This window comes from Crassostrea angulata, unplaced genomic scaffold, assembly GCF_025612915.1.
Source record: "Crassostrea angulata isolate pt1a10 unplaced genomic scaffold, ASM2561291v2 HiC_scaffold_74, whole genome shotgun sequence".
Classification (NCBI taxonomy): domain Eukaryota; kingdom Metazoa; phylum Mollusca; class Bivalvia; order Ostreida; family Ostreidae; genus Magallana; species Magallana angulata.
The window spans coordinates 70,696-142,784 of NW_026441629.1; the positions used below are offsets into that span (position 1 = coordinate 70,696).

At 33.1% G+C, this 72,089-nt stretch overlaps 4 protein-coding genes, 1 long non-coding RNA gene and 2 pseudogenes across 6 annotated transcripts; 3 read left to right on the top strand and 4 right to left on the bottom strand.

Annotated features, from left to right (window-relative positions):
- The first annotated feature begins 7,256 nt into the window (after positions 1 to 7,256).
- Positions 7,257 to 15,371, top strand: LOC128168979 (uncharacterized). Its single transcript, XM_052835146.1, has 5 exons — positions 7,257 to 7,348; positions 7,829 to 7,887; positions 8,328 to 8,456; positions 9,190 to 9,240; positions 13,805 to 15,371. Exons 1-5 carry the CDS (start codon positions 7,257 to 7,259, stop codon positions 13,975 to 13,977), a joined length of 504 nt encoding a protein of 167 aa, XP_052691106.1. The 3' UTR covers positions 13,978 to 15,371.
- A 259-nt stretch (positions 15,372 to 15,630) lies between these two features.
- On the bottom strand, positions 15,631 to 24,751 carry LOC128168976 (uncharacterized). 2 transcript variants are annotated; one of them, XM_052835143.1, is made up of 7 exons: positions 24,563 to 24,751; positions 23,541 to 23,739; positions 22,928 to 23,035; positions 18,404 to 18,536; positions 16,308 to 16,423; positions 16,067 to 16,096; positions 15,631 to 15,978 (listed from the first exon to the last, which is right to left on the bottom strand). In XM_052835143.1, exons 1-7 carry the CDS (start codon positions 24,674 to 24,676, stop codon positions 15,908 to 15,910), a joined length of 771 nt encoding a protein of 256 aa, XP_052691103.1. In that variant the 5' UTR covers positions 24,677 to 24,751; the 3' UTR covers positions 15,631 to 15,907. The 2 variants fall into 2 exon arrangements, with proteins under 2 accessions (XP_052691103.1, XP_052691102.1); XM_052835142.1 differs by having other exon boundaries at positions 16,067 to 16,099; positions 24,563 to 24,750.
- A 2,413-nt stretch (positions 24,752 to 27,164) lies between these two features.
- Positions 27,165 to 34,301, bottom strand: LOC128168971 (uncharacterized). The gene is made up of 6 exons (XM_052835141.1): positions 34,207 to 34,301; positions 33,127 to 33,926; positions 32,709 to 32,825; positions 28,349 to 32,386; positions 27,665 to 27,857; positions 27,165 to 27,201 (listed from the first exon to the last, which is right to left on the bottom strand). The coding sequence occupies exons 1-6, from the start codon at positions 34,299 to 34,301 to the stop codon at positions 27,165 to 27,167; spliced, it is 5,280 nt and encodes a 1,759-aa protein (XP_052691101.1).
- A 7,582-nt stretch (positions 34,302 to 41,883) lies between these two features.
- LOC128168982 (uncharacterized) lies at positions 41,884 to 45,433 on the top strand. Its single transcript, XR_008241481.1, has 3 exons — positions 41,884 to 41,962; positions 43,944 to 44,000; positions 44,172 to 45,433. It is a non-coding gene; the product is annotated as an uncharacterized LOC128168982 (long non-coding RNA).
- Positions 45,434 to 51,297: 5,864 nt separating this feature from the next.
- LOC128168981 (P2X purinoceptor 7-like) lies at positions 51,298 to 52,481 on the top strand. The gene is made up of 3 exons (XM_052835147.1): positions 51,298 to 51,470; positions 51,769 to 51,990; positions 52,196 to 52,481. The coding sequence occupies exons 1-3, from the start codon at positions 51,298 to 51,300 to the stop codon at positions 52,353 to 52,355; spliced, it is 555 nt and encodes a 184-aa protein (XP_052691107.1). The 3' UTR covers positions 52,356 to 52,481.
- Positions 52,482 to 52,489: 8 nt separating this feature from the next.
- LOC128168980 (uncharacterized) lies at positions 52,490 to 54,814 on the bottom strand (annotated as a pseudogene).
- Positions 54,815 to 65,093: 10,279 nt separating this feature from the next.
- LOC128168972 (protein AF-9-like) lies at positions 65,094 to 66,219 on the bottom strand (annotated as a pseudogene).
- Between the last annotated feature and the right edge of the window lie 5,870 nt (positions 66,220 to 72,089).

A 72,089-nucleotide genomic window follows, 5' to 3' on the forward strand; every position in this document is an offset into this window, starting at 1 on the left:
TATGTATATTGGTTTTCGCTAGCTAAATCAATGCTTAATCTCCCAAATGATATTTTTTTTGGATCTGTCTATATACCCACAGAAAATAAAAAATATGCATCTAAAAATTGTTTTCTAGAAATAGAGAGAGAATTGATAAATCTTTCACGTGCAACTGAATATGTGTGTCTTTTAGTTGATTTTAATACTCGTGTGGGTAAACTACAGGATTATGTTATAGTTGATGATTATTTAGCAAATCATAATAACTGGGATGAAGAAACACGTGAAGCTGTTAAACGTAGTAGTATACATAGTGATATACATATTAAGTTTGACCAAAACCGGTAGACACTGTTTGTAATAATTATGGTTACAAATTTTCCGAATTTTGTCAAAACAACATTTTTATTGTTAATGGTAGGATTGGTGAGGACAAACTCATATGTAAAAATAGTAGTACATGTACTGTAGATTATGTTATTTCTAGTGTGTTCATGTTTAAATTATTTGAAAATATTTACATACATGAATTTTGCAATTTTTACTCTGATGTTCATTGTCCGATTACCTTTGAGCTTATAAGTCGTTATCATGATATTGAAACTCGTCCAACCGTACAACCACGTGATGAAAACAATACCCGACAGTATATATGGGACCCAGAAAAAACAGAACAATACAAACAAAGCATTGATACAGACAAACTGAATGAATTGCAGACAGAAATTTGACAGCTTAAAGAAACAACTGATACTTTACAGAAGAGCCACATTAATAACATTTCTAGTAAATTGTGTAACTTGTTCTTATCCACAGCAGATGTGACTTTATATGTTAAACGAAAACCAAGACTGACAAATAATGGCAATAATACAAAGCCATGGTTGAACGCACAATGCAGAACGGCGAGAAGAAAAGTCCACCTGGCTAAGGGTATCTAAAACAAACTCAGGACCCCAGACAACTGCAAAAAACTGTGATCAATTAGTCAAGAATACAAAGCAAATATGAATGCATGTATTAAAGAACATAATGACTCTGTCAAATGTAAATTAAATTAAAGTACTGAAGTACTGACGGGAGTTGATATTATCGATTATTATTTTTTTTTAAATCAACGATATGTTATTTTGCTTGGCAAGTAGTTTATAATCTCTTTGACTTAGGCACATTTTTATAATATGGATCCTTGGACGTTTCCGACAAGAATTTCGAGAAAACGTGTAATGAATCATGTTGTGTAATATTTAAAAATAGAATTAATTTCATCAAACTTTGTCTCGGTATTCGAAATATTTCAAAAAGTGTATGGCTCCAACCAATAACGAACTCTAGTCTCGTTTAACCAGATGTTCGGCTGTCTCCGTTAATCTCCAACAAGTAAGAAATACCAGGTCACGTGATAGCTTGATGATGCGACTTCTAAATATAGACTGACACTCTGCTTGTCGGAGATGTACGGAGACAGCCGATGGTTGAACGAGACTATATTGAACTCTGGCGTAGGAATATATACGACTGCAAAAAACGTCTGAATTGTTCGTACTATTTAAAATCTGACTATTTCTTAGGTATTTATAAATAAGCTTCCTTTTAAAAATATGCTTAAGCGTACATTACATCGAATTTATCGATCATTTTCAATAACTAACTCTTGTCAGCGGTGATGATTTGTGCTTAGGTCCAAACACTGTTTCAGTTTCGGTTTGTCAGGGTAACTGCATAGGAGAGTTGATTAAAATCAATTCCCAAAAATGTAAAAAGGTGAACCTAATGAATACTGGAAAATCCTTACCAGTTCGAAAAATAAAATTAAAACAGAAGCTGATATAAAAGCAATGTTTGATTATATGAAAAAGGTCAATTAAGGAAACTGTGGTGATAATGATAAAAATAATTGTGAATTTGTTCTTGATGATACACATAACTCTGTTTTGAATGGTCAGATCACTGAGAGCGAAATTTTATAAGCTGTCTGAAAGCTAAAAAATAATAAAGCCCCAGGGTATTAATGTAACGAATATATATGTACTTCGGTATCACGTGTTTTGCCATTGTTTGTTGATTTTTTTTAACTTGATCTATCATTCAGGCATAGTGCCTGAGGAATGGCTTATTGGTATTATTAAACCAATAAGATACAAAAATAAACGTGGTCCAACCCTATCAGAAAATTATAAACCTATTACTTTATTAAGCTGATTTAGGCAGGTTGTTTACAAGTATACTATGTGAACGTTTGGATATTTTTTCTGAGAGTGTAGAATTAAGTACTGAGGACCAAACGGGTTTTAGGAAAGGATATTGTACGGTAGACAATGTATTACTTTTAGCATTTTTGTGCACATTTATGATTTCTAGCGAGAAAAAACTTTACTGCGCGTTCATAGACTTTGAACAAGCTTATGGCATGGTATGGAGATTGGGTTTATGGACCAAGTTAATAATTATAAACAATTGTGTATGTGGTAAATGTCTTAGATTTATAAAGTCTATGTACAAAGGAATCAATTCAATGATTAGTATTGGACAAGACACTTCAGAATTTTTCATGTGTAATATAGGGGTTAGACAAGGTGTGAATTTTTCACCATTTCTTTTTTCATTGTATATTACTTCCTTGTACAAAATAGTATAAAAGGAGTTTGTAGCCTCAGCGAGAAATTGGAAACTGAGATGCATACCATGTTAAAACTTTTTATCCTTTTTTACGCTGACGACACGGTTATATTTTCTGAGAACCCAGATGATTTACAAATATCACTGATTTTTTTTTCTGAATATTGTGATCTCTGGAAATTCCAGGTAAACATTGAAAAGACTAAAGTATTAATCTTTCCCAAAGATCGTGTTACAAAAAGATTTCTTTTTATACAGAGATGTACCTCTTGAACTTGTGAATGAGTTTAAATATTTTGGTGTTATTATGTCTCGTAGTGGGTCTTTTAAAATTAGAAAAACATTTAACTGAGCAAGCCTCAAAAGCTTTGTATGGAGAATTTAGAAAAATAAGATATTTTTATTTACCAATCGAGTGTCAATTTGATCTGTTTAATAGTGTTATTAGCCCAATCTTATTTTATGGTTGTGAAGTGTAGGGCTACAAAAACACATATATTTTAGAGAAAGTTCATTTAAAAATTTTGAAATTTGTTTAAGTCCGGTACCCCAAATTGTATGGTTTACGGGGAAACTGGACGATACCCTTTGATTATCTTCATTAAGGTACGAATAATTACTTATTGGGCCAAACTTTTACTGGCACTTGATTGTAAGCATACGCATATATAGTATCGCTATTTTTATAGATGTTTTTCTGAGGGTTTGCTTATGCACCCATGGTTGAATTATGTTAGAGATATTCTTAACTCATGTGGTCTTTCCTATGTCTGGATTAACCAAAGTTTTTCTAGCTTCAACTGGCTAAAATCTATTGTTAAAGAGACGCTTATAAATCAGTTTTTTCAAGATTGGTTCAGAATGTAGAAAATGCACCCAAATGTTTGAATTACAGAATCTGTAAGAAAAGCTTTGGACAGGAAACTTATCTTAAAAAACTTCCAATTTGAAATGATTTAAGATTCATATTTACAAAATTTAGAACCTGTTATCATAAGTTACCTATTGAAACTGGAAGATGGAATAAGATAGACAGATGTCATAGAATTTGTTCATTATGTAATAAATACACTTTGGGTGACGAATACCACTATGATATGGAGTGCCAGGTATTTTCTTTACTCCGCAACAAATTAATTGAAGTAAAATATTCCATAAATGTTAATACTTATAAAATTGGGAACCTTGTGAATACCAATGGCATTGATTCATTTAAAAAAAATGTCCAAATTTGTTAAAAAATATTAGCTCGTTTCATTGAACTCTGTACTCTTTCTAACTTGACCCTGCATTTGTACATTTGTAAATATATTTTTTATACCCCCGCTCCAAAGGAGAGGGGGTAAACTGTTTTACCCTTGTGTGTCTGTCTGTCTGTCCGTCTGTCTGTCCGTCCGTCTGTCCGTCCGTAACAAAAAATTCTGTCGCATTTATCTCAGCAACTATTTATCTCAGATGCTTGAAATTTTAACACAGTGTTTGTTAAGGCATGCCATATCGTGGGATATATTTTTGTACCAATCGGACGTCAACTTCCTGTTAGATTACGACTTTGCTTATTTTTAACCAAAATTTTCAAACAAATTTGCGTCAAAGATTTCTCAGCAACTATTGATCGCAGATGCTTGAAATGTTTACACAGTCATTGTATAGGCATGCCATATCGTGGGATATATTTTTGTATCAATCAGACGTCAACTTCCTGTTAAATGACGACTTTGTTTATTTTTTGCCAAAATTTTCAAACAAATTTCCGTCAAAGAATTCTCAGGAACTATTTATCGCAGATGCTTGAAATTTTTAAACACTATATGTTTAGGCATGCCATATCGTGGGATATATTTCTGTACCAATCGGACGTCAACTTCCTGTTAAATGATGACTTTGCTTATTTTTTAACCAAAATTTTCAAACAAATTTTCGCCAAAGATTTCTCAGCAGCTATTTATCGGAGATGCTTGAAATTTTTACACAAGGTTTGTTAAGGCATGCCATATCGTGGGTTATATTTTTGTACCAATCGGACGTCATCTTCCTGTTAAATGAGTACTTTGCTTATTTTTTAAACAAAATTTTCAAACAAATTTTCCTCAAAGATTTCTCAGCAGCTATTTATCACAGATGCTTGACATTTTAACACAGTATTTGTTTAGGCATGCCATATTGTGGGATTTATTTCTGTACCAATCGGATGCCAGCTTTCTGTTAAATGTCGACTTTGCTTATTTTGCATATTCACATCAGAGCGGGGGTATCACTAGTGAGCATTGGCTCACAGATATCTTGTTTGTTTTTTTTTGTACCATTGATATGGTTTGAGAGAAATAAACATTCATTCATTTGTCCTTATCGACATATACATGTAGCCAAACCTTGCCAATAAAGAAATAAATGATAAATACCTTTATACAGTTCAAACAGGCTCAAAGCAAAACGACTAAAAATTCTTATTCATAATATCTGATATATAAATATAAAAAAAAATGTTTGTAGGCTATATGTAGGGGAGGAGGGTACCTCAGTAAACGTGAATTAATTTAAGTATAATTACATGTACTGTAACCATTTTTAAGTATATAATGTACAATAGATATTGTTTAAACATGAACAAGTTTTATATTCCAGATTTTAACAAAACCAAGGCATTTTTCCTTCCCTTAATTTATTTATATAAATATATCCTATTTGTCCAAATATACTAGTATGATTAAAACAAATGTTACAATGCTTGTCAAAATGTATCACATATAATATCAACCAATAGATAACATATAAAGTACATATGTTTTCCTTATTTTGGCTCTGGGAAGGCATTGGCTCTCGGAAGGCATGCAAGTTTTCTCTCTTTTTTTCTTTTTTTACAAAAATTATTCCTAAATGAAAGATTAGACACAAAAAATAGTCGAAGTTTTTATATGAATGCGCCGCAAGTAGATGGGTTTTTCATGTGTACACACAATTATGCTATATAATTATTTCTATAATCATGTCTATGAAGTTAAAATAATGTATCAACCACGATGGTATATTATTTCAATATAAATATGAATTCTTGATATGTTATGATAAGAGAAAATTAAATTAAAAATCGTAAAAGCTGTTTGCCTAGCTGTCACTTAAAATAAAGCAACCTAAGATGCATGTATATTGATTTAAGTTCATGAAAATCATGTTTTCTTAGGAGAGGGAGGGATCAATTTAAAAGGTCCAATTTTACAGAGGAACATTTTAAATGATTTTCAAACTCAGATATTATTATTTATGGTATTACTTATATGGAAGGATAATGAAATATTCTTGATGACATGTTTTTGCAATACTATTAAAATAGCTTTTAAACTTAGAAAAAAAGATTGATTTAAAAGAATGAAACAAATTTCGTATAAATTTTATCGCTTATTGTATAAGCCGATTCCTAGGAACGGAAAATCATGTTTCAAGGAACGCATCACATTTTGATTTATAGTAAATTCATATTGCTGTACATAAATAAATACTTCCCTCTCTAGACTGCGTGGCGATAGTAAATGCGACATCATAAATAATGTAATTTCCGATTTTTCTTTTAAATATTATTTTGACAGCAAACTATATCCGCACAGTCGCCTACAATAAAATTATAATTTCCTTGTACGCAAAGGCCCCTGACTATCTTCCTGCTCAAAAACATTGAGAAAAGTGCCATTTTTGTCAGCCTTGTCGATACCTAAGAAATAAGACAGAATCTCAAAGTCAGTATTTATTTTTGGAAACTGAAACCGGCACTTCCTAAACACATGTATCCAAGGTGATATATGTGCTTTTTATTCTAATTAAATAACTTGAATTTAGGGGCATATTTCAAAAGCAACTGTAACTTCATCTTTTTAAGCAAATCTTTAATTCCATTGCAGTCAGTTGTTGGTTTTTGTTAGATTCAATAAGTTTTACTCATCTTTATTTATGTGTCGACAAGATAGCATGAATACATCGTATGTTAATTTTCGAATCAAGTACTAAACATTTTGAATCCATATTATAATGGTTTCAGATATATCTAGATCTAATTTATGTGATGTGTATACATCATAACAATTAAATTTCTATTTTAGTTTTGTAATCAGTATGTACCAGGTTTCCACAACTTTAATGTCAAGAAGTACCGTCGTGAGAAGAACCGTTATAAATATACAAGGAAACTATAACCTGACACGTATGACACTACTTCTGTTAGAAAAAATAAATTGCATCGACGTTAATGACCAGTTTTTAGGTAAATAAATAAAATATAAGTTAAGTTGTCTAGGTACTAGTGGCATTATTACATATCTTAATATGTACACACATTTTACATACAATATTGCTTCACCTTACAAATATTTCCATTGCTAAAAATTACTTAATTTGATTTAATTATTAAGTTCGTTAAATGAATATTGCAAATCGTTTACTTTTTAAACTTTTTAAAAGACAATGTGAGATTATAAAAAGTTTGTTAAAGATTAAATAGTTTAAAAACACGTCGACATGAGGTGTATTTCATAAATCGCAACTAAAACATGAGCATTAATGAATATCCGTTTCAGTTGCAAACTGCAAAATATAACTCAAGGAAATGTTTATCTATTAGAACATAAAATAACTGTACATGTATTCTGGATACTGAGTGGAATAAAATGTTAACATACAGAAAAGTTGCATACATATTATGTATGTTGGTGACTGTATTGCTTTCGTTCGTGGCCACAGAAAAAGGACCGTGTGTCAAGTAAGGGTTTCTTTTGAAAATCGAATTCTATGAATTTCTTAGAATAAATATATTTAATTGAGTTTAATTAAACTAAAACAAGAAAACAAATGCTTTAATGTGAATTTGTTTATTATTCATATGTTAAGACATGCATACAAATAAACTTTAATAATGCATTAGAAACATCATTCAGTAAACATTGTGCTGATTAAGAAAAGTAATCTATTGATAAAACTATTGAACTAATTGTATAGTTTCAGTGTAAGTTTTGAAAAAAAATTAAAATATTTGATGCTTGTATGTGATAAACGGTTGATTTGTTGTACTTAAGAAAAAATAAATGCAGTATTTAAAAAATGATGAATGTGTTGTTTGATAGAAATGTACAAAATGTACAGTAATTTAAAATATCTAACGTATGGATCCATTGATTTATCTATTCATTTTTTACATAATCATGAGAACATATCTATTATCACTTCTTTTGTTGCTTTACAGTTTCTCGAATGGATGCTGTCCAAATACACGATGGGATGCAGATATCAACACATGCACAGGCCTGTTCCATAATTATATTTAATTACATAGATGATAGATACTAATAAGATAGATAGACAGATAGACAGATTAACGTGATTTATCAGTTCCCAATTCACGTACGCGCTACACCACTCTACGAACATAATCTAGATACTGAATTACAGTATTATTACTTCAGTGATACCTAAATAATACATATTTGTAAACAGACATTTAAATAGATTATTTGTAATGACAGGAAAATTATTGATTTGCGTAGCTTCGAAATTCGCATCTGTCAACTTGTCCTACGCCTATCCGATGAGGACAAAAAACGTATTATGATGTATAATTTCAATACCTATAATCATAACATTAATAATACGGTAAATCTGACAGTCGGTTGACTTTTTAAAGTTTTACCAAACTGCATATATACCAAGCCTTCATATATTGATTTACTTATATTATTTGTCAGATTGTCCAATTGGGTACCATTGGATTAACTGCAGCAGACCATGCGTTTATCCGTATTATGGAGCAAAATGTGCTTACAATTGTTCTTGTGAGAAGACCTACTGCAATGTAATGCTTGGGTGCATATCAGGTATAGACAATTGTAATACTATATGACATACATGTACCTTTTTCTTAGTTTGAGTAGGATAAAATGGACTTATTCTACAATAAAAAATATTTTTGAACCATTTGTTTACATAAACTTTTTAGATAGTTTTCTCGATATTTCACACATGAAATAATATTATTCCTTTATAATTAACCAGAAAACTGCTGCATCACGCTAGAAATAGTTATATTGCCCTTCCGGAAACAGTACTAATTAACTGGCAATAGTTATATTGCCCTCCCAAAACTGCTTTATGGCCATAGTATCCGGTGTGCATATCGGTTCTGTAGAATTCGAAATTTAGAGAGCCAGTTGCTAAGCTATGGCGGCGTGGAAGGGAAAGTAAAAAAGTATCATTTGTTCGGACGCATAAATTATATGTTCTGACGGATAAGTTATTTGTTCGGACCAATAAGGATTTGCTCAGACGAACTAGGATATGTTGAGACAGATAAGCTGTTCGGACGAATAAGTTATTTGAAGGAAGATGTATTAATGTATGAACTACAAGGTATTTCATTATAACAACCGAACAAATTCTTATTAGTCTGAAAATAAAACCATTCCTTCGTCCGAACAAATAGCTTAAGCTTACAAATAAATAGCCTATTCGTCAAAATATCTGAACAAATAACTTATAAGACATGTGAATAAAACAGCAGTCAACTTTTATCTGAGCAAAATAAAAAATTATATACATATATTTTTACAGACAATAAGTCTAGCATTGCAAAACCAATTATCACCGGAATACCTTTGTACGGTAAGCTTAAATTTCGTTATAGTCTAACGCTTTAAAATGACTTTTGCATCTACACGCTTAGTGGTTTTGAAAAAAAAAATCTCATCATTTCTTAATTCTTTGAATACCGAATCAGCCCCCTTTTTTGTGGCTACTGTTATGATCTAGTACTCGGTTATTCGAATAACTGCCGAAGAATGCGAATATCGAATACTGTGGTTTCATCAATATTCGATGAATACCAGTTTTCGTGTGTTTCGTTATTAAGTTGATCCACGAAATTAAGTGTTCATTGAAGTGCAATTTCTATTTACATTTTGTATTAATTGGGGTTATTGGCCACGAATTAACGTATCCTTGAAACTGTAATTTTTACTTTATCCTCGAAAGTTAATACCCTTGAATATTAATGAAACCACAGTAGTTAAATGTAATGGTATTTGCGACAGGTTATTTAGATGAAAATACGTTTAACTTTGTTAATTAATTAAAATGTATTTAAAGTAAATTTGCTATTCGAAGAAAAAACATGATCTAAGCATGATCTAGTAGGTTGTTGTAGTCTAGGTTGGTGACGGGCCTCTTGTTGAAAGTAAAGCCGTAACTTTAGCGCGTCGACGGAGATGAGGCTTGTTCCACAGTAATTAATGGAAAAATGGTTCAGTGGACGAGTCTTTTAGTAGCGTGTATATTGCAGGTTTTATCCCAGAGTCAAAAAACAGCATAAACATTTTGTGTAAAACTTTTATAATTGTATCAGACGTTAGTACCTCATATGAAAGGTTTGTGTATTTAGCACGATTTCAAGCCAGAACCTTTGTCACAACTCTTTTGATTTACTATTCAGTAATCTGGACCGGGTTGATCAAAACATTGGTTAACTTTAACCACTGGTTAAATCCCTTATCCAGTGGTTAAAGTTTGACCAGTGGTTAAACTACGTTGCTCAAAAGTTAACCACTGGCTAAATTGCTTCACCAGTGGTTAACTTTTGGCTAAAGTTAACCATTCTACAAAGCCGGGTAAAGTCTTTTAACCAGTGGTTAAACATGGCTGCAAGGTTGTTGTTTGACATCAACTTTGGCAGACGACACAAGAAACAGCGAATTTACAGACATTTCAGTCATAATTTTGACGAGGCGGAATATAAAGAAAGGTATCGGTTTTCTATGGAATCGGTAAGATTCATTACAGATCTTATAGAACCAGAATTATGCCGCCCCACCCTGAGGAGTCATTCCCTGTCCGCTATTAAGTTTCTATTGTAAGCTCTTAAAATAATTATGATTTTACTGCCCTTTTTTGTATTGACAAACTTCATAGACACTGCTGTGTATACATTCATTTTTTCATATGTTTGGTATGCGGAGCTAAATATACTAGGGGCGAGTACAGTTAGTTCGTTGCATGATCATGAAATTCACATCAAAACAGACGCGTTTTTACGAAGGTACATTTGTAACTGGAAGAGGAAAGATGTTTGTGCGGTTTTATGGTGATTAAGTTAACAATATCGTGGAGTGAATTAAATTCAGGGCCGAAATATGAAATCATTTCAATAAATCTCCCAACGCATCTCTAAATAATATTATCACTGACTGAAGAATGAAAATCTACCATACGTTTCAAATTTTCTCGTTGAAAGACAACGGCATTGAAATGGGTAAATTTTAAAATTTATACATCAAGTTGTGAATTAAATGTTTACCTGTAATGATCAGTCCACCAACCTCCACACCGCCGACAAACCCGGTGAAGTTAGGGGAATCCTCGTGCAGGTCCAAAATCTTTTGTGACACCGCATCGAGGGGGGCTTTCAGTGGTCCACCGCCGGTCTTTTTTTGGTGTACCCTTTGGGACACACTCTCCCCCTTTGCCTTTGAACAGGCCTTACGATACTTTTCCTTCACCTGTTCGATGGTCCGACAGACACCTCCCCTGGCATTTACAGACTCGGTAATTTTTCTCCAACAGTCAGGTTTTTTTTTTGCGTTGGTTACCTGATTTGTTTGTTTACTCTGGATAATATCGATATGTTTCTCAACTTGTTCAATTATAAATAAAATTTCATCGGGTGAAAAGTTCTCACTTCTTTTTTTGGCAGCCATGTTTGACAGACGGACAAAGTAAGTGCATTGTGGGATACTAACGACTGGTTAAACAACAGTAACCAGTGGTTAGTTAACCACTGGCTTAATTCTTTTTGAGCAACACAGCTTTGACCACTGGTTAGTAAACCAGTGGATACTAACTTTAACCACTGGTTAACTTAACCAGTGTTTAAAGTTAAACAGTGGTTAAAGTTAAACAGTGTTTTGAGCAACCCGGTCCTGGTGATTTATAAATGATAGCCTACCAATTCCAGGTACTGGACACAACATTACGAATCCTCCTTACAATGGAAAGAACGTAAAAGGTATACACAATTGAATAATTCTTGTTCTAAAGAGCGGTCCCAATATATGATGCAAAGTCTACAAAAGCATATTGCATATAAGCAGCAACATAAAATATAAAAAAAAAGATATTCAATGTTGTATCACATAATGCATCATTGTAACTTATATCACGGCAAAGGAAAATTGCAAAACTGAAAATGATATGAGAATCCATACAACTCTTCATATAAATACGTGTTTGCCATATCACCAGCGTAGGATTCGACTATCTAGTTTGAGAAATGTCGTCTTCATTATTAGCTTACCTGAGCCGAAAGCACAAGTTAGCTTTTCTGGTCAATATTTGTCCGTTGTCTGTAGTTGTGGTAGTCGTTGTCGTTTTAAACTTTTTCTCATTGTCATTTTCTTCTTCAGAACCACTGGTTATGATTTTAACCTAACTTAAAATAAAGCATCACTTCAGGAAGGGATTTCAAGTTTGTTCAAATGAAATGCCTTGCATTTTTTTGTTGTTTTTTTTTTGTTGTTTTTTTTTTAATAAATTTTTTTTCTTAACAACAAATTGGCTAAAAAGCTCACTTTAGAAATATTCTTCTAAAAAACTCTCAAGCTAGAAAATCTAATATTGGTGTGGAGGCATTTTCAAGTAATGTATTTTCTAGTATGCCCAAATCAGGGTCACCGGGGAAGGATGGGGCCACAATCGACAGATAAAGTTTACTTAGGAATATATTGAGAGAATCTTTAAAAATCTTGTTCTAAAAATCTTTAAGGCCAGAAAAGCTAAGATTTGTGTGGAAGCATCTTCAGGTAGTGTATATTCAAGTTTGTTCAAAACAAGGTTACTGAGGGTAGGGTGTGGCCTCTGTGGGGGAATCGGAACATTATACACCTTTACATACTTTTAACGACTGACCGATCACTAAGTTTATAACCGGTTACCAAAACAGGAACATGTAGGATTGGGGGGGGGGGGGGGGTGGTCCAATTTTCAATAAGAATATAAAGAGAAAATCTTTAAGATTCTTCTACTCAAACCATTGGGCAAAGGGAAGCAAATATTTGTGTAAAAGCATCCTCCTCGTTTAGCTTCTTGGGAAACTTTCTTCGACAAGGGGGGGTCATGTTTTATAACATTTTATAGAGAAAATCTTTTTAACTTCTTAAAAACAATTAAGCCAGAAAAGCTAAAATATATGTAGAAGCATCTTCAGGTAGTGTTGATTAAAATTTGTTCAAATCTTGGCCCCCAGGGGGTGGGACCAAGAGGTGGAATGGATTTTTTTTTACATTGAAATAAGAGAAAATCCTTTTAAAACTTCTTACCTCAATTAAACCAAACAAAAGCTAAAACTTGTGTTAAGGCATTCTCAAAAAGTGTAGATTCACGTTTGTTCAAATCCTGATCCCCGGGGTATATTGGGGCCACAATGAGAGGAGGGTTGTTAATTTTTTTGCGAAAATAATCTTTAACAATCTTCGTAAAAAATTCAGCCAATAAAAAGCTGAAACTTGTGTGAAAGAGAAGATCGTGCAGATTGATATTTTTGATAATGATTCCCTGGAAAAAAAGTGGAGCCACACAGGAGGAGGGGGATTAATAAATAAGTATTTAGAACAATCTAAGATATCAAAAGAGGCTTGCTAATATGTTGATAAAAATCAGTAGACTTAGTTTTTATTTATAATTTAAGATATACTATACTTAATTATTAATATATTTTGAATTGAATACTATTATGCTCATATAATCAGAGTTATGTCTATTGTTGCTCAGGTGATGTGACCCATTGGCCTCTTTTATACTCGTTTTAGAATAAGGAAATTCCACCTCGGTGCCAAGATGCATGGTATATGACTCGGAAAAGTCGCATCCTTGACCGTGAATCTTATATCCTCGGTGGAATATCACCATCCCACACTCGTGATAATGAATTTCTAGTCTCGTTGCTTTGATCATGTGATTTTTCATAATTGTTTTCTATGGTTTCTTAAAAAAGATATTCTTAATAGGTATTCAAATGACCTGTTACTTCATGCAACACATACATGTGACACCTTTAAAAGAACATAGTTACTCATTCCCTCAAATCTATTATCTTCGATTTGTTGAAAAAATAAAAAAAAAACATTAAGAAACCATTTAATATCACATGTACATTGTATTAAAACTTGCATTTTTACAGGTTTTGAACACAACACAACTCAATTAGTATTCAAAATGGAACCAACAAGCAAAAGATACAACTGGATAAACACTGCACTTATTCTGGTCACGTTGATTTTCGTCCTTGTGGCCGTAGCATATTTTATCATGCAAATAGTAGAAAGAAATATGGAAAGAGTATCAACTTCCTAAAGTTAACAGTTTTAAGCATTTCAATAATTATGTGTGTTAGTATATGCATGTAATGTATATACATGTATAGTCGTCTCTCTCTCTCTCTCTCTCTCTCTCTCTCTCTTCTCTTTCAGACAAAATAACATGTTTTTGCTGACGAGTTACGTAATTCTTATGGTGTTATAGAGAGAATTTTAGAAATGCATACGATCTATTTTTCTCATTGATTTACTAATTATAATCAATAAAAATTATGTTATTCTATGGTCAGCACATTCTTTCACATGTACACCCAAGATGATATTTATCGATGGTATGAGGGTTAAATTTTACAGATCAATCTGAACCAGATTATTTCAGGCATTCCTAAAGACATGTATATGAGGGGTTGAAGGCTGCCAAAAATTTATTGTGCAATACTTAACTTTCTTTTACAAGTTTTTTTTTAATTTTCAGTACACTTTATATAGATTTGTTTTTAAAATTAATTAACGTTTTCTATTGAACTAATTTGTAAATGTACATGTATATGATTGTTAGTACTCTTTTCTCGACTCAATGGCTTCCTGTTTTTATTCTGAATATGTGTTGTTGTTGTTGTGAATACCCTCATATAATTGTAACAGGTAATGACCAGAGTGTTTTCATTTTACTTTTGTTATACATCTAAATGTAGGAGATTGGTAACCATCTTTGTTTTGCCTCGGACTGGTGACACGCTTTTTTGTATTAAGCCCCTCATTAACACCAGCATATATCTAAAAAGTCGACAAGAAGGGACTTGTAGACGGAAACATGGTGACTAAATCGTCTTATTACTCATATGTTTTTCAATACATTAACATATATTGTCAGATGGCAAGGGTTCTCAAAAACATAAAACACTTTTTGGTTTCTTATTCATTCTTGATGGAAATATCGAGTGGGTAAGGATCATAGAAAGATTGGCTTTGCATTACCTTTTAAAAACTTTGACGACTACGCATACATGTATATCTATATGTATGGACATTCAGCAGCAAACGAAATAAGTATATGTAATATGTTTTCTTTTGTAACTTACTAGTGTTTTCCCCGTTTCTTCGGATCGTATTCATGTGATTTTTTTTTCCTTAGTTTTATGGATGTGTTTAACATGGGCGTAATTTCTATTAGAAATCCAGATGTATTTTCTATAATACAGATATACATAGATAGTTTTAAAAATGGGTAAATGAAAAAAATCCTGAAGGGGAAGGAATGTCACAAATATTTTTTTATTTGAACTAATAAAATGGCTTAAATTATTCCAGTTTGTCATATTGTTTTGAGGATAAAATACCGCAAACAAGCTTTAAAGGACATCTGATGGTAAAACATTCAAATTCCTCGCCATTGACTGGAGACTGACAGGATGTAGAAATATTTTACATTGCAACCCACATATATATATATTAAGGCTTTATTTATCTACATATATATATATATATATATATATATATATATATATATATATATATATATATATATATATATATATCTATATATATATAATTTTGGCTATGTTGACTACTTTAACAGGTGGTAGCATTGGCTGTTCAGCTAGTAAACTGATGAGTTTAAAACACTGATTCGATGCTCTCACCCCAGATAACCTTTGCGATAGCAACATTGTACAAAACAAACCCCCACTGAAACGCATATTTTTATTGAAGTGTGCCTCATCTATCAAATTACTCCTAAACTGACTAACAAGTATATTAAACATAACAACTGTACGTACATGTAATGCTAAAGAATGAAATATATATTGTACAAGTTGACAATAAAGATAACCTTGAAGACATAAAAAGTGTTTAGATATTATTATACTAAGTCAAAGAAAAGTGACTGTACTTATTTGATTAATTTTATTATTACAATTATAATGGTGACAGTATATCTTGTAAGGCAACGTTTGTTCTGTGTTTCATTCTTTATTTATCAATTGATACGCCGTTTTTACATCATGAACTGGGGACTTCTTTAAAAGTTTATCCTCTGCAATATAAGAAAAAAATATGTATTACAAAGGCAGCATGTACATCATAAGGGAATAACATTAATTATTGCAAGTTTAAAAGATTACCTGCATGCTCATTGCCGTCTGGATTTTTCACTGCTGGGGAAAGTAATCGTGGCGTATTTATTGATAGTATAAACAAAATCTGTATACATGCATTCAAGAAAAGTATAAAAATACTCGAAATGTTAATATCGCCAGTGCTTTGGGGAAAAAATAGTGCACAGGAGGAATACCTTTATTTGTTTTTTTTTATTAATAATTTCTTGTTTTATGAACAATATTAAATGCATTTATGGGTACTCACATTTCTTTTTTCCTTTACAATAAATAACCACCATTGTTAAACAAACGATAAAGATGACTGGCGGTGCAATAGTATACACGTATGCGTCAATTGAAGAATCACTTTCTTTCCAATCACTGTAAATATTTCATATTGTTATTATTTTTTAAGATATTTGTTTGCATCACCATTGGGTGGTTTTTTTTTTCGATATCGTCGGTCGTATGACACACAAGGCTGTCAAGTGTTAATTGTATATCAATATTAAACTGCAATGTCCTTATTAAAATTATTAAATATAATCTTTACTTCATAACTTAAATATAAAGAAGGAAATTTTCGCTGATTGTACAAATTTGATATCGACCAGTCTGTCGGCTTAGCATAACAATATTTTACTGCTACGTCACAGGTAATTGTTTGTATTCGTCTGATCTTGGCGGATCGGAATAAGCCGAAGAGCTGTTCGAAATGAATTGCTGATTGCTACTTGAAGGGTATAAGACAATGTTTTGACGAGCAAATAAAATCTTAACTTTAAATATTACAGTACTGCCAAAAATATGTCAGTGAAAAACAAAATCTGAAAATTTTAGTCCGAATATTCTCTGTTTTGCTAAAAGTCCAAATTGTTTAAGCCCAATTCCATAATATAGAAAAAAAAATATCGAATGGTTTGTCAATAATAGTTCATTATGGTTTCCAACGGAAGACCTTACTATTATTGTGCTTGTAAGATTATTCTTTGAGGCTTCTTATCTTGCTCATTTCTAAACGGTTTTTGCTCAAATTGTCAGGGCTTATAGACATTACAAAACACTATCTATAACATTTCATCAACTTCAAAATTCCTCTTCCTTTTACGAGTTATTCCCCTTTTAAAATTGTTTAGGGACTTTGGTTTCCAGACAAAGGCTCCGAGACTATGATAGCAGGGAATGGGAATCCAGCGAATTTTAATAACAGAGACATTGAAGTTGTGCACACCGATTTTTGTTTTTGGATTACTTTTTTTTTTTAGAAAAAGGTGGGGGGTCAAAAAATAGGAGTCCAAAAAGTGCGAAAATTTGTACATTTTTTTCTTTGTATCTTTTAAACAAAAATATTTAGTTAAAACATGTAGAATAAAAGTTGAGCAGAATGTTAAAGGTTTTCATTTGACACCAAAAAAAGGGGATGGTTCCTAAAATTAAGGGCCAATAGCGCTTGAAAGTGTTTGCTTAATATCTCAAAAACGGTTAGGATTTCGATATGGCTGTCGCTGGAAAAGTTGTTTGTTGGGATCTCATAAAGGTCGTTACAATGTTATTTTTTTTGGTGAATAGTGTTGTATGAGTGTAAAAGCTTTACATGTTAACATGTACCTCATTTAATTTGGCAAGTTAACGAAAGTCTATGTGCGTGCAACTGGCATAAAGTTACGACAGAAATTATGCTGGTTTATACAGGAATTTTTTTTTTATGTTAGGAGTTTATGTCAGTTTTGTTAAGTTCTTATAGTGCACAATCCCTAAAACGAGAATCGGAAAAAAATTCTTCTTCCTTTGTAGTAAAACACAAAGTACGGATTTAAAATAAATCTATGTATTACATTTAAGTTTTCATAAAATCTAAGTGTGCTGGCACGATATAAAAGGACGTCCTGAATTGAGCCATTCAGATTTTTTTAATTGGCAAAAAGATAATCAGATTTGACGAAAATCATTTTATGGCGACTTCTTCTTATGTGTTACATTTTCACTTTCCCATCCGTTTGTTTCTTCGGTCATGTCATAGTCAGTCTGTGTTAATTCAATCGCAGCGTGCGACCGAAAATCTTGTGTCGCTTCAGCGCACACAGCTGAGAACATCTATAGCCCCAGCCGGGTTCTGTTTATGGCTGCATATCATCAATTGTTATGTAATTGAGTAACACTGTATCGAAGGTTATCGAATTTTATTGAGTATACAAGTGTGCTTTCACTACAGGGGTCAATTGTTAAACAATAAGGCTACATGTATTATTCGAAGTCAATCATCTTCACATTATGCATGTAATACATTATACATGTTTTCGCTGTTCCATAGGTTCATATAAGGAAACATATTAGCAAATGTAAATATAAAGATATACATACCCCGCGTTCTCATTGAGCACGCCGCTACATTCAGCATGACGTTTACCACGTTTCTTCCCGTTAAGACATGGTGCGCTCTCTTTCGTATCATTATCAGAGAATGTGGTCTTCGGCGGTGCAATGCATTGTGGATCTAGAAATTATATATTAAAAAGATTATGCTTTGAATACATGCACAAGCTGCAATACGTGGACCATATACATGTGTTTCTAACGAAAATCGGAAAGTCTTAAGACTATCCAAGATAGTTAAATAAGTTTTAACACTCGTTATCGGGGTACCTGTAAAGTGCGAAACGAAAATGAAACGAAACAAAACGAAATCTACCTAAGCGAAACGAAACCTACCTACTAACAAAATGAAATGCAATTTATTTGATATATATACACTGTAAATATAACCATAAATATTTAAAATATAGTACACGTATGCATTTATCATATTTTAGTGTGTGTTTTTGATATAACGGTTTATTCATAAACAGTCTGTGATAACACACGATGAAAGATCAAACGAGTTTGTTAATTCTATCCCCCCCCCCCCACCTTCCCCCACCACACATACAAACACCTACGGTGGGTTTCAAGGCTTCTGTTTTTGATTTTATCAGTTTAATCAAATTTGACCTCCTTGTTTCTACAAAAGGGTCAGGTCAAAGTCACTAACCTTTTTCCTCAACTTAAAGGATGATAAAATGAAATGTAGTTCTTTGCAGTTATGTAGACATCATTATAAGATTTGAAGATTCTATATTTCAATAAAATGATAGAATATCTTAATGTCTATTAGCTTTAGCTTTAATACTTAGTTGGAATAAATATTCAAGGAAAATTGATATTGCTTAGCCCGCATATCCTTTAATTTTCTTCAATTTTGAAGAAACTTTGATTATTTTTTCTATGCTTCCAATCTTAAATTTGATTAAATATTGAATATCAATATCAAAAAGATCGGATTTTTACGTATATTGAATACTTTATATAAGGATATAAATTGATAGAAAAGCTATTATATTGACCATTTAATAAGAGGGAAAAAATCCTAAATTTAATTATTTTTCACACAAATCATTGTATAAAATGGGCGCTTTTAAATTTTTTTAAAAATGTAATTTGATAGGCAAATTATATTTTAAAAACATATTCTGGAACTCGAGCATCCTATCATTACTTCACATTAGTTTAAACAAAACGAACATTGGTGTTGTTGTATACATGTGTTTCTAATGAAAATCTGAAAGTCTTAAGACTATCCAAGATAGTTAAATAAGTTTTTATATATTTTATAACACTTTTTATCGGGGTACCTGTAAAGTGCGAAACAAAAAGTAAACGAAACAAAACTCAGGTGACCTAAAAAATTAATGTTTACAAGGATATTTCTATTTTTGACATGTTTCAAATAATCTAGGTATGTTTGACCTCCTACTGGCCTAAAAATGTATATGTGTTAAATGGTTAGTCCAAGTACTTGACTGAGAATGAATTTCTAAAATAATGTACATGAATATTTGATTGCTTTATATAATATCGACTGCAGCCAAATGTTATGCTTTGTTTATTCCTAAGGATTAATGTGAAATTAAGATTAGTTGTTTTATTTAACTATTAAATCTAACACCCAACATATAGCCAGTTTATTTTTTTCGAAATCTTCATTAAGGTACATAAATGGGGTGATAATATTTTTAACAATCGCAAACAGAGATATCATTAGCAAGCAGTATTTGATATGACAGTGGCATTGTCTATCGCTATGATAATCATCAATCTGAGCAGGATATATGAACTGAGTCGAAGATTTTTAAATTTAAATATCAAACCCTTATGTCACACTTTATCGAATGCTTTGGAAATATCATATTAATTATATATATCTGCATTTTTCAAGGTTTGACATTATATTATCATATATATTTCCATCCATTGCTTAACAGGACAATCTCCTAATTGAAAGCCAAATTTGTCTTCAGACAATGAATTATGATTCTTGATGTGATCAAACATACATTAAAAAATATATTTTCCATAATCTTACAGAAAGAGCTGATCAAAGATATTTGCCTGCAGTTACATGTAATAGGTTGCTGCAGGCAACCTTATTATTGAAGATACGAGGGTTGTCCCAAAATAATGTAGACAGGACACATAATTTATAATTTGTTCACTGCAATTTTATTAGACTTTTACGTTTTCTTAATGACCCTTTGGCAAACAATACTGAAAAATTAAAATATGTACTTTATTTATTTCTCGAGAAAATGAATAATTAGTAACAACAAGTTTTGTCAGGCGGCGCAATGTGCAACGTCGAAAATTTTCAGTTTTACGTTTTTGCTAAACCCTCCACATCGTTTACGATAAACATTTACGTTTTATTTCCGAAAATGTCTTAGAAAAAATGTTATCTTTGAACCCTAAGTGCACATTCAAAATATATTTCTAGTTTTGTTCTGTTTTTTAAATATTTTCCAAGTTCTAACGATCTGTCGGCTCCAAACTTGCCCTGTATAACCTGTTGTCTAACGTCCGCCTTACCGATATGTGTCGTTCTGCATTTTGACGTCCATTGATATCATTCGGGGTTTCTTTTTTTTTCACTTATTGTCACCATACTTGTTCAAATCTTTTCAATGTTGCTACTTATTCACAAAACGCATTTCTAATCGATTTTGTTAATTTCATTTACTTCCAAAGCCGCTTAGGATTTATTTCATGGTCTTTACAAAATTGTATTAGTTACTGCTGCGCCGCCTTAAACGCTGACATTGTCATTTTATTACCAGTTAACTTTTCAACTTGTCACAAAACGCGCTATAAAATATTCAAAAGTTTTGTAATTGCCAAAACATTTTCTGTGTAAATAAGAGAATAATTATCAAATATCTATGTATGTTTTTTTTTTTTTTTTTTTTTTTTCATTCAAAAAGCACTTTTCCTCGAATTTTCATTTCATTATGTTGATTTTAACTTTTTGTTTTTGACATTGCGCCGCATGTCGAATTTCTGATCTAACATGCTTTCATTTCACTAACTTAATCTCAAACAATATTTGATTTTAAAACATTATTTGAATGCAAATTTCTTGAAACCTTTGTGGCAAAAATTTCATCTTCCTTTGTCTCCGATCAACTGAATAATGCCACTTGTCTCCGCTATTTTGGGACAACCCTCGTATGTGTAAAATATATTTGTTTCCATACATATATGGAAAGGCTCCTCTCTTAAGTGACATGTAAAAAAAAAACATATTGATTTACTTATAAATGATCGGGTCTTCTTTAATACCATCTGTTTCACATATTGGAAGTTTCAATTAAACATAGCTGATAAAAAAAAATCTTAATCACTTTTTCGAAGTTCAGAAAATTCCTATTTTAGAGGTCCAATATCATGTTTAGGCAAGTTTAATTCCTCTTCAAATATGAATAACTGACGACAAGAAGGTATTTAAATGTAGATCTTCGCCTTTTTTGTGGGATGAGTTAATATTAATACATAATTATATGATTGGGAAAAATATGTGATTATAAACTAGTAACATATTTGTTGTGCGCTATCACTTTCTTTATGGAATGGACTTATTCTTATCAATCGGATGCGAGACTAGTTTGGCTTTTTCTCCTACTCATTTGTAGTCTAACACTTCATTACGTAACTTTTGATTTTTTTTCCATTGTATTTGTTTTTGTTTTGTAAATGTTACTTTTATGTGTATACGTTTTCTTTGTCTCATTTTCCTTAGAAATTATGTAGTATTCAATGTTTTTTTTTTCTGTAGGACGTATTGTTTTATTGGTATTTGTGTGTTTATAATATAGAAGACGGTAAATATCAAGTTGATCTACATCATTGAACTTATCAGAAGTAAACACTGATTCACTCAAGTCGATAATTATAAGGTCGTCATTTAGAAATTGATAATTTGCCATATTGTAGATTCTTATTTAACAACAAACTGTATGTTGTTTATACGTTAAAAATGTAATGTTTATAAAAGATAAGTGTGTCCTCCATATAGAATCATCAACAAAGAGATTCCTAACTTTGTTAGTTTTGTTACATGTAGTACTAAGTCTATAGAAGTTCCTGTATTTGTTGGCTCCTGAACAACATTATCTTTCATTTGTCGCTATAAAATATGTTTAAATAAATTATCTTAGATACCAATACATTCACATTAAAACCACCACGTAAGAATAATATAATTTCGGTATACATGTATATGGTTCTTTCTATGGGTCTTTCAAACTTTTTATTTATTAATCAGATCCTTGGTTAGGATGTCTATAAATTATACCAATTTACAGGTGTTGATTGGTACATGTAACATGCTTCCCTGGTCTACACAAAAACCGCGCGCAGGAACCAGGCTAGCTTATGCACAAGCTGAATTTTTCCCATTGCACCCGGTTTTACCTTGCTTAAAAATTTGTTGAGTGGACCCGGCAGTCATACAGTACAATATACACTACGTTAAAATTCGAATAATATACAATACGTTATATTTTGAGTTTGGCTTACATTTCACAATGTTATCCGATGGATACCGAAATGAACAGTTGGAACAAGGTCTGGTGTAGTCTTCCACCACTCGTCCAACTCCTTCATCATACAGAGCACAGCAAAATCCTTTGAATTGAATCAATCAATAACTACATGTACTTGCTTGAAAAAAAGAAAAATATTTTGGGTATTTTATCCCGTAGTATGTTTCTTTATGATTTAAAACGTTTAGTTCTCTTAAAAGTTTTAAAAACCATGTATCATTATATCGATATTTGTCATGATTATTGTTTTGAAAAGTTAACAGTATGTGTGATATGCTAAGATACTTGCCTATCTCTGCGTATATGTTAATAAAGGGATTTTTTAATATGTTTTTTGTAACCATTTGAGGTAAAAACCATAATCATGATTTGACATTTACTTACTAGAAACTTTTTTAAATGCCAAAACATTGGCAATTGAATTGCTTTTATTTAAACCATTTGATCTCTTCTAACTGTTCATATACTGCTATGCTTAATACTATATTTTTCTGCTGATCTTTATAATGCATTGTCTTTCGCAACATGCTTTGTTGTAGCTATTATAATTATTTGTCTAACAATATTTTTTTTTTATTTAAACATACCTGTAATTTGATCTCTAGGAGCACATACTTCGGCAAGACCTTCCTTGTAACTAACACAGTGATAAACTAATGGTATTCCAGAACATGACGGATAAAGGTCGCAGGTCTTTTTCGCTGAACGCTCTTGAAAAATTGTTGCATTTGTTGGACATTGCTCCACCATCTCGAGTGATTTTGATGTTTCATAACAGACATCAATCTTAAAAGACGAAAACTTGCATGTTTTGGAAATTATTGAAAATAAAATAGGATTTGGCGAAAACAGCAAACTTTTAACCTTTTCCCTAAATAAATAATAACGTTCGATATGTCATTGATTTAAACTTTAAAATTGAATGTAATTCTATGCAAGAACCGGAATTTCTTTTACAATGTTTATTTTTTTTTTCATAATTTTTTTTTTTTTTTTTTTTTTTTGGGGGGGGGGGGGTCTGTTAGAGTCCCAGAGTTTACAACGTTCACTTGATAAACATTGAACAACAAACAAATCTTTAGTAAGCATGCAACTGAAACTAAGCAAGGTAGTTTTTAATTTAAAATCAAATGCAAATTAAAAGTCAGTAAATGTTTCAGTGGTTGTTAAATAGATATATCTTGCGTCATTAGCAAATATATATGTGAGAATCAGTAATTGTGCCGTAATGTTGAGAATAAGATGTTTGAAGCTGTATGTTACTAAACATGGGCATATTGTGTCGCCAGCCTTATCGGATATCAGATATCGAATTAAAAACGTTTGTTAGTAGGACTAAATGATATAATTTTCATTACTTCAATTTTAATTATTTTAAAATATTCTTCTTCTTTGCTATTCTAGTATAGGTCAGACGATTTTCATATCAAAAGTTAGTAACAGGATATTTTTAATGAGCACTCGTTACTAGGTAACTTGGCTTAAAGTGTTAATGATGGCCGTATAAAGTATTTTGAAGAAACAGTGAACTGTGTGAAGGTATGACGAAATATTAAAAAAACTTTACCTGAAAAAAGGAAGTTCAAACAAATTGAAACTTACGACTTACCTGTGTAAATCTCCTGACGCGATGTTTGCCTAATGTCATACCATTTTTCAAGCATAGTGTTGTCATAAATAGGCACAAAGCACTACGTGACATTAAACATTCACAGGAAAGCATCGTCTAGAGTCTTTACTAAACTATGTCAGACAAAACCTGTAATCTGAAACAGATGCAGACATGCATTGCAAATCCGTGCACTAACCTATAAAAGTTAGCATAGCTTCATTATAAATTTTACAAGCGTTTCACATGTTCGTGTTCAAAGAAAAGTCAACAAAAGTTATTATTTACAAATCCAATGCTAATAAAACATTAAATACATAGCATAGGATGCTGTAATTGAGCAAACAATGCAATGAAGTTTGTCAAAATACAAGATCAAGTAAACGTAAAATGCACTGTCTAGTACGTCTTACCTATGATAATTGTATAAATAAAAAAAGGTATTGAGTCAATCAATGGAACATCCTATTAAAGACTTCAACCTTTGATTCTAATTGAAAAAGGACAACCAGTGCAGACTTAAATACGTAAGATACATACTTCGCGTCGGTTGACAATGGCTTTCGCGGGGTGTCAATTTCAACTGTTATCCTCCCAAACAGGCACTATTTATTTTATTATACTAAATGTCTTCATTTTAGAGATTTTTTTACTGCTTTTATATAGAAATGACGTGAATTTCACGGCGAACCGTACGCGCATAATTTACGCACATGTAACAATTCCTTGTGTTACCCGTTGCTAAGTGTGTTGCTAACGCTAAGGGTAATAGAATTATCAACTGCGTCTAAACCAATCAGATTTAAGTATTTAACATGAAAGTATACTAATGCATATTGGACAATTATGAAATAGATACATCGACATACAGTATAATTGACATTTACATAAAAAAGCTATAAGCCCACAATATAATGCTATTAATTTCACTAAACTTTCCTTAGATTGAATAATCTAACTGTGTCTCGGGAAAGGCCCTCACCACAGTTAGAATGCCCTCCATAAACCCGTAATGTAGCAGAAAAATGCATAATCGCTCCGGAACGATTTTGGAGAAAATTAATGAAGTTGCCTTGAAAATAACAGTCAAATTCATCGCAATAAACCTTGTTGAGACAGTTAATACCTTTCGTTTAAAAAATTTAATCCATATAATGGTAGAATTCAACACTTTTTCACCAACGTACACGTATTTTCTTTTCTACAGAGACAATTCACGGAACGCATTCTATCGTAAAACTGGGTCTGTAGGACATTATTCATTTTTACGATAAAACATATTCTATCTTCACTCTCTTAAGAAATATAATGTGATTTTTTTTTCATGTAATCAAATATTTTTGTCATCACGAAGACAAAAGTAAATACATGTACTTAGTTGAAATGTATATTTGTTATTTTATATTTTTTCTCATAAGAAATGATTAATAGATATGAACATAATATAAAGCACATTACCAATTTCTGAGTTTATTCATGCAATTATGATATTGTGGAAACATAAACTTAAGATCCCGTTAGCGTGGATGTATTGCGCAAGCGCAAGATTGTAAAATATAAAAAAAAATCCAGATGATTACCAGGATTTTCAAGGAATGTTCGTTGATTATTAATTAGCGATGCTTAACTGAGAAAAAATAAAAACAAATTGGTAAACTTCAAGTACCGATGGCGTTTAAAATATATAAAACAAAAGACAGTACTCTTCTTTTATCGGTATTAAAGACCAAAAAATGAGTCTATTAAATACATGGTCTAACATGTACATAATTATGCACGTGTCAAATCAATAAGCGTGAGGTTTCTCTGAAAACAGATAAAAATGTGAAATTAAAAACTCGACTGTCTTGATGTTACAAATATATTATTAAAGATATTTGTCATTTTTTTTTTCGCTTAAAGACATTTAATTATGTAAACGGTCTGACCGTTGGACTGAGCGTAGAGTGAACATATTTATCAATACAGTCTGATTTGTGTAGAACAATTTATTTTTGAAATGCACACAGTAGGATCCGCTTGGTTCCCTACTCAAATCATTAGTCAAAGTTAAACTTTGCTTGCTCAGTCTAAAGTATGGCGTCGTGTTTCATACGTAAAACGTAAGGTGATTACACCTTGCATCGGACACCATTGGATTTTTCTCTTTAAGGTGTAATATCCCTCTGCTCATATTTTTCCAATATGTTTTAAAAATACCACAATCAGATACCTGAATAGTTGATGAATTAATATCTTTAGGTTTAAATACACATTGCGCTGGAAATTTTCTAAGAAAGTCAAAAATTAGGTAATCATGACTTGAAAAAAAAAGGCATTGGGTGAGGGAAATTTCATATTTTATTATCACAGCATAAAAATAAAATTACAAGTCATATATAATAATTAAATATAACATTCAATGTATCAAATTAATGATTTAGAATACAAGGTTGCGCTGGGTTTTTTTTTGCACAATATCCATGTAAACTTTGATTTCAATGACACTTTTCGTCTGATAGAAAGAGTTATCTTTCTTGGAAATAGTTGGTGACAGAAGAAATAATGTTTTTTCTATTAGTAATTCTGTCATGGCCATTTGTTGCCTCTGTAAAAAGATTTCTTATTCCCTCTTGGGGGTTTCTAGAGAATGCAAGTTTCTAATGATAGTAGGACAAACCAGATTGTGAAATTTTCTTGGCCATGTTTTCAGAAATTGTATTGAGTACAACAAGTGGTTTCAAAGTTTCAAAGTTTTGTTTGACTTGAGATTGAAGAGATACTATTTTAAAAGTACTGGTAGCATCAAATGAATAATTTAAATAATGTTCTTCAATTGCATGCTGAGGTAACTCGGTGAGTCTTTGTAACACTTTAGAATCCTCCAGAGCATCATGAGCATTATATGAAATTTTCAAAACATGTGTAACCAAATATTCAAGGGAAAATCTTTCAGAAAAAGGAAGAATTGCTTTGAAGAATTCCAATGTGTCACAAAACCCCCTAAACCTTTCATGCAGTTTAACAATGGGTACTTTTTGCATAGCACTGCATAAAACTAGACCATCAAATTTTCTGCAATTGTGTGCAAACAAAACAGGGTATTCAAAGGATGCCAACCACCTTCCAAAGTTCTCCAAGACATGCTGCAGGGAATGGCAAACAACAGGTTTTCCATGACAGAACATAGACCTTCCATCAAATGTCAACCCGGTGATTTTAGATGCCTTTGCTGTTATGGGTACCTCTGGTTTCACATACATGCTGAAGGAACTTTCTCCACACACAGCAGAAATCTGAGCTATGTCTGCTATACCTACAACACAAACAATAAAACTAAATTGTAATAACTCATGCAGCCATGTTGCATAACCGGATAAAACTAACTTTATTCAACTTCTTACATAAGAGAGTTCCAACAATGTAACAGATCGTACACAAGATAATTCTGATTATATTACATCCTCCCTTTTATGAAATTCAACACTCTGATTTATATTTAGCTTATAATTGTGTTAATTGGAGATTAGAATGAAATACATAGTTAAGTTAATTCAAATGAGTTGTACAAATAAAATATTATCAGATCCAATGTTCAATATTGTTCTTACTGCAAATTAGGCTGGACGAATTTCAGAATGACTAGAAATACACTGACTAGTGTAACATCAACTAAACGTAATTAACTAACATAACAAATGAGTTTTAACTGACTAGGGATTATTATGCCCTTTCACATAATAGATAATCACACGGAATAGTCGGATAAGTACTTTGGCTTTGTGACGGCTCGTCCGGAACGTGTACATCTTCGCTGTGTATCTTGTGCTTGTCCTGGCTCGGACTTCTGCTCAACCTTTGGCTTCTCCTCTGGTAATGCTGGTTTTGGCTTTGCTGGTGGTAAATGGTTTGCCGATGGATTTCTCAGGATCGGAACTTCAAGAGTGGGCGACGCAAATCCTTCATGTTTGGGTTGGATCACATGCGGGTCTTCCCTTGTCTTCATCAGTTTACAGTTGTTCCTGCGGTACGTTCTTCCCTGACTGCCAGCTTCAACAATATGAGAACGTGGATGTACAGAGGCTGACACGTAGGTTGCTGGTTTCCAACCATCAGGTGTTTGAATGCGTATGGAATCTCCAAGTTCACACTGTGGTCTTGGTTTTGCACTTTGGTCATAATAGAATTTTTGCTTCTGTTTGTATTCCATAAGACGAGTAGATACTAGGTTTGGTTCTATAATGCATGGCTTTCGCAATGTGTCACTGATGGGTATCAGTGTCTTAGCTCGCCTGGACATAAGACGTTGCATTGGTGATCCGATTTCGTTATCCCTGGGGGTGTTGCGTAGATCAAGTAGCCCTAAGTACATATCATCTCCAGACTCTGTGCATTTCTTTAAGATGTTCTTGATTGTTTGTACTGATCTTTCTGCAAGTCCATTTGATTGTGGATGTAATGGTGATGATGTGACATGGTCGATCCCAAATGCTCTTGTAAACTCTTTGAATTCTTGGCATGCAAACTGTGGACCATTGTCACTCACTAATATGTCCATTATACCATAACGAGCAATACACTCCTTGATCTTTGTTATGACAGTTTTCGCTCTGGTGTCCCTTTCTAACTCTGCTACTTCAATGAAGTTTGAGTAGTAATCAACTAGGATGAGGAAATGACGATTATCAAGCTCAAATAAATCGGTTCCAACTTTGCTCCACGGAAGTGAAGGTATAGGATGAATCATCATTGGTTCCCTTTGTGGTTTGTTTCTATGTGTTAAACATGCACTGCATCTGCTGACAACATCTTCAATCTGTTTGTTCATTCCTGGCCAGAACACTAATTCTCTAGCTTTCTGTTTGCTCTTAAGGATCCCTTGGTGAGAACTGTGGATTGTCTTCAATGTTACTGTTCTTAGTTTTGACGGTATGACTGTACGCTCCCAACGATAGATGAGTCCATTGTAAGTAGATAGTTCATCACGAAAGTCCCAAAATGGCATGACTTCAAGTGGTACATCACATTTCCTCTCTGGCCATCCTTGGCAAATAACTTGTTTCAGAATTTGTAGTTGTTGATCTTTCTTCGTAGATTCGACTAGTGTTTCATGGTTTGTATACGATAAGGTTTCAGCTACCATGACCATCATTTCATCATCTATCAGCCTTTCGTCACTATTCTCTAATGGTAGTCGGCTCAGACAGTCTGCCAATCCAATTTCTTTGCCTTTAATGTAGATGAGATTGAACTCATAAGGCTGTAATCTTAACATCATTTTTTGTATCCTCATTGGTGCTGTATGAATGGGTTTTTTCATGATGGCTTCCAGTGGTTTATGGTCAGTTTCTATTGTCACATTAGACTTCCCATACAGCAGTTTGTGGAAACGTTCACATCCGAAGACTACCGCCAACATCTCTTTCTCAATTTGCGCGTATCTCTGTTCTGCTGAGGTTAGAGCTCGAGATGCATAGGCCACAACTCCATTTTCCTGCAAAATCGCTGCTCCTAAGCCTTTCATTGATGCATCAACGGTAACAGTCACTGGTCGAGTGGCGTCAAAATACTTCAAGACATCTGTAGAGGTAAGTGCTTTCTTGACATTAGTGAATGCTTGTTTCGATTCAACGTCCCAGTTCCAAGTTTCACTTGTTTTCATTTTCCGTAGCGGAGCTGTGAGTTCACTTAGTCTTGGAATAAACTTGGCAAGGTAAGCTAACATACCAAGTACTGTCTCAAGTTCCCCTCTGTCTTCTGGGTCCTTCATCTCAAGAATTGCTTTTACTCTGCCTGCTGATGGTTTCAAGCCTTCTCCTGTGAGACGATGGCCAACATAGTCAACTTCCGGTTTCACAAGTTCACACTTGGCTGAGTTTAACTTCAATCCGATGGTTCGGGCTTTTTCCAATACCTTTTTGAGTCGGTCAGTGTGCTCTTCCAAGGTCTTTCCGTGAACTAATATGTCATCTATTACGATTTCTACTCCTTCCATGCTGCCAAAATGAGTCACCATCTCCCTCTGAAAAACTTCACCGGAACATTTCAACCCCATTGGAATACGTAGGTATCGGTATCTTCCAAAGGGTGTGTTAAATGTTGTTAACATAGAACTGGTCTTAGACAATTTGATCTGATAGTAGCCCATGTTAGCATCCAAGGTTGAAAAATACTTGCTTCCGTGCAATCTTGTCACAATATCTTCAATACTGTTCATTGGATAATGTTCACGCATAATTGCCTTGTTGAGATCTGATGGATCTATGCAAATTCGTACGCGGCCATTTTTCTTCCGCACACATACCATACTGTTGACCCATGGAGTTGGTTCTGTTACTGGAGATATGATGCCACAACGAACTAAGTTGTCAAGCTCAAGTTTTACTTGATCACGAATAGCTACTGGAATAGCTCTTGGTGCGTGAATTACGGGTGCCACTGTTTTGTCGATTTTTATTTCGTATTCGCCAGGAAGGCATCCAATGTCCTGTCCAATGACATCTGCATAGTCTTTCCTTAATTGCTCAGTAGCGGTACTGACATTGACACTGTTAACTCTTGCAATCAGGCCAAATAGAATGCTGTCTTTCCTACCAAGTAACTGTAAGGGTCGAGGATTGTCAATCACTTGGAAACTAACTAGTCTTTCTGTGTCCTTGTATTTGCATGGTAAGCTTATCTGTCCAAATGCTTTAACTTTGGTGCTTACGCCATTGATAATAACGTTACTATCAGTGATCGGAGCAACGGACGAAAATTTCTCGGCACTTGTTTTGGATAATATGTTGCACTGTGCACCGCTATCAATGTCCAAGGTTAGTTTCTTGTTGGCAATGTCAAATGTAACTTTCCAATCACCGGTTGACTCTGAATTAGTATCTGTACTCGCGGTCCACACATCTTGTACTGTGCACTGATTAAACATCTCTTCTAGCTCAGAGTTGCTATGAGGTGTATTGTCTTCGGCATAATATACTCGCGAACGCCGCGGAGGGTGTCCTCTTCCTCTGAAATTTCTCCGACTTCTCTGATGACCTCTTGGTGGTGCTGCACGACTTTGACATAGGTTTGAATGCTTAAAGTGTCCTTTCTGCCCACAGGCATCACAATGCTTGTTAAATGCTGGACAATGTCCTTTAATGTGATGTTTGCTGCAATTTGCACAATACGGATGCGTACCTTGGTATCTGCTTCCTCCTCTTTGCCCTCGCTGCACTGGTTGTCCGAATGTCCTTGGTTTCTCGTAGCTTGTGTTATGTTTTGTGTTCGCAAAATTTACTGATGGGTTTTCAGCGTCCAAATTTTTCAAATGCACGTTGGTCAATTCGACTTGACGACAGGTTTGAATGACCCTATCCAGGGTTAATTCGCCAGCGGGAATTTCCATTAACTTCTCTGAACATTTCATATCATTGACACCGTTAATTATCATGTCACATATCAACCCTTCTTTCTGCTCTCCGTACTCACAAAATTCAGCTTTACGTTTCAGCTCGGATATGTAATCCATTATTGTATTTTTGCCTCTCCTGGTTTTCAAGAATTCTTGCCTTTTAATGTTTCGATAGTTATGGACCCCAAAGTGACGATCGAACTTCTTGAATACTGTCTGTAGATCATGTTTATTCTCTCCCGGTTGTGCCTCGATGTTGTTGTCTCTGTCCTCTTCTATTTGTGGAGCCCATGTGAACGAATCGTAGATTTTCACAGCTTCCCGGCCCATGTTAGCTAGTAATAATCCTACTTTCCTCTTACCGGGTTTGTCGTCCAGTCCCAGAGCATCTAAATGCACAAGAAAGTCGCGCTTGTAAGCCTCCCATTCTTTCGCTCCAGAGTTAGATTCAGCTATAATAAATTCTGGTAAAGTTTTGATACCGCTGTGTGACATTGTTCCTGACTGATGGACGCGGATTTTCTGACACCATGTAATAACTCATGCAGCCATGTTGCATAACCGGATAAAACTAACTTTATTCAACTTCTTACATAAGAGAGTTCCAACAATGTAACAGATCGTACACAAGATAATTCTGATTATATTACATAAATGAACTTTTCTGAGAGAGAGAGAGAGAGAGAGAGAGAGAGAGAGAGAGAGAGAGAGAGAGAGAGAGAGAATGAGAGAGGAAGAGAGAGGGAGGGAGAGATGGGGTAAATAACCACATACCAAGCCCTGTCGTTTCCAAATCAAAGTACACCCTGGTGTAGCATTTAGCTGGCAAGGGCAGCTGATGGATTGGTAAAGGGGGAGGTAGAATTTCATGAATGGATTCAGTTGGGTAGTCTGCAACATCAACTGCAGTCTGATATGTAAGGCCTGCCCTCAGCTCCAGAGTAGTTACTTTTTTCTTTTGTTTCATTTTTAGATTTACTCTCCTTTTCTTGAATGATGGTGTAGTTTTAAGATTCTCTTTTCTTTGCCTTTTTCTGTTTTTACGTTCAATGTATGCCGCTGTTTGTTTTCCAGGTGATAGAAAAAGTCTCTCATTGGCCTGAAATACATGTATAATTACAAGAAAAATGGAATTTTGATAGAGATAATACACTGACAAATTTTTTCATTAATCATATTATGTATATATTACCTTGACTGTATTCTTCTCCCATGTTTTTCTGGCACACTGCTGCAGCTACCCTATGGGATGTACTCTCTGAACTAGAGTAAAACTTGTTCTTGGGATTCTCTTTCGACACCAGCTGATTGAAATTTTCATTAATCTGGGTACTTTCCAGTGATGATAGTTTCTGAGCAATCTCTGAATACTGGGTAAATACCTTCAATAAACTATTGAACAGATCCTCATTTTGAAGATATTTTCCAAAAGGCAAGTTTTTTGGCACATATGTGTTAGGGCTTTGAAGAAACCTACACCATGAAATTTCACACTGCTGATGGTCACCAAACAAGTGATGTGGAATTGCTAAAAGATTTTTCTTCATTCCAATCGGATTGTTCCTATTTGAAGACAATGCATAGGTAAAGCACTTCTTTATATGGCTGATGGTTGTTGAACTTAATGACTTCTGAATTATTTTGTCTTTCTGTAAAGCATACAATGTGTTGGTAAAGTTCTTGACAGTATGGTTCCTATCGCTACATTTCTCTACTGAGGAATCCACTTCCCTCCTGATTTTAGCAATAGTGGTTGCATCATCATCCATTATGATTTTCTGAATATTGTGACCCTTTTCTTTGATATTGTTCAAAATGTCAACAGCCATGGCAGGTTCCATTGCTTTTGAACTTCCGCCCCAGTTTTTCCTGCAGTCATGGTCTGTTACAATTTTGTCTGTTTTGGAAGCCACATCACATTCTTTACAGATTTTGTTCATTACACTGAACCCAACTACTTTTTGGTGGTTAATCCTATCATGGATGCGTGACCTGAAAGATTTACATATTCATTGAATGTATGTAGGATTATGAAGTTTTTTGTTAGCAGTTATGTTATATACATGCACAGGAAATTTATATATACACTAACCTGAGAGGCTGCTTTAATTTTTGCCGCTCCCACGTTTTTGCCAACCAGCATCAAAGGATAGAGAGAGGCTATCACTATAAATCAAAATAATGATGTATAAGTTTATGTTTCTGTGATTGTTTTAAAGATAAACAATAATAATTACAATGAGATATGTATGAAAACTGTGATGTCATGTACCTTGATTTCTCAATCTCATTTTTTAAGGTGACATCACATGATTCTTTTGCAAGACTTTCAATTGCACAACCAGCTCTACGTTCAGCTTTCTTCATGTTTCTCGGGGTAATACATGGGATGTTTAGCAAAGCAAATATTGTGGCAATGGTAGCTTCTCCAACCCCAGCATGTAATAGAGCTAAAATATTAACAAACATAATGCATTCTATATGATACATTAAATGAAGATCTAGAAAATATGATATTCATGTACTGTTGAATTATACAATCTAGTTTATGTATGAAATTTTTGTACACACCTACTCCTAACTTTGCATTAACATTAAAGGGTCCCTGGCCATTCTTTTCACAATTCTGTCTTTTACCGCTAGCAACACAGTTGATGTCTCCACATTTGCAGCATTTGATGTAGAACAAACTTGCTAGGCCATATTTTCTCTCGCTGACACAACTAGCGAGCTGCAATGGTTCCTTGCAAGAAACACACCCCTGTTATATCATTTTGGCAAAGTGATCGAGTTCAATAATTCTTCTGCCGTGTAAAATATCCGTAGTATCATTGTTGTTGGCATCAGTATATGAAGATTTGTCCTCAAATACCTAGTTTAAATATGTGAGACATTAACGTAATTAAACACCGAAACAAATCATAAACACGTCTTTAATGTGCATAAATTATTGATTTCTTAATTTACCTGTACATCATTGCTTCCTCCATCTTCATTCAAAGAAAATTCGATGTTGTTTATATCAATGGCACGATTTTTCATCTTGAAACGACCATTCTTGAACCTTCTGAGCTTTTTTGCCTCCATATTGTTGTTTACATCAACAACGTAGATTTTTTCTACCTTCTTTTATTGAAGATTTCCATTTATTACCAAAACTTCTTCAACGGACAAAAACTGAATTCTGATAAAAACGGTGAAAATTTTCTGCAAGTTATCTCTCTTATCAGAGGGACATTACACCTTAAACACGAATCAATTGAAAAAAATCATGTATTAAAAATGTCCGATGCATAGTTATTCTGTGTCCGATTCATCGTGAAATGGATACATGGAGCAAACATTACCTTAACATTAACTGTTTAAATTGTTATGACTTTGTAAAATCAAATTTTGTTCCAAATATAACTTCTTTCTATTCATTTTTGGTAGGGTTGCATTTTCGTTAATTAAAAATCAAATGTACAACATTCAAATAATGCTTTTGTATAAAATGTTCGTTATTGAATTTTCAATGATTGCTTACTTGATGTCATTTTACAACGCCCATATTGGTATTAATTTGACAAAGTGACTGTCCAATTCTTTACAATGATAAAGTTCATTAGTTTTACCTCAGGCATATACAAAAAAAAAACATGAGCGCAAGCACATTTATTTGTATATTTTCAACTAAATATGTCTGATGCAAGGTTTGTGTTCCATGTTCCATCATGTTAATGTTTTTACAAGTTTAGCTTTTTAAAAAAAGCTTACCGTCTTTAGACCAAAGTCTTAACGGCAATAAGATATCAAAGACAATTTAATTATTTTTTATTTAAATGTCGCCTTCTTCTCCATGCCAAACATTTTTAAAAATATGTGCCTTTTAAGTGTGTGTGCTTAAAATTGAAAATTATTTACAGGGTGTTATTTATTTGAAATCGACTGAAGAAGGTAAAAAGAGATCTTAGGAAAGGTTGTATCACTGTAGTAAAATCAAAGTTAATACAACTGCATTCAGTATCATTCATTTTTACTGATATTAGGTTCACCGTATCTGATTTACAAACTTGTTTACTGATATTAGCAATACCATATCAAATTTCATTGGTAGTTGTATAATCAAAACAAAAAGAAAAGAACAAATTATTTCAAGAGATGCTACAGAATATTGCTTTCAACAAGTCTAAATTTCACTAAGAGCCATTTTTATTGTTCTTTCGTTTTCTCACTTTTTTAAGATTTAAAATCTACGAAAATTGTTAAGTCGTACCTAAAATCGATCATCAGAAAATTATCTACCTTGTGCCGACCAGTATATCAACCAATGAAATAAATATAAATTTTCACATCATGTATTTTCTACCAATCACAAAGGAGAGGAAGTGCACAGCCCGAAGACTGTAAATTATTTCAACTCTTTATACTGTCGTCCAAGGAAGACGGTAATTAATATAATATAATACTGATAATTTGATAAGACTTACATTAAACTAGTCGTGTTACTATTGAGGCTTACTCGGTTTCCTCGTTAATTTCTGTTAGTTCAAATTACCTGCTATTGGAACATCGGTTTGTTTTTAATCGAGTTTAGGGGTAATAGACATCGAAACATGTAAGTGTCGGTCAATCAATATTCGAATTACATTTTTTAAAACAAAATGGCGGTCAACATGGTGGCGCCCATGGCTGACAGAAATTAGCCCGTAGTACTTACTCCCGATTCAACTCTCACTTTTTACTGATTTTCTTATTTATAAGTGTTATCATTAAGCCTCGCTTCGCGAACCGGCTTCGGCCGCCTCTCGCTACGTTCGGTATTAACTCTCAGTCTGAACTTTTAACTACATGTATTGCGTATTATCACATATATATTTTATACAAAGAATTTATTCCGCGCAAGCCCGGGAATTAACAAATTACACATTAAAATGATATATTTACATATTCACCTGTCTTTGTGATAACATTACAAATCATTTTTGAACCCAATAACTTCATAAATATTAGTGACACAAAATGAGCATATCTTACAGCATAACCGAAAAAAAACTGTTTTGGCTTCGCCGCGTAGTAAGTTTTAAATTAGAGAGGTTGAGATTTAAAACGTGTACGGGTACGCGTATGTGTATTAAAACAAACGTACACGTACACGTTTTTGTAATTTATCAGTTGAGATTTCTTAACTTGTAGGATACATATGTGTACGTAAATCGACGCAGTTTTGTGACATGAATTTATTTAGTTAATTCCAAATAAATGGTAAATTTCTTATCAATTTTCATGCAAATGAAGTTTAAAAATCTATATAATGTATCACAAGAATACATTCACTCATCAATAAGATTTTATTTGTTCTAAAAAGCTACACGTTTGTACTTACGTGTAGACGACACTCTACAAGTTTAGAGAACGTGTAGAAACCATGTCGTCACAAAAACTGATGACGTAATACGCGAAGAATTTAGGTGATTCCCCTAGTTCACGTACACGTACACGTTTGAAATCTCAACCTCCCTAATATTGTTTCAAAGTGTACGAATTGGAAATAATATAAATATAAGTATTAAGAAATCATTCTTTGAATATTATGAGGTGATAGTCTAGGTCGGAGCGTGGTCAAGGTTATCATAAAGCCCTTCTAGCTTTATTGGATTTGACCACGCCCTGACCAAAATTATCACCTCATAATACTCAAAGAATGATTCCATATATAAAACTTAATATGTTGAACCATAATTCTGATTGGTTTTGAAAAGATTGGACATTTAGATAAGCGTACAGATATGAAAAAATTGACACTGAAATGGATGATATACACACGTACATGGCTGCATTTCTTTTTGTTGCGCCTAACTGCCAAACAAAACAATTATTTTTTATGACTAAAAGAAATGGGCATTTGCGCTTTCTTGTTCCCCAATCTTCTTAGTGACCAACTGACGTGTTATACATATTTACTTTGTAAACTTGGAACAACATTTTGCGCAAAGAACGATTTCAACGGATGTTCAATCAACACCCGGTATCCGAGCACCGTAGCTATAGCCAGGCCATTGCTTACGCAATAAGCTGCTTACGCAATATGCCCGACTAAAATCATTTTTGGCCCCGCCATTTTTAAATGGTTCGAATTATTGTTAATGTACTCCACGCTCTAATAGATTCGATATCTCAAAACAGCTAAAAGATAACATCTTACGACTGTATTATATGGCATTTTATCGACAATCATAAAATCACAGCACAGGCAAAAGAAAAAAAAAACCATTATTTTGAAAATATATGTGCCCAATTCATAGTGTTGATAGAATCATAGTAGGGTTAAAACAGATACAATTACATGACAAAAAAAACATCATGAAGTTGTTTTGCTAAACATATTTTTAATCATACCAAGCAAAACTAAACCCCACAATCGATAAGCTTTTGGTTGATCATATGTCAAAATAATGAAAATATTAGAATTGTCGAAGTAAACATGATTGAGTTCCCTGATTAAGGCAGCAAAAGTGGGATTGTATATCAATTCGAATTTTTTTTTATGAATTATGTCAATAATCAAACTCGGATAAGACAAAAGACATTGATTACATGTATAGCACTGCTCCTTAAAGCTGACATGAATTCATAAAAGCATTTGTCGTCATATTAGCCATATTAGTTTCGATCGCTCCTCTACTGCCACTGGGGTATATATACCAGTTGAGAAAGTTAAGGTCGGTTGCTTTCCGATCGAGGCATTTACGTTGCACGGACTTCTAAATGCATGAACTACACATTGTAATAAAATGTAGTAATAAAGAAAACAACAATCAATGAAATACAAAATATATTTATTCTTGGAAAGGATGTCCATGCAAGGTATTCGTATTATTTTGCACACACAGTGCTGCCTTTTTTCGCATGCACATCGAACACGTGTGTCGTTCATACAGAGTGCACAACGTCTGCATCTTCTTGAAAACCCCGAAGTAGCTAAATGATAGTAAATCCAAGAAAGTAAAAACGTTTCCATCCGTTCCTACAAAAACGCCCCGTTTCTAATATCCATGCGATCATTGACATTGCTCGATCTGCCACAGTGTGTAGTTTGCGCAAGTGCGATGTTATAATATACACAGGAAAACGGTCTACACTTATCGAGGATTTTTGAAGTATCTGTGGCTTGATTTCAGTCTGTTTTGTTTCGTCATTCATTGGATATGCCTTGCAAGAGAAGTGGTTGTCATATTATTTTTGTTCCCAACGCGTTTCTACACGTCTTTTCGTCCATTTAACGTGTTTGGGTGAATGAAATACCTGAATGCGGTGAAACATGAATAGTGCTCTCGGTCTTATATAGGGGGTGTGTAGCGATGAACAGAACAATAGAAATCGACAACTAATATGGCGGTAGTCGGAGATGAAAGGAAAATAATGCGTATTTATGAATTCATGTCAGCTTTAAATAGATACATAGAAAGATAGGGTTTTACATAATGTCCTCCATTGTATTATATTCTATCGACCTATACCGACACGATGTCTTTGTTCTCTTGCGGCGTGTCGGCTATTTTTGTCTGTTAATGATTTATCAAGTCATAGGGGCGGGTAATATTTCCTGCACAGTATATTTTGGTTCAACTTGATGATCAACTTATTGTTTAAAATTACGTTGCATTATACAAGTTAAATTGGCAGATTTTTTAAAACTTTACATTGTGTCTACTCTGTCTAGTCATTTAATTTAATTTTTACTGACTCCCATGCAGTCTGACTAATTTGCTCGTTTGCAGTATGGAAATCACCAGTAGATCTCCATTATCTATTTTCCAAATAGCAGGTAGGCATTGGAGATCTGCTGAAGATATTCAGGACCAGTTCTTGAGGTAGCAAACAAATACACCCCTTGACTGATATTTAAAAAAAAACCACTATCCATTACGGAGAACCGTCAAATTCTCGGTATTTCTCTGACGTGTTTCTATTTATATCTTTCCAAATAAGAGCACGTATGAAGTGACATTTAAATAGTTTAAATACCAACACATCTTTTAAAGTGCAACTGAGGTAAATCTAGCCAAACCTAATAATTAATGCGTTGAGTAAATAGTGTTGTTAAAACATACGATATGTAAACAAGTAAATATAAATGTTCCTGACGTTTGGTTTTTTTTTATGTGAACATGTACAGGTACATATTGCAGTTCTGCTGTATATTTACTTAAAACAACGAAGAGCTAGACGGTTTTTTTTTGTAACGGATATTGGGGGTACATGTAATATAAAACTACAAGTTGTCATAAAATGTATTTTATTTTTCTAGCGGAGGAATCTTAAAGTTCGAACACTTATATGTAACACTTACATTTCAGCATTTTGTCATTAATTAGATTGTACTTTTTTCTTAATTAAAAAAAAATAAGAGGAACCTTTACAGTTTTACTGTAGATGTAAATCGAAAGGGTGGCAAAAGGGGGGGGGGGTGGGGGGTCTTATGTAGCGTGTATGTACATTTACAAGTTGTAAGGTCTTTTTGTTTTCGTTTTTAGGTCGCACGAGTCTTTCAGGAGGTGACGTTTTTCTATCTGTTTTTGTCCGTTGTCGAACTTTTTGAACATTTTCATCTTCTTGCCTGAGACAAAGAAAGTGAGCGCACAAGATTGTAAGTTTGCAGGAATCCTCGACACGAATCAATTGGGATTTAAATGTCTATAACCCCGAAAGGCTATGTACAGGTTTCAACAAAAATATATTATGTTGAGAGTCGAAGTACATGTACATGGCTATTCCGGTTATTAAAAAACTCACAAGCTTTCAAAAAATGGCAATGACAGGTAAAGCGATAACTAGTTTGAAATGCTAATGCAAACATGTTTTAGTGAAGTTATATTTTGTATATCCTAAAAAAGCTAGTTATAAGAAAAGAAAATAGTGTTCATTCAGCAGATCTAGAAATCAATAACAACAAATTAAAATATACCGGCATATTATAATTCAACATCATGTTATAATAACAAACATTTAAAACAAAAAAGTTGAAATTTAAAAAAAAAAGACCACCAGTTGGATTTGAACCCAAAACACTGAAACACTGAAAACTTTTGTATTCAATAATCCAGGACGAAACCACTGAGCCATGGGAGACTTGTCAATATGCTCTATAAAGTACTGTTTGGATCAACATTGTCATATCAATGGACTTTGTTTTTTATCCTTCAAAAAATAATTTGAAAAAGGACATAATTAGTCATCTCTGGGTCATCTCTCCATCTTTTTTTAAAAAGCGACATTTTTAATGTTAAACTATGTTATCTTTACACGTTTCAAATTTGTGGAGAGAAGACCCAGAGACAACACAATCATTTAAAAACAGTTGTAAATAAGTAGGATTTTGCACGAAGTGCATCGTGTTGCTGTATTTAGACCCATATTATGATAAAACCTTTTGCATTTCAAATACTTTCCCATTCATTCCATATCCAACAGAAACCAAATAACGGTTATAAATCGAAATATATTCAAAATTAATTGATGAAATTTTCACTCTCCTTGAGCGCCCAGATTCCAGCCGAATGTACATCTTAAGCGCCCACTTTCTTTGAGTGGTTAGCTTTTCAGTTAATTTGATGTGAAGAGGAAGATGCACCGAAACTATTAATTTTGTTTACCCCTACGACATAGTTAAAGTAAACATATGAAAGTAAGAATTATGTAATTATTGTCAACCTTATTTTTTAGTACACTGTCACTTGTAGTATTCTGTAAAACATAAATAATAAACAATCTACACACGTGTGTTGTTTACATGGCATGGTGTCAGAAGACGGCCAGATACCCATACAAAACTTAAACATCCTTTATGGAAATAAGGCATTACAGTGAACATATTCCAAGTTCTTTTAAAAAGATGTCATCGGACAAATCTAAAATGGTTTGGAAATCCCAGGACCTCCCGAGTGCATTCAAGTCATTAAAAGCTAACTGTGAATCTATGTTTGATGGACCACTCAAAGGAAATAGGAGAAACAACAGTGCTCAGATGTTATAAGCAAGAGAAAATGGTAGGAAGATTTATTAGACTTTGAATCTGCAGTGTGATGATTAGAAAAATTTGATAGTTTATTTTGACCGTTTTGAACAATATTGAAAGTCTATGTCTAATTATATATATGCACGTTACAAGTTCAAGTGACGACAGGGCACGGCAGCTTCAAAGATTGACTCGATTCCGAAGTAGAAAAATGATATATTGGCGAACACATTCACTTTATTTTCAGCACTGTTAATCGTCTCTGATATTCAGTTATATTTATAATACACACAACATACACAGTTTATTTCTACACGCATACAATGCACAAGAAATTAAAGTTTAGCTAAAATATGGCGGCAATAGGTTACCTGAGCAACTCAAGTGACCTAAAAGATACATGTTCACTATACAGCCTGTCTCATGGGCAGGGAATTTCAAAGTTTAGACAGTACTGATAAACTTAAATGAGGTGATGAGAGGAATTGAGATTTATGAGGGCATTGTTCTTACTATAACTGACCCATAAAAGGTGTAAAATCATTTCAATTTCAACTTTTTAATTATGTGTATTAATCTTCGTCGTTACATCTTGTAGGTCACATAGATAGTACGTTAACATGAGTTATTAATTTCAATATTAATTATTTTCAAAATATTTCCGGATGAAAGGGGGGGGGGGTGAGATTCCGAGAGATACATGTAATTTATATTTTAGCTAAGGAAAGTAGTGGGGACCAAAACTAACTTTATTTAACTCTAATATGTAAATTAATATAAATTGAATTGTCGATACACCACCCACTCGTACAGCCACATTAATTCATGGTACATTTATAAATTGTATATAATTGCTTTGGGCAATAATATACCATATGTTGTCTACAAGGTAATGATCCAATTGATCTGTAAAAAAAAAATCTTTATCTCAATCAAGTTTGTGTACTTAAAAAATCAAGAATATTTGTTAATTAGATAATCTTGTTGACAGTTAGACTAATCATTGTTAGTTTGCTGCAAATTTCATGCAAATTTGACGGACGAAGAGAACAATACGTCCTTATTATAGCCCATCTGGTTAAGTGCTACCAACTAACGTTGAAAACAGCTAAGATGGCCACATCTTCACTCAGCACAATAGGGGAGATTCATTCTTAATCTGTTTCATCAAGCAAAATTATTTTGAAGTGTTTACACAGTTGCCGTACTTTGTTTATGTGTTCGTTCTTCTAAATTCAATTCAATTTCATAAAACATTTTTAATATATATATATGTGTGCTTTCTGTGCTTTATATATTTCTATATCATTCACTATGGGCAGGTATATGTCAATTTGAGAATTATTGCAATGTTTGTGCTTATTATATATGTGTGTATCTATGCAATGTGTATCGTTCCGATCCTCTCAAATTGTCGTTTAACTGTATTCCACCTGTATCTCAAGCGAATACAGCCAGTGCGCTAGGTTCCGTTCGTCATCGAAAGCAATATTTTTGTCTTGCCTAGATGGCCGAGTGGGGAGCGCGGTGGCCGCTCACTGCTAGGAGAATTGGTTCCAGAGGTTGTGAGTTCAAGCCTCGGTCGGGGCGGAAGGTGGAGCTCCAACAAAAGTGAATCTCTCTGTGCTTTATATATATATATATATATATATATATATATATATTATATACAATTATATACATTTACAGTCTAATTAACATTATTTGAACTTTATAATCCTATGAATAAGTGACTGAGTCTGTCCATATGTGTCAAAGCTATTGCTACCAAACGTAGCACGCAATACATCTCCTAATCATTTAGTCTTCGACAGATTTGTTTTTAATTGTCATCTTGTAATCTATAGTTAATTCATTTTTTAAAAAAAGTATATTTAAGCCCAGCATATGAATGTCCCTGTAAAATAGAACAATTGGAATATATAGTTTACGATTGATTAAAAAAAATACTTTCAGAAAAAAGAAAAGGTTTACATGCAATTTTTAAAAATAATTAAAGTTTCTGTGTTTAGTTGGTTCCAACCTGGCCCCTCGGATTTGCTGACCGCCACCTCCTTATAATATTACAGGTATTCAAATTGTTTTGTCGTGTTCTTTAAAAGTAGACGACTATTTTGTTTCTCGTTAGTAATTTGTAGGTAAATAGGGTATTTAAATTCTGGAATCGGTTATTGTAGGCGCTTGACAAAGGTAAGCAAACGACTTACAAGTTTTCTGATGTCTAACTCTAATGCTTTTAGGCACTATACTCGTGCTGGAGAAGACCCGGTTGTGTCCCTGCAGGAGCTCTTCAGCAGATTCATTCGTACATTCTGGAGATGCTGAATAATCTTAAACTGAAGCCTGCCAGTTAATTGTATATAAACTGGATTCAGCTCTTGCTGAGAGGAAGAATACCACTTTAAAGGAGCTCGAGACAAGAATATCAACTTCAACAGTATCTCATCACAAAGAAAAATTTCTTATTACGGGCCGCCGGAAGGCGGTCCGTTATTTGATACACATTTAAATATTGTTACTGCGTTTCTGCGGGATAGTTCTATTTTAATAGAATTAATACTATGCTTATTTTTATGAATTAATAGTAAATTTGCATGTAGAAATATGTTTTGTGCCTTTTAGAAAATATCACGTATTTTTTGTTTTACTCGTAAATGAAAAGTAAGTCATACTTAGTAGATTGTCGTATTTGGCGCGTTTTTATCGAGACTATAATCTATTCGGAAAATTTCGGAGTTCTTCATTCTTTTCAAAACAATGCATCAGGATCGGTATGCGGGACATACTAAAGACCTGAAATACTAAAGACCTGAATGTCATTAAATTTTATATAAATGATATTTTTGAATTTCTATGTGCCGTGTCAAATAAAATGACTTTGCGTGTGTATTTATTATCTTTCCATGTAAAATGTTGTAGAAAATATCATGAAATGACATTTAATTTTATATCAATTATTTACGCAAGAATATGACAGAAATGAAAATTTGAATTGATTGGAAAATTTGAACTAATCCATTTTATTTTATTATGAGGTCCCTTAAAATCATACGTTAAACTAATGCATTAAGTTTACATTCAATACAATGCAACAACGAAAAAACCAAAATGGTTTGAAATATATAATCTCTAAGAGAAATATGATGAGTTGAACTTTGTATTAGAGTAATGTACAAATCATGCAATGTGTTCTCCATTACTTCATACTATGGCAATGATCATACAATTTCCGTTAGAAATGCTTACAGTAACGAAATCGATTCTTTATGATAATAGTAAAATGTTAAACTCTTCAAAACAAGTTGCTGAAAGTATATTAAAATTTACCATAAAGATTAGTACAACCAACTCTTATTTTCTTCTTCATGGTGTGTTTTTATGTTAACATTAATGATTCATACAACAATTATATTTTTGCGGCCCATTTGACGCTTGCGTCAATTTGATTTCTTGTCTTATCTGAATAGCATTCAAAATCAGATAAGTATGGTTGAGGCATTGCAAAAAAATACAAAGGTGACCCAATCGCTGGCAGTTATGAAGACAACTAACCCCTGCGGCGGGCTGAGCAGAGAATTTTATAACACAATAATCTCTTTCGTGGATATCACACAAAATTTCAAGGGTCTAGGTTCTTACCTATTCAAATGGGCGTAAATTCCAATAGTCTCCAACCGATGCCATATAAAGTACGTTGTACAACCAAACTAATGCCTTCAATATAACGCATTTGGCCACTACAGCGTGGCCTTGTAGCTGTCCCCTCAAGAGAAGGACATAGGGGATCAAAAAGCAAAAGCTACCCAAATGAACACCTCAAAAAGATCGTAGTATAGTATGCACTTCTTTGAATCAAGAGAAAAAAGATAATATAATAGTGAAAGGCACAATATTATTGTGTTTTTGGAAAGATTGAGTGCTAAACATGTAGCTGTTGATACTATTACTTATGATTACTCTATTTCATTTGAATGTCTTCCTATCTCTGTTATCATGAGTAACAAAAGTCTGCTTCCGACAATAAAGATTTAGTAAATTTTAAAATTCACATCTTTACGCAAAGTTATCGTCACTTAATGCAATTGTCCACCATTCCAACCTTTATTTGTAGCTAAACAATCTCAAGGTAAGAAAAGACTTATCTAAGATTTACGGTACGTTAACAAATTTGTATGCAAATATATGTTTAAATTAGAAGATGTCAAAATGTAATACAATATTGTAAGTTTTTGTTTTATTTTTACTTTATAATTTTCAAGTGTTTAAATTTTGCCTGTATATAATATACTGGTACTAACCTGTTATTTTTCATTATTTCTAGTTGAATATTTTCAATTTCAGTTTAGTTTTATCTAGAACTGATTTGTAATATGAAAATGAACTTTATTCTCACAACTGAATTTACAGTGTAGAGAAAATACTTATGTACAGTATGTACACACTACAGTATATACATAGATGAAAATCATTGGTACAGGCATGATGAAGGGATAACAAATATAGTTTAACCAAGAGAGCTAACTCTCTCAAATATAGTATCTAATAGTTTACAAATATTTTTAAGTTGGTTAATGTTTGTGACATTAAACCGTTTTTCAAATTTTACAACATTTGGATTTGTTATGAAATAGTTTGGTAAATATATAACCCTTGATTTGGATATATATACATCAGTACATTTGAAAAGGTAGTGATATTCATCCCCAATTTCATTGCAGGTACATAATTTACAAATGCTGTTTTCTCTAGGAATATTAAACCATCTACCTATCTCAATAGGTAATTTAGCATTACCAGTTCTAAAGTTACAATATTTCTTACATAATTGTGTTGGCAAAGTCAATAAATACTTTTCAAAATTGAGTGACTTTTTAAAAATCTCATAATTTAAACCTTTTGGAGAATTATGTACCTCGCTATACCATGATTACTTAAATTGGTCTAATAAAATATTGTATACTTTAGATTTTAACCAGGGTATGTTTGGTGTATTTTGATACCATATGACTGGCGTCATGAGAAAAGGACCCTTAAGGTGAAATTTTCACATTTTTTGTTTTTTCGTAAAATCAATTCGTTGTCATTGTTTATTTATAAAAATACTAAACTTTTGCTCATAGCACATAATTTAACGATTTTATGGGTATTTGTGTGATGCTATGTTTAAAATATCTGTAACGTCGACGAGGACATGTTGACGTCAAATGACGTTAAACATTTGCGGAGGGATAACGCTGGTCCGTTTAGTAATATTTGTCAAACATTTACTTGATTTCGTGCCGTAAAATCTTAATATTATATGGAGTGTATCAATAATTAACAGGGATAACTTGGTAATCGGTAAACTCTAAGTCCCGTTTCGTATATCTTACTGGTAAATTGTATAATTCTTTAAACACTCCAAATTAAAGTACATGATAATCATTAATATCTTTCAAACTCTTTTAATTTGATCATTAGAATTTGTAACACATTGTATGTTAAACTGAAAGAAATTTATGATACAAGTTATTTGTAATTTAAGTAAAAATTAATTAATAAAAATAAAGTGTCAGCTAGTACGTTCCGATATTTTAATTTTAACTATTTCAAAATTAAATTCGAGAAAAACATCTAATCAACTCACCAATTTTTAATGCCGTTAACTATCGTTCCAACAAACTAATCGGTTAACAATCGCCATCTCAAATGATTATGCATTTCGTTTCAAATTTTTATTGTCGCTTTACTATAAATGATCGAAGGGAGATTCAACAATTTGAATGATAACTTCATAATTCATCCAGAAAGATCCAAAAGCTTATTTTCAATAAAAACAATTAAGCAAAAATGAACATAACATCCGTCGATAGATGAATGAATTGAATGAATAACAATTCTAATGAAGATCAATGTTAATGAATGAATGAAAAACAGTTCAACAAAGATATGAATGGATGTGGTAGCAGTCAGTTTATTCCTCGTAGGAGCGGGGCACGTCGGATCCCTCGCATGTTCTCGCACAAACGGTCTCAGACTTTTATATAAATATCTTTGTCTCTCAGAAGAAAGGCCGCCTGGAAACAAACAAATCTTTTAAATATTAAGTCCCATGTTTACATTTTTTTCTGAATCAAAAACGAAACTATTCTAGCTATACCTTTAGCTAATACTAGAGGAAGAGTACTGCTGGAAAAATCAGCGGTGGGGCTGCGGCATAATGTGATTGGCCTTTCATCATCCTCAGAAATCTTCTTCACAAACACGACCCCAGGATTAAGAGCACTAAATCTGAAGTGGTGGTAGCTTCTGATGCCTTGAATTGGACAAAACTTATCGGCAAGGAAGGACTTCCAGTCTCGCCACTGAAATGTTTCATCACCGATAACGGCTCTGTTGCCTTTCGATGACTTTTCTACCGTTCTCACCAAAACCGAAAGGGAATCATTGTCTGTCCTGGAAATTTTGTATACATGTCAATGAATTTCTGTATGTTCTTTTAATTAAATTTGCAGTGATTAAACTTAGATATCTTAAGGCCCGGTCAAACTGCCCAAAAATTGCGTAAACGCACGAAACGCGCACAAATTTTGATTTTTACTTGATACATGTACATCCGCGATTTGAGCATTTATTTACATCCGGTTTTATTTTCTGACGTGGGACCTCTGTAGTTGTCCGCCGATATACGTTGTGCACGATTCCAGGTTTTGAGTGCTCGGATTTGTGTAAGAGTTTCCGATGCAATGCGCTCTATGTTACGTTAATTGTTTTTGCGTAAATATTGTAGTTCTTACGCGCACAATGCTTGAAATATGCGTGGACTATAAGTGATTGTTTGAGATAAATGTTGCCAACTATCGCGTTCATCAACGACTTTTCACTGAAATGAGCAGACATATAAGTGATATAACGCATATGATCGTTCCATAGTTCTTGCTCAATTTATCTTTTCCGTGGCTTTTGAACAGTGTGGCCGGGTCTTACGCAAACGCAGTACCGATATTACCGTCTGTAGAGTTTCTTAATATGAGCGAATCCAGCATCAACTAGACATTTGGTGTGACCAGGAATTTGAAATCTAACTGTCACTTCACGATGTAACCCGACCATTACCCGCCAGCAAAAGTACGCCATTACATACGATTTTTATTCTGTCCTGAAAAATATATTGAATTCGTATGCAAAGGACCAAAGAGATTGTGTAAATTTAAGATTTTGTCATTTGAATTTTTTATTGCATTTTATAATATTTGAACCTGCACAGTTATCTCAGTGAATATGACAGGCCATCTCGCCAAAACCATTATGCTGAAATGCATTGTTTATATACCGTTATCAAACTCTAGATTTTCATCAGTTAATGTGTCCATATGAAGCATCCGGCAAATGCTTCCACGTGCGCACACGTTCCGCTTGCATTAGTTCTTATAAAAACTTGAAGTTTGGTTTAGTATTTATGTAACATTTTATTCAGTTTTATTTCAATTCATTTACCTTCAGAATAAACTACAGTTCGACCTGTTGATTCAAGAATGCACATTTTGTCTCACGCGTAAGAATTTCGATCGAAAGATTCATTCAGTAATGCAGTTGACCTCGATGAACTGACCTCAATCATAAGATGTTCCATGAACTGACCTCGATCTATTGATGTTGCATAATAGAAGCTAGGAAGACGGCTTGATTTATAAACAAGGTCACGTTATAATGCGACCTCAATAGCAAGCTATGATGACATTCAATGATTTTCAGTCGCATTTAATTATTTTAATCCAACTCTTTCTTTGTATACGTGTAAATGCTCTTTGAAGAGCCCTACTCAGTATTCTGAAAAAGAAGATACATTAACATTTAATAATTACGTTAAAAATATAAAACTAGACAAGGAGTTTACGAACGGCTTTCCCCAAATTTATTTCAAAAATTAAATTTGTTGACGGTTTATAATGATTATTATCATTGGTCCATTTCAGATACAGCTTTGTTTTAATTTTTAAACAGCAAATGGGAACCTTACAACGAGGATTGTTTTGTTGATTGCAGTAATTTCAAAGTTCAAAAGTATTTTTTAGCAAATTTTGGACACCTCGTACCTCTTGGATAGTTGCTTTAAGCTTAGAGTTGGAACGGTTTGTTTATTAACAGCTGTAATAAACCAAATGCTTATTTGTAGAGCTAAGGGCACCTTCGTTGTTTTGGCATTTGTTGGTTGAAAGGAATGGACAGTTTTTATCGTTTGTGGTTGAACTTTAAGAGTATGCTATAAACCTATGATATTTTTCTTAGCAGGATCATTTTTCGTAATCTTGGTTTTGTCTATTGTACTTTGCTAATTTTGAATTTTAATTAATTTTTGTGTAAACGTATTGATATAGAGTTTTTTTTTTTAATATTTTATATGTAAATGTATACTTCTGTTAGAGAAATTTTGATTCCGCCGAGAGCGTATAAATATTAATAGTTAATGTGGGATAGAGCTACATTGTTTTCAACAATACAATATAATAAAGCTTTCTCATTATAAAGTAAATAGCAGTATTATAGATCGTACTATCCTTATGTTCACGGCGTTTCAAAGTAAAACTAGAAACCAAGGCAAAACGGAGGGTAAATTGCTTTTGAAATAACAATGAACTGAATTCTAAAACTCTTTATACATGTTTTGCGGAAAGAAAATACGAAAGATGAAATAGATTTTCACTTAATTTCTTATACATCAGATTAAAAACACGTTTGCCAGTATTTTTAAAAACATATTAAGTCTGTGATTGCTGATTTTTTAAATGTTTTTTGGTTCCACAAATAAATTTATGAATTGGCATTGGTGAACTTTTTCGTTATACTAAATTATGCAAAACAATAAGTTTGGCATACGACTTTGTAAATTTTGAATACCATAGTCATTATTGAACTATTATCATTGAGAGCATTTGAATTGGAAGAGAATAACAGTTTCGGATTAATTATTTTATATACTATTAAATCGGACTGAAATATCAGGTTACCTCAATTAAGATGTTGTTAAACATAGCAAATTATATAGACATGAATTTATCCTCAAAATGGATTTTTAAATGTATCCAATTATAATATTTCCAGACGTAATTAAAGGGTTTTTATCACATTTTCAAAAAAGTTGAGAATCAAACAAAAATACCTTCTTATAACACATAAATATTGATATAGCATAAAATAAGCATCACAAACGGCCGCATTTGTCTGTTAAAAGGGTCCTAAATTGGAGCTCTTGCAGTTAAAATTTCCGCTAATGAGATAGGGGTCACGTGGTACTGTGTGACGTCATAAGTGTCAATTCTTGGAAAGCTCATCGTAGTGTTTACATAGATCGAGATAACTTTGACAGAAATAAAACATATCCCAAAAATGGATGACAGCAATTATGACTTGGAGGATATTCCGTTGGTAATGGACATACGACCTTACATGTTCGAACCTCCAGCAGAGTGTGTAAATCAAGAAAATTCTCCGCAAAGTAGCGAAGAAAGCGAGTCTGACACCGAGGACAACCCATGTCATCGACGGAACGGAACGATTTGGTAAGTTTAATCTTCGTTATTGGTGCTTATTATTATTTTAAAACTTACAACAAGAACTCATTATCCGTTATTCCAGCATAAATTTAAATAGTTATAACTTTCATTACGCATACTGATACAGTTTTATTGAAGTACTTGCGGGCTCAGTAATCTGGTAATGGCGCCTTAGGAAGTTACGAAGTCTTTCTCGCTTAAAAAAAAAGCTTACCTGGCCTTAATAAATTATATTTGCCTTAAGAATAACACATTTAATAATAGAGATATTCACATAAATGTATATATGTTTACAATTACACAGGTGCGAGTGTGGATCATGCGATGTAATGCCCACTGAAGCAGAGTGCATTTGGTGCTCAGAGATACCAGCCATTGACCACATCAGAGACTCCTTCGATATAGAGTGCATCACTCAGCACCAAACATTTATAGACAACTGCTTGAACATTCGAGTTTTAGAGGTCAGCCTTTATGACTATATCCAGTCTGATGGGCCCATTGATGACAATGAACCAATTAATGAGTAAGTATTCTCACACCTGATCATGCTAACGAAAGAGAGAAATATAATTGTGCATTTCATTGAAACCAAACTTTATTCAAAATAATGTATATTCAGTCAACCGAAAAATCTGTTTGTTTATTGCAGTTATTGAAATAAATTAAGTATATACATTTTAACAACCAAAAAAATACTTATACCAATAATAATAAAATTCTACTATCAGAGTCTACAGATATGTTGCATACAGGAGGTTTGTCTTATGGGTTTGGCAGCGACTAGGCAAGGGGAATCGAAAAATCCTTCCAGCATGTGTTGTTTCCAAGATAAGGGACACCTTCCCGTCGGAGCAGTATACCGGTTTCAAGTATCCGTGCCCTTTTTAGAACACTCAATGACTGAACCTGGAACGACGCGTAGCTATCAGATCTTTTTTTACAAAGCCCTCAAATCCTAACGTCATTGCTGGCGGGCAATATCCAAGGGACACGTGAGCGTCATCATTGGAGTGAGTCTATGAGGGATGCTGTCTTCGTCGCTCGCATAGATTTATCCGGAGGATATCTACACAGTCTGTAAAAAAAAATTGATCATGTAGTTTTAATCACATCAACAATGACATTTGTAAATTATCAAACTGTGATGTAGTGCGTTATAAATATGTGTTGAGCGGAATAACAAATTAATCTAAAAAAATTTGTTTTTTCTGTTTTAAACTGACACATACAACATTATAAGTAAAGAATTTATAAGTCAATACGACAGGCAAATAAGAATATACCAAATGTAACTGCTGTTTTGTTGGGCTTTACAACAGCTTGGGTCCCTTTTTTCCCCTTTGGATAGCTGATCTGCCAACGTGCTACCCCATCTTTGGTTGTGGCCTGGTGACGTTGTACATTTTCATTAAAATGAACATTTAATTTCATGGATAAACTTAACAACGAAATCCACGAAAATTGGTATTCAGCGAATATTGATGAAACCACAGTATGTAAGTTCAAATTGTAAGACTCTTATTTATTTACCAAAAAAACATACATGTACCCTCTTTCAGCCACAACCTCTCCTCATTGAGCAGTTCATGTTCACAATGTTCATGCTGATTTGAAACATGCTGGACAAGGGAGGACTATTTTTGCACCTTTAGTTCACTGTCCCCACCACAGGATGCAGCTACCCAGTAACAGTGGTTCACTGAGGACTTGATCCAGGGCCTAATGTTGCAGCAATCTCTCTTCTTTGATGCTGTCTCCAGTTTCTTAGAAATTCCTAAATAAAATTATTAGTTTCTTTAAATAACATTATGACACTCTCAGGGTACCTATTGCATATTCATTTGTGTTTAAAAACTATTCTTTTCATTTTACTATAATTCATAATATGCACATGAGCTTTGTCTGTTAAAATAATTACTTAATACTCGTATATGTCAAAACTCCAAATTAATGAATATCATCAAAATATACCTTTAGCCACATGCCACACATCGAAGAAGTGGTTCTTGTCTTGGTGATCCTCTCGCATGTATTTCTCGCATGTATTTCTTTAATACCATGTCGATCAGTGACAAGATTTTCAATATGTAGACCTGCGTCTTCTAGGTGTTTCAGCCCTCTCTTTAACCCCTCCAACTCCATGTGTGTTGACCCTGGTACTTCATTACTCTATTAAGTACAAAATCATAAATTAACGTGCACTAATTAATTTAAGATATATAAACTTAAATTTAATACATTTCTATGATGCATATACAATGTAAATGTATTAAGTGTATGCATCAGAGAAGACATATTTTAATTATACTGTGAAATTCTATATTTATATAAGATGATCAAAATTATAGTCATTTTAATTACCTGCACTAACTGAAAATCCAGAATTTTTCCACTGCTCAATTCCATCAACGTGTAGAAGCCAAATTTCGCTGTGAATCCAGGAGAATCACACCGTGCGTCTCCACCAAGGGTCAAAGATCTTCCCTTGTACTCCGCAAGAAGGGTCTGTTGATGGAACTCCCATGTGAAAATGGAGGCAGGTACAACTTAAGATGCCTGCAGTCTGCTGAATGTGGACATGGACATCATCTGCAGGTTCAAATGTCGAAAGAGTCTGAGGCTTTTTGAAGCATTCGCTCCACTAAACACAATAGCACCGGCAACCAACAAATTTGCCCATGGCATTCCATGATGGCATCTTTGGCTGTCCCAAGTACTGGAGTGTCCATTAGAGCACACAGAGGATGTTGAAATCATGGTTCCACGAACACCATTCACTACTGTGTGACATGCACTACCACAAACACTACAGTTTTGCAAAAGTTTGGCTAACTGTACCTCAGACACTAAAAACTGTCTCTCCTCTTCCGGTGTTATATCAGTGCTCAGCTGGAATTCTTCATTCTCTTCATCACTGCTATCACTGGATCTCTGGATATTCACTATCTAGGTCAAAGTCAGGGTCCTCATCACTACCCTCAATGTCACCACCCTCAATGTCACTATCATCATCATTGTCCTCCACATTCTCAACTGCATGCTGCTGAAGGACAGGGGTCAGACCAGAAGCTACTCTAAGTGGAATGTTGTCAGTCAGGGTTGAGCACTGAGTACTTGTGGACACCATGTTTTTCTTATCCAATGACACTTGGATCCGCCTTGTCCTCTGTGGAACTTGAAGTGTGGCCTGGCATTTTTTGATTGGGTCTCTGGTATTGCATTTGTTGATGCAGTGGGTTCAATGGGATGCTCATCATTGGGATCCCCTGGTTCAATTAGGTCAAGGGAGTGATCAGGTAAGGTGTTGTTCTCTGAAGGCCGAGGCTCCAATTCTTGAAAAACTTGACGAAAAATCTAAAGAAAAAAAATTCTAAATTTTCAGTATAAAGAGTTGCACAACTTATTTAGCACAGCCACTTGCATCGTCTCAAGCCACGGGTTTTGTGTCCATTCTATTTCCACAGGACGATGAGCCACTTGACGTTAAACTTTTTTTTTATTTTTTATAATAAAATAAATTATGTACTTAAACATTATGGTAGCCTATAGTAAAAAGAATTATTATAACATCAGGCGCCTGTGTAATTAGATAAACTATGTAATTTATAGATATACGGACTTTGAGTGTGAAATACTGTACATTATTTTGTGAACAAAAAGTGGGTATCTTTATTTATAAAGTGGTCTGGTTATTTTGAGTTGAAATGAGAATAAACATAATATTTTTCGATTATATATAATAATAATAATAATAGTAAAAAGGATTACATACCTCAGCTTTCTGGCGTTTTGCGTAGGCCCCTCTAGGTTTGGCAGGCGGAACCAATTGCACAGCGCCATTATTCTCTTTGGCGTGAATGGGGAGGGGAACGTCTGGCACTGCATCTACTTTCAACCGAGTCCTTGCCCCTTCGTAGCCTATCCTCTCTAAATGGGCTGGGTCCCTCTGAAGTTGATTTTTCGTAAAATGGTCAGAACACAAACGATGGTTTGTGGTAGGGACGAAGCTCTCGCGTTTACAAATAATCGTCCATATTTTCCTCCGACGAGCATCTTTCGGAAAGTTGAAAAAACTCTTTCCACAGCCTTTCGTATGCACGTTTGTACATCCGTAGGCCGCACAATACACCATAATGATGGTCAATCATCCACTTTTCACCAATCTGAACTGATAACGGCTAATCGCTGAGATAATCACCTCTAATGCAAACACAACAAGTGTTTTCTCACCTTCTCGCTTGAACTGAATTGACACCTATTACGTCACAGCAATGGCGCGAACAGTGGCCGGTTTTAAAATATGCATATTGCGAGATTTGAACTTTGACAAGCTGAAACTTCCAAACTTTTATTTTTTTATTATAAAATGTTTGAGGAATGACGGTTTTAGAACTCAAACTTTAATATATCAAAAAATTGGAAACGTGATATAAATCCTTTAGACAATGAGTGCCAAGTTACAAAACAGTTTGCTCTATAAAGACTTACTATAACGGGAATACTAATTAGATAAACACGGAAATTGTATAGTGGACATGTTCATTATTGTATCACAATGTACTATGACATACACTTTATGATTTCTATAATTAGAAAAACAATCTAAATGTTTTCCTTTTAGTCTATAGTGAGTTTTTCTTTTCACTGTACCATTTTTTAGTAAATGACATTAAACCCCTATATCACAAACTGCGGAGATCCATTACAGGACATATCATTCGGCAGACTAGATAGAAGTTCAAAGAACCTACCTGTATCTACATGTAGCAACTTTATAGATAAAAGTCATATTCCCACTATAATAATGTACGAGTCTTAGCATAAAGAAAACTAAGTTTTATTTTGAATGCATGAGAACACTATTACCAAGTAAGATGTAATATATATTCATAGTTAATTAGACAGATTTCTACAAATGGCAAGTATACATAACCAATAAAAAGAAGAAAAACCAGACTCTTGTATAGCAACAAAAAAGTCTTCCGTTTCTCATTTATAGTCTGTCACAAAAATGCATTCCGCTTGTAAAAAAAAAATGAATTTGATATATTCTGTAAAGAAATTTTCCAGTAATTATTTCTAAGTATAAAAAAAAAACAACACAAAGTAAATTTTTGAGTACTTTCGGTGACGACCAGAAGTTATGCCATATCAGTTAAACTTGTTAAAAACATTGATTTGTTTGAACCATTCCGGTGAGAACCGGAAGTGACGGTTGGCAAAACTCAAACCCGTTTAACACATCTTCAACCAAATGTCTATCTTTCATAAACAGGGCGGAGAATGGGATCAAGCAATAGCAAGCTGTTTTTATACAATGAATCGGTTGACTGTAAAAACAAGTTCGACTTTAGGACCCCTGCGAATGTGTTCGGAATGTTTTCTTTATTGTTGCTAAGTTCATAATAAATCCAGAGTTGCTCGAATGAAAGTTCACGAGACTTCACCGAGCTTTGTTCAGTTCCTGTGAAATTTCGAGCGGGGGTATAAGTGTTCGGATAATATTCTCAAAATACGTAAGTACTGGTCGTTTTTTATATTATATCCTACCTTGATTTATGGTAAAACATGACACTCTTTTAAGATGTGTGTCTTATTTTACCATACAGCGGTTATTTATATTAAACGATAATATTGAGAAAAGAGTTATCGTTAGTGTTCAATCACGTGTAGAGTGATTGAAAATATGAACATTGGGTTGCTTAATAAAATCATGGCCATGATTGATGCTTGTGGTGTACGTGCAATACCATGTTTTTTTTTTTTAAAAAAAATAATGGTTGTCTGTTTTGCATAAAAACTTAGCATATCGAGCCAATTTCAAGGAACATTCTGCATAAAATAGTATACTCTGTTTTACTATTGATGCTATTACTAGGCCAGGCGCGGATCGAAAATTAATCTTCAGGGGGATCTCTACTAAGCATGTTAATTGTTGCAACATCAGACAAAAACTATTTTTTGTATTGTCTCATTTATTTCTAGAACACATTTTATCCACCAATTAATGAAGATAAAGTTTAAAATCAATAAACCTCTAGATTTTATATTTGAATACAAGTACCTAGATTCTATGAAATAGACTATAAACACGAGACACGATTTTTACTGCGAAACTTAAAGGGTCAAATAAAACTACCTGGTCCAAAATTTAAATGACAATAACATTTGCAGGGGGTGTTTAGTAACCACAAAACTTGATTTGATACATGGCTGACCTAATTGAATACCTTATCGCGCAATCCAGCAAGCTATTGAAACCCTTACTATAATTCTGTATTTCAAAAGATATGAAAATAGATTCATTTACAGATTGCCAAATGACCTTCATCTTTGATCTTTATGTCATTTTGTTTTGCCAAGTTTGACGCTCCCATCCCAAGTGGTCTGAGGTCTCAATGATATATATAGTAAAAACGTTGGTAGTGATTTTATCGAAGTTTCAATGCTTTCAGGTGCAATAACTGCTAGAAGGGGGATGATTTCGGTATGAATAGATTGAAGAACCCTCTAAGTGTACTGAAGATATTGGTAAAAGTTCCAAATGTGTATGTCATATGGTTTCAGAGTAGTAGCGATAATGGACATATCTTTTTAAATCCAAAGTTCCTGTAGGAGCTGGCAGGAAAAAGAACCCCTTATGATAAATAATCCTTCAAACAGATGCACTCGTCTAAATTTCTGACTTTAGATTTGAGGATTTATATTTAAAGAAATCTGATTAGCAATTTAATAGATTTATAGTGCAAACCTTTGTATTTTTGCATTTAAACCAGAAAATGTTATTTTTAATCTCTATAGCTGTTCGATGTTTATTGTTTGGTAAATATTGTTTCGGGTGAAATAGTTCAACACTTCATAAATTTGTTTTATTTTGTACATTTTTAAGAAGTTTACTACTTTTTTTTCCAATGAAGCTGACATGAATTCATAATGTATTTTGTCGCCATATTAGGCTATTTCTCTTCTGCCATTGGGGTATACTGTGCAATAATTAGATTTCGTGGTGGCTCAATTTTCGTGGAATTCGTGGCTACCTTTAATTAAGTAATATACATCCCCACGAACTAATTAACTAGGGCTATAGAGTTATAATCCATTTGTAATTATACGAAAATACACGAAATTACGTCCCCTCGAACCTGTAAAATTAACGCAATGCACGAAAAATGGCCGCCACGAATTTTTATTAATTTCACAGTATATACCGGTATCTAAAGCTACGGTCGGTTGCTTTCGGATCGAGACATTCAGATTGCATGGACTTCTAAATGTATAAACTTCTCATTGTACTAAAATGTTTATAATGAAGAGTATAAAAGGAAACAACAATAAATAAAGTACAAAGTATATTATACTTTTTAAAAAATTCAAGGTATCCGTAATATTTTGCACAGAAAAAGTTGCCTTACTTCGCATGCACATCGAACACCCGTGTCGTTCATACATAGTGGATAGCGTTTGCATCATTTTGAAATCCCCATCGCGCACAGAAGCTAAATGATAGTTAATCCAAGAAAGTAACAACGTACCATGATTTTCATCGGTTTCTACAAAAGTGCTCTGTTTCTAAAATCCATGCGATCATTGATTTTGCTGGATCGGCCACAGTGTGTTGTTTGCGCATGTGCGATGTTATGACATACACAGGAAAACGTCTACAATTATCGAGGATAATTTATTGGATATTCCTTGCCAGTGCAGTGCACGTGGTTGTCATATTATTTTTGTTGAAAACGCATTTTACACGTCTTTTCGTCCATGGTAACGTGTTAAGGTTTATGAACAGTGCTCTTGGCCTTAAAATGTATATAGGGGTTGTGTAGCGATGATCAGAACAATAAAAATCGACAACTAATATGGCGATAGTCGGAGATAAAAGGGAAATAATGCGTATATCTTAATTCATGTCAGCTTTAAGGATGACGTTTACTCAGAATGAAAAAAAATTCCACTGATGATAATGAAAAACCAACTATTGTGTGTTATAGACCTTACATGGTAGTGTTATTCTTCACTTTCAAAAAAGTAGGTCGATGACCTACTTTTTGAGTTAATGACCATTGAATATTTTTGAGAAATTCGAGAAAAATCCATAAAAATTTTACACTATGATTCAGATTTTTTTAATTGTGAAAATAATACAAATTGCTTAACTCTTTAACAAATGAAATACAGTTTATGAATGGTAGTGACATTAAATAGATACAAAGCATTAAGCTTTCATTCAATTTTTAAAGATATTGTAATCAGAATTTCCTTTATCAGTTTTCAAATTACTACCCATTTTTGATTTAAGGTAACTCCGTACCTATAAAATTATGGGTTCAAAGTTAAAAAACTTAACTTTTTTTAACTTATTGGACTTGACTTTCATCAAAAAATAAATAAAATATATATGTATCCATACTATTTAAGATGTAAGGTAATGAAAACCAAAGGCTGAAATTATCATCTAAAAATCACACTATTTTTGTTTAAAGATTAAATATAAGTGGATGGATACTTGTTTGTCTATTTAAATTTGATTGCTTACTATGCCAGAAAACTAAAATTAATTTTAAAAAAAGAAAAAAATTGTGTACATTAGAAAAAATATAGCATTTAGATATATCACTTAGAGGAAAATAGAAAAGAGTTATTTCCCTTTGTCATTATTGAATTATGTCGAATATAAGGATGAAAAACGCTTATTAAATATCTCCAAGTAAACAATGATTTGAGTTTTTGATGTGCACCTATAATAAAATAGAAATTACAAACCTACTTGCAAGAATTTTAATGATTCCATGGTTTATGTAAAACGCATGACGTCACAGGAGGGTGGATTTACTTTAATATAACAAAAAACTGAATGATGATAATGCTAAACATTTATAGTATTAAACTTAGTATATTGACCTTTCTCTGCTGGTATAAAATTTATATGAGGTCAATGATCAAAATTTTGAGATATGGTGTCTTTTATCATTTTTATGCATTTTTCAATATTTTTGTAGTGTGTGCCATACGATAATCTAAACGAAAAAGCAAGATAAAACCAACAGAAAATATGCAAAATTATGTTAACTAACAAATAAAATCATAACTTTAAATATCATAGTACTACCAAAAATATTTCAGTGGAAAACAAAATCTGAAAAATTTAGTCCGAATTTCCTCTGTTTTGCTAAAAGTCATAGTTTGTCAGAGCCTGATTCCATAATTTAGTAAAAATATCGATTGTTATATTAATAATAATTCATTTCATAAATACTTTTTGTATTTAGAACGAATTTTACTCATGAAATTGAACTTTTTAACAAACCGGATTTGAGAACTCAAACCCTGAGTAAACAACGTCCTTAAGAAAGGGGAAAATCCAAGGGTGTCCGATGCATGGTGAAATCACCTTATGTGTGTTATTTCGATAGATTTCTTCCAAAACACTCGATCTAAAGATTAATATATGTAGTTGTTAAAATACAAATGTCAAAAAATTCATTTTACCCCCTCCCCATGGATCAATGTAAATGGATGAGTTCATTGAAACCACAGGGGCCAAGCCCGTTACTGAAGATAAAAAATTCTAATTAAAGTAATTCAGAATTTTTAATTTTGTTAAAAAAATGTTTTTTGAATTGTTTGTCAAGATTTTTTGGACGAAGCCGCCTACACACTTGAAAAAACAATGGTACGTGCTTGAATATCCTTTCTGCATGTATGGTTGAAATTTAAAAAAAAAAGCCTTTTATTTGATTTTGCATCTTGATATAACAAATACGATTTAAAAATTGATTGTTTTCTCTTCCGCTTTATAGCTTATCTTTCGCTTTCAAGCTTACATGCAATTATCTGATTTTTGTACATTCCTAAAATAATTGATGAGAGACTTTAATTTCAAGAGATATACATGTACATGAATAAGATCGAAGGAAAGACCGAAATTTGTTTTAAATTTGCACAAACCGATTTTGATCGAAGATTACTATTCATTTCTAATAGGATATACGAATTGATACATGCATGCTTCCACTGAATAATTTTGTTTAACATGGCAAGGTTTTGGGAAAGTTATTACTTGGTTGTTAAAAACCTTCTGGCGAGAACTGGAAGTGACGGATGACAAAATAAAACTAATTAATTCTATCTTCAATTAAATGTTTACTATGCATTAAGGTTTTGTGTCTTGATCACTTAAACTGAAATCTTGTGAACAAGTAAACTTGACAAAAAGAATGGTAGTTGAGATATCTCAGTGAACTGAAATAAGATACCTCGTGTTAAGTTATTATTACACAATAATGAAATAAAATGGCAATATTAGTTTTACATTTATTAAGAAACAACAAGATATCTGTGAGCCAATGCTCACTAGTGATACCCTCGCTCTGATGTGAATATGCAAAATAAGCAAAGTCGACATTTAACAGGCATCCGATTGGTACAGAAATATATCCCACTATATGGCATGCCTAAACAAATAGTGTGTTAAAATTTCAAACATCTGCGATAAATAGCTGCTTAGAAATCTTTGAGGAAAATTTGTATGAAAATGTGGCTAAAATAAACAAAGTACTTATTTAACAGGAAGTTGACGTCCAATTGGTACAAACATATATCCCAGAATATGGCATGCCTGAGCAAACACTGTGTAAAAATCTCAAGCATCAGCGATAAATAGCTGCTGAGAAATCTTTGACGAAAATTTGTTTGAAAATTTTGGCTAAAAATGAACAGTCATTATTGTACAGGAAGTTGACGTCTGATTGATACAAAAATATATCACACAATATGGCATGCCAAAACAAATAGTGTGTTAAAATTTCAAGCATCTGCGATAAATAGTTGCTAAGAAATCTCTGACGGAAATTTGTTTGAAAATTTTGGCTAAAAATAAAGTACTCATTAAACAGGAAGTTGACGTCCGATTGGTACACAAATACACCCCACGATATAGCATGCCTATACAAATACTGTGTAAAAATTTCAAGCATCTGCGATAAACAGTTGCTGAGTATTCTTTGACAAAAATTTGTTTGAAAATTTTTGCGAAAACTAAGCAAAGTCGTCATTTCACAGGAAGTTGACGTCTGATTGGTACAAAAATATATCCCACGATATGGCATGCCTTTAGGGTGTTGTTTACTCAGGGTTTGAGTTCTCGAATTCGGATTGTTATAAAGTTCAATATCGTGAGTAAAATTTGTTCTAAACACAAAAAGTATCTGTGATATGAATTATTAGTGACATAACATTTGATATTTCTACTACATTATGGAATTATGCCAAAACAAAAACAGACTTTTAGCCAAACAGAGGAAATTCGGACTAAATTTTGCAAATTTTGTTTTCTGCTAAAACATTTTTGGAAGTACTCTAATATTAAAAGTTTAGATTTTATATTTTAGTCTATATAATTTTGCATATTTTCTGGTAGTTTTTCCTCATTTATTCATTATAATAACCGTATGGCATGAATTTAAAAAATATTGAAATATGCTAAAAAACGAGAAAATACACCATATCTCAAAATTTTGATCATTGACCTCATATAAATTATATGCCAGCAGAATAAGATCAATATAAATAGTTTAATACTATGAATGTTTTTGTATTATCATCATTCAATTTTTTGTAAAATTGGATCAAAAATTGGTAGGAATTTGAAAAGTGATAGAGAAAATTCGGACTGGAATATATATAAAAAGTCTGAAGGAAAACTTAATACTTTGTATGTATTTAGTGTCACTGCCATTCATAAATTGTATTTCATTTACAAAAGTGTTGAGCAATTTGTATAATTTTCACAATTAAGAAAATCTCAATCATAGTATAAAATTTTAAGTGATTTTCCTTTAATTTTCCAAAAATATACAATGGCCATTAACTCAAACAGTAGGTCATTGACGTACTTTTTTGAAAATGAAAAATAACACTACAATAAAAGGTCTATAACACACAATAGTTGGTTTTTCATTATCATCAGTGGATTTTTTTTCATTCTGAGTAAACGTAATCCTTAACAAACACTGTGTAAAAATTTCAAGCATCTGCGATAAGGCCAAAAAAAAATATGTGTGTTTCCTATTTCATTAGATTTTATAATAGGGTAGGTAGGTCGGCTTTTTTTTTTAATGAGCTTTTCAGTTTTCCCTTTTCCTAGCATAGGACTTCTCTATACATTAATAAAATGTATTTTACAGGTGGAGCAATTGTGAATAGTGACAACTGTTACAGAATTAAAGCTTTCTTAAATCTAAGATTAATTTGGAATGTAAACGAAGATTTTATTTTCATATAAATAGAAAATATAAATATGACAGCCACTATAGATTAACTGAGTATAATACTCATTACCACAAATATATTATATAGTAATTATTAGTTCTATTTTCCTGGTCAACTGACATAACAGTGGACATTAATATCGTAACTGTAGGTTTTGAATTCAGAAACAGAGGAAATTCTGGTTGATCAGACGAGAGCTTTAGAATTAAATCTTTTCAATATTTAAAAAAAAAATGAATACATCATTAATTGTTTCAGACTAATTTTTAAAATTTCATTTGCATCTGAAATGCAGCATTTTAAAATCATATTTATAATGTGAATAATCGTTAGGCCTATTCAAAGACTTACGATGTCTGCAGTCTCCACACCCAGAAATATAAACGAAAACTTTGCTTCTGCTTTTTTCATGTACATCTTTATATTAATTTTTAACACATCACTGACCTAAAAAACTATTTATTACATTGATAATTAAGCTAAAATAACCAAGGATAACTTTCATCAATGCTGTCAATCTGCACTTAGAAATCGATCTTTAAAACGTTTTGATAAGTGATGTTTTCTATTGAATTATTACAAGCGTTTTTTAAACTCTGATTTGCAAAGACTCTATTGTTTAAACCAATTACGGTTGGTAATCTGGATTTGGAATAAAAAGTGTTAGGGTCGGCGCATAAAAAGTAGGGTCGGTCGAAAAACCGGAAACACACATATTTTTTTGGGGCCTTAAAATAGTTGCTGAGATAAATGCAACAGAATTTTTTGTTACGGACGGACAGACAGACACACACACACACAAGGGTAAAACAGTATACCCCCTCTCCTTCGGAGCGGGGTAAATATATAACCTATTACAAGAAGAAAGCAAGATTTGAAATGTTTACCAATTCAATTCGTACGTAAACAACAAAAATGAAATTAAATTCAAAATGTGAGTTCGAAATGAGTCTAGGTCCCTTTAATCAACAAAAAATTGTTAATAGATAGACACGGTGAACAGCAGTTAACAGTGTCATGTTTTTTTTAACCTGCAAAGTAACAGTTCTTGCATCTGTTGAAATTTATAGATAAAAAATTTGAAATATTGTAAAAAAAAATTCTTAATTACATATTCTTCTGTTGAACTTTGAATCCTTTCCAAAGATGTAGTATTGGCCTTAGGGTAATGGTTTTTACGATATAGTCGATACTTTTGTGTAATGCTTGCTTTATTATTTAACAATTATAGCAAAATAGTTCTCAAAGATATTGAGTTTTTAACATGTTCTCCCTTTCTAACATATATATATATATATATATATATATATATATATATATATATATATATATATATATATATATATATATATATATTTATATGCCTGTTTTGCTTATTCGCTCTGCCTCGCTCCATAAAACAGAAAGTGGCCCTAAAGCATATAAAATTCTCATCTGGGTATTTACTTGATTTTTCTCTAACTTTCCAATCCATTTTTTACCCTTGAAAAATATTTTCTTGAAAAATCTGTCCAAAGACAAGCCCTGAAGCTTTTTATAATGAGGTATGGGACAAATCTTAGCAATAGCCTGTCTGTTCTTTTTGTTAATCCCTTTTGTTGCGTACTTAGTGACAAATTTAAGAATCTTTTTAGGGATTTTTGGATTAGAATTTGTGCTCTCAGAACACAAGAATAAATCAGAGTCCGAGTCAGACTCGGAACTAGAGCTTGAGGAGGAGCTAGAGGAGCTAGAACTTGAGGAACTTCAACTTGAGCTTGAATCAGTAGATGTTTTGCTTTTCTTGCGTTTTCTAGAGCTTGAGGGTGTTCTAATAGAAACATCGCCGGACTTACTTTTATCATTCCGAATTTGCTCTGACGACCACTTCCGCCTAAAATCATCTTCTGTCTTATCAGCCACAGATACATGGTCTACTTCACATTGAGAGTCCTCTGACTCATCTACCTTTGTGTTATCGCTCTCAACCGCCTCTGCGGGTGAGCTTTCTCTCTCGTCATGAGCCGACATAGCCTGTCCAGGCCCCGGCGAACGAAGTTGGGCATTAGCCATCCGAACACGTAAACACGTGTACACACTTGGCGAGCTGAATTGAAAGCAATCGCAACTTTTCGGGCCTTTCCGGCAGGCTCGGAAAAACACCTCGAATGTATTTCCTAGGCGTCCATGACAACCCCCCCTTTTTATAAAACTTGATTTAAATACAACACATTTTGCAATCTGTTGAGATGTAAGCTAGACTTCATTAAAGTAAATGATATACCCTCAAATATAACACAGAAGCGACTTATAAGGCTGTCTAACCGATAGTTATTTTAATGGGAAGCGACTCCATTTTGTATAAAATTCTAACATCCGGTAATGTTAATACGTTCGAGGTGTTTTTCCGAGCCTGCCGGAAAGGCCCGAGAAGTTGCGATTGGAATTGAAAGTCATCGATTGTATCTATTGAACAGTTAGGGTTTACCTGGGGCATGCGCATCGGGGTTTCATACCTGAGTGATTTTTATCTATTTATAGGTAGTCACACTTTAAAGAGCTGTATTTTTTATTGTTGAATTGAAGGTCAATGCATTATTATATCTCACGGAAATATTTGAAATATAATGCATATTATCTGATGATATTTGAATATTAATATCATAAATTAAAGCACTGTAGTTTCTGAAAAAGTTTATTATAAAACAAATATATAAATAATGTCTTTAAATGTTGAACTTTCAACCTCTATTGGGGACCAAGTATTTTTGTAATTTATTATTTTGACTATAGGTTTTTTCAAGCTTAAATATTGGCTTTTCTGGTGCAGTGGTTCTCAAGAGAAATATTTCTACAGAGACTTTATTCTTACTATTTTGAAATTGTTTCCCTTTTGAAGAGGGTTTTATTATTTATTTCAACAATTTAGAACCTGCTTTCTATAAGAATGGTTGGTATTAAGTTACGTTTACGGTAAATTGAACTAGTGGTTGTAGAGGAGTAAACAAATATTGAGATATTCAGAGCAAGATGGACAGACAGACGATGGACAACAAGTGATCAGAAAACTTGAACATGTTCATGTGAGCCTAAAATTCAATACATGTACACATAAAAATATCTGTCTGATATTGAATAAAATAACTGTATCAGTTTCAAGGCAACGAACTGCCTTATATTTTGACAACAGTTAATAACAGTATTTTAAACCATCTTGGATTTTTTGGCAGGGTTGATCTTGTGTCTGAAAAGTAAAGAAAATAAATTATAAACTTTTAAACTTAAATACTTTATATCTTATAGATATGTGTGACAATGATATGTGAGACAATGTTCACTAGTAATACCGCTGCTCTGAAGTAAATATGTATGACAAGTCGACATTCAACAGGAGGTCAACCTCAGATTGTAACTGTTACAAAAATAGATCCCCATGTATAACATGCCTAAACAAATAGTGTTTGAATTTGAAGCATCTGCAATAAATAGTATCTGATAAATATTTGACAAAAATTAGAAAATTTACGCTAAAAAATAAACAAAGTTGTCATTTTACAGGAAATAGACAACAAATTGGTATGAAAATAGATCCCACAATATGGCATGCCTAACAGAAAGTGTGTTAAAATTTCAAGCATCTGCAATAAATAATTGCTTTAAGGCTAAGAATAAGCAAAGTCATTATTTAACGGGAAGTTGACGGCCGACTGGAACAAAAATAGATCCCACCGTATGGTATGTCTAAAGAAATAGTGTGTTAAAATTCCATGCATTTGCAATCAATAATTGCCGAAAAATTTAGACAAAATTTGTTTGAAAATTTAGGCTTTAAAAAAAATCAAAGTTGTCATTTAACAGGAAATTGAGACCTGATTCAGGTACAATAATCATTAAACTTACAATTCAATAATGGTCATTCCATGTGCTGTTCCCTGAACATGAATTTTTTCCTGACATTTACTTCCAGGGAAAATCTCCTCCAAAGCTTGAGTTCTGATTTTGTATGTTTTTGACGGTGAGCAGCTTTCATTTGTTATGATGATGTAACTACAGTCTCTAAATGGAAAAAGAAAATACAATTGAAGATATACTGCAGGAAATTGGTATGAAAAGAGGGTCATAAGAAATTTTGCATGCAAGTGAACATCTTAAATTCATGTGTTTAAAAGTTCAAAAAAATTTAAATTAGGAGTTGGAAGGATAGAAGATAAGAAGATATATTGAAGCTTTATAGAAGATTACTGAATATTCTCATAATAAAATCATGGGTTAGAGATCAAAGATATGAAAGATGAACATCTGTTGTTCGCATATTGGTCCAATTGGTAAGCTGTGATCAATAAACTGTATCCCGGGAAATATTCGTCCCCATTTTATTTTCGTCCCTTTCGCCTTTGTTGTCAGTGGACGAATTTAAGACTGGCTAAATTCCAATGTTTCAAGTTATCTCTTCAGTACACAAGCGAAACAGTTTGCAAGTATAGAAGGGCAAAAATAGCCATGTATACAGTATATGTATACATGTACTAAGAAATCCTTTGGGGGTTACATGGAACTGCCTGTAAACGCCCCATTGTGGTCACATTGTAACCCGAGATGATTTGTATCAAAGTAACCTATGCAAGGATGTTTCCATACGAGTTATAACTTTTGTGGATAATTGGTTACTGAAAGGAAGATTTTGAAAGACTCATATATATAAATTGTCTCTATATACTGTTATGTAAAAATTTGACTAGCTCTTGTGGCCCCATGCACAATATATCCTCGGGGATAATGTTTTGAACAAACTTAAATCTACAATACCTGAAGATGCTTTTACAAAAGTTAAATTTTTTTAAGCAAATTGATTATTTAGAAGTAGATTATTGAAATATATCAAGAAATTGTCCATAATTTTTAATTATCTCCCTATAAAAATGTTTAGGCCCTTCCTTTTAGTAATTTTGAATCCCCTTTCCCAAAGGTGCTTATTGCCAAGTTTGGTTGAAATTGGTGCAGTGGTTCTGAAAATGTAAAAAGTTTATAGACAGACAGGCGGACTTGTTCGACAAAAAGCGCACTTTAGCTTTCAGTTCAGGTGAGCTGAAAATTGTTTATCAACCAAACAGCCCTACATTTTATGTAAATCAGGATGAGCATCTTAATGTAAATATGATATTTGCTAGAGCGCTTTTAAGCTTTTCAGCTCAGTGGAAGTAATAAATATAAATCATATCAAGAAAATGACTTACTCTCTGAAATCTATGCCTTCAACTTCTCCTTGAATTGGGTTTAGGTTGTCGTCATGGGATTCCTATATTAAAAAATGTTAAAGGTTTGTTTGAAAGTAATTAAATTACCATTCCATGTTATTGAAAAATAGGTCAATTACACATTACTGTCAATTGCATATAAACCTGTTATTAAATTAAACTCAATTACCATTACAAATTATTAATTCCCTATTCCTGATTGATATTTAAACCATAACAATCAAGAAGTCTTTCCCTTCTGAATATATTACCTGAAAGGTGCATTTGTATTTATAACAAAAAACTTATCCTACAGGGCCGGTATTGGTTTCTGTCTTTACAAAAATCATATCGATTTCCATTCCAGTTGTTGATTTAGGCCATACATGGTAAACTCTTAGGTTCTCAGAATGTACAGTGAATGAAAAAAAGTTTCACAGTTGTTGTCCGAGCAGTATGAGTTATGGACAATTTTATTATCACATTTTTTGGCTTATAAGCCTCAGTCCATATATGATTGATTAATGTTTATGGATGTTGCTATGTTGTGTATTGATAAGAAAATAGGATGTTTTTCAGTGCCGTTTTTATGTAGAAAATGTCAACAAATTGCTTTTTTCTTGTAAAATTTATGCACTGATGGATACTTCTGATTTATGTGCACGCTTAAGTTTTCCAAAATTAGCATACAGTTAAATAATTGAGGATTTTTAAATGCCTATAAATAATCTAAATCCGGAAAAATCGAACCGAACCTACTTGAATGTGTCTATTTAAATTGAGGGAGGAGACATTTAAATCAATATTGTTCTGTTGGTGGATCGATTGGCGCGTTTGCTGAATTATACTTTATGCATTATTTTACGTCTGAAAAAAATCGAATAAAGCTTTGAAGCTGCATAGTACCATAGTGATCAAACAAACATTCCTGACCATATAAAGTTGATGGAAAGCAATGTAAATGTGTCAATGTTTTACATTGAGCACAATTGACAAATGTCTACCTGGATAAAACCCACACGATTGTTTGAAATAAATTATTCCATGCGTGGGTTCAAATATGGTTTATGCAGGTAAAAGCTTTTGCTTAATATAGGAAAAACCATATGTTTTTCATTTTTAAGGTACCAGCCTAATGTGGTACAAACTTCTTATTTTCACAGGAGTTTTCTAAGTGTATATCGCGTATTTTGTCTTTTCCACACGTTTGTACTCTGTTAGGCTGACAGTAAACAAAGGCTTTGAAATGAATGCCCGTCCTCGATTTACTATACAAAATCATGAATGTCGGCTGACCCCTACTAATGGTTTAAATAAACGTTTTTTGTTTTGTCTAATTGGCTATTGATTTAAATTTTCATTGTAAAAACTAAAAAGACGATTGTGCAATTAAAGGATGCTGTTATACTAAACAAGAGGCAGATGGGCCACATCGCTTACATGTACCTGATGAACAATGTGTATGATAAAATCAGCTTAATGGAGTCAAAATACAAACCATCCTGACAATGTTCAATGATACATGTAGATCCTGTATAAATAAAGTCCACCCCCCGCCCCCAAAGCAGGATATTCTTATGTTTATAATTATTAGTCCCTTTTCTAACAGGATGATTTTATAGTCATAACACATGTTGAGTATTGCAGTTCTCAAAAAGATCCTTAACAATAGTTTATATATGGGATATAAACCTTCATCAAATTTTGCATCTTCTTGTGAGGCCGAAGAATTGTCCTGGGGCCTAAGTCTAAATAATTATAAAGAAACATTTGGGTGATTAGTTTCTGAGAAGAAGATTTTTTAAAGATTTATTCTACATATTGCTGTGTAAAACCTTGACCTGTCACCCCCCCCCCCCCCCTTATTGTGGCCCCATCCTACTCCTGAGGGTCATGATTTTCACAACTTTGAATCTACACTACCTGAAGATGATTCCAAACAAGTTTCAGCTTTCCTGGCTGATTACGTTCTGAGAAGAAGATTTTTAAACATTTACTCTCTATATATATTCCTATGTAAAACGTGCCCCCCCCCCCTTAATTGTGGCACACCCTTCCCCCGGGGGGTCAGAATTTTTACAACTTTGAATCTACACTACCTGAGCTTGCTTCCAAACAATTTTTAGCTTTCCTTGCTGATAAGTTTCTGAGAAGAAGATTTTTAAAGATTTATTGTATATATAGCTATTTAAAACTTGGACACCCCATTGTGGCCTTACACTACCCCCGGGGAATTGTGATTTTTACAACTTTGAATATATACTGTACGTGGTTTCATTAATATTCAAGGGTATCAATTTTCGTGGATGAAGGGAAAATCACAGTTACAAGGATAAATAAATTCGTGGCCGATGACCCTATCAATGCAAAAAGGTTTTTTTTTATTTATTTTTTATTATCAACATTATTCACAAGAGTAAACAATTATACAAAAACTTCAAAAATTTCAATTATTAGCTTACAGACATGTTGTATAATTCCTTAAAATGTCATATTGATGCTACAAATAATGTACAAGTTTTCATTGAGAAAAGATTTAACAGTATCTAACTATTTGTCTTAAAACATGTATATTAATACATGTTTATATATATAAATATTTATACATAGAAATAATGTTTTTAAATTTGGTATATAATTGTTCATGTAATATGTATTTAGAGATACATGTACGTCGATAATCTATAGATATGCATAACTATGACTCACAATATTTGCGTCTAATATACTTGTGCACACACACACAAAAATTGTGTACAAAAATATGAGAAAAAAAAACTGGTACATAGTAAGCTATCTTTGTAAAAGGTAGAAATATATTAAGTAAATGTACATGTAATACCCTGGCTAACCCGGAGGACAAACACATCTACATACAGTCCATCACATGGTCCCCGGGTGTATCACATATACACATAGGCAAACCCTAAGTGTCTAGGGTATACAATAGTAATCACAATATATTTATTAATGTTTTAAGTTTTGATGAATATTTCGATGGTTTTAAGTACATCGTAATGTAATTCATATATCTTATTAAGTAATTCTTTACATATTCGTTTAGACTTTGGGAGGTTTCAGGGTTTTTTTCAAATCTACATAACATCTTAAATTTGTAAATTCTATAAGCAACATAAGA

Bases quoted from the DNA above. Each gene is read 5' to 3' on its own strand.
- LOC128168981 (XM_052835147.1), top strand. From the start codon at position 51,298: ATGGATGACAGCAATTATGACTTGGAGGATATTCCGTTGGTAATGGAC. The intron at 51,471-51,768 runs GTAAGTTTAATC...ACAATTACACAG, and splicing joins CGACGGAACGGAACGATTTG to GTGCGAGTGTGGATCATGCG. The intron at 51,991-52,195 runs GTAAGTATTCTC...TTCTACTATCAG, and splicing joins GACAATGAACCAATTAATGA to AGTCTACAGATATGTTGCAT.
- LOC128168971 (XM_052835141.1), bottom strand. From the start codon at position 34,301: ATGAAGAAAGCTGAACGTAGAGCTGGTTGTGCAATTGAAAGTCTTGCA. The intron at 32,387-32,708 runs GTATGTGGTTAT...AATTTATTATAG, and splicing joins TTTGGAAACGACAGGGCTTG to CTGAATCTAACTCTGGAGCG. The intron at 27,202-27,664 runs GTGGTTGGCATC...TACTATCATTAG, and splicing joins GTCTTGGAGAACTTTGGAAG to AAACTTGCATTCTCTAGAAA.
- LOC128168979 (XM_052835146.1), top strand. From the start codon at position 7,257: ATGTTAACATACAGAAAAGTTGCATACATATTATGTATGTTGGTGACT. The intron at 7,349-7,828 runs GTAAGGGTTTCT...GTTGCTTTACAG, and splicing joins GAAAAAGGACCGTGTGTCAA to TTTCTCGAATGGATGCTGTC. The intron at 8,457-9,189 runs GTATAGACAATT...ATATTTTTACAG, and splicing joins AATGCTTGGGTGCATATCAG to ACAATAAGTCTAGCATTGCA.
- LOC128168976 (XM_052835142.1), bottom strand. From the start codon at position 24,676: ATGCTTTCCTGTGAATGTTTAATGTCACGTAGTGCTTTGTGCCTATTT. The intron at 16,100-16,307 runs GTGAGTACCCAT...TACTTTCCCCAG, and splicing joins TTGTAAAGGAAAAAAGAAAT to CAGTGAAAAATCCAGACGGC. The intron at 15,979-16,066 runs GTAATCTTTTAA...CTTATATTGCAG, and splicing joins AGACGGCAATGAGCATGCAG to AGGATAAACTTTTAAAGAAG.